The sequence below is a fragment of the Hemibagrus wyckioides genome, linkage group LG13 (assembly GCF_019097595.1).
Source record: "Hemibagrus wyckioides isolate EC202008001 linkage group LG13, SWU_Hwy_1.0, whole genome shotgun sequence".
In the NCBI taxonomy this organism is placed as follows: domain Eukaryota; kingdom Metazoa; phylum Chordata; class Actinopteri; order Siluriformes; family Bagridae; genus Hemibagrus; species Hemibagrus wyckioides.
This window is the reverse complement of record NC_080722.1, coordinates 22,543,008-22,615,096: the sequence shown is the minus strand read 5'-3', so window position 1 is coordinate 22,615,096 and position 72,089 is coordinate 22,543,008. Positions and strand designations below refer to the sequence as shown.

The 72,089-nt window shown below is 37.6% G+C and overlaps 5 protein-coding genes across 11 annotated transcripts in view; 4 read left to right on the top strand and 1 right to left on the bottom strand.

Moving 5' to 3' along the window:
* Positions 1-7,936, top strand: part of vstm4b (V-set and transmembrane domain containing 4b) — a 12,183-nt gene extending 4,247 nt beyond the window's left edge. The window contains exons 3-8 of one of the 2 annotated variants that reach the window (XM_058407025.1): positions 1,230-1,283; positions 1,606-1,641; positions 3,528-3,561; positions 3,670-3,791; positions 3,912-3,976; positions 4,965-7,936. In XM_058407025.1, the coding sequence (XP_058263008.1) occupies positions 1,230-1,283; positions 1,606-1,641; positions 3,528-3,561; positions 3,670-3,791; positions 3,912-3,976; positions 4,965-5,090 (437 nt within the window). In that variant the 3' untranslated portion in view covers positions 5,091-7,936. Of the gene's footprint in view, positions 1-1,229; positions 1,284-1,533; positions 1,642-3,527; positions 3,562-3,669; positions 3,792-3,911; positions 3,977-4,964 lie in introns of both variants that reach the window. The other variant, XM_058407024.1, reaches the window with a different exon arrangement.
* Positions 7,937-10,667: 2,731 nt separating this feature from the next.
* Positions 10,668-14,424, top strand: lrrc18b (leucine rich repeat containing 18b). Its single transcript, XM_058405768.1, has 3 exons — positions 10,668-11,054; positions 12,023-12,093; positions 13,266-14,424. Exon 3 carries the CDS (start codon positions 13,270-13,272, stop codon positions 14,035-14,037), a length of 768 nt encoding a protein of 255 aa, XP_058261751.1. The 5' UTR covers positions 10,668-11,054; positions 12,023-12,093; positions 13,266-13,269; the 3' UTR covers positions 14,038-14,424.
* Positions 14,425-16,610: 2,186 nt separating this feature from the next.
* Positions 16,611-39,650, top strand: si:dkey-191m6.4 (rho GTPase-activating protein 22). The gene is made up of 10 exons (XM_058406110.1): positions 16,611-16,921; positions 21,738-21,937; positions 27,277-27,364; positions 33,993-34,121; positions 35,899-36,106; positions 36,471-36,603; positions 36,739-36,812; positions 36,904-37,025; positions 37,154-38,051; positions 38,201-39,650. Exons 1-10 carry the CDS (start codon positions 16,879-16,881, stop codon positions 38,421-38,423), a joined length of 2,118 nt encoding a protein of 705 aa, XP_058262093.1. The 5' UTR covers positions 16,611-16,878; the 3' UTR covers positions 38,424-39,650.
* Positions 39,651-41,440: 1,790 nt separating this feature from the next.
* On the bottom strand, positions 41,441-59,073 carry mapk8b (mitogen-activated protein kinase 8b). 6 transcript variants are annotated; one of them, XM_058406116.1, is made up of 12 exons: positions 58,894-59,073; positions 54,130-54,313; positions 53,915-54,044; positions 53,453-53,511; positions 52,559-52,697; positions 51,735-51,900; positions 50,941-51,012; positions 48,933-49,115; positions 48,603-48,727; positions 44,256-44,319; positions 44,056-44,133; positions 41,441-43,373 (listed from the first exon to the last, which is right to left on the bottom strand). In XM_058406116.1, exons 2-12 carry the CDS (start codon positions 54,249-54,251, stop codon positions 43,228-43,230), a joined length of 1,284 nt encoding a protein of 427 aa, XP_058262099.1. In that variant the 5' UTR covers positions 54,252-54,313; positions 58,894-59,073; the 3' UTR covers positions 41,441-43,227. The 6 variants fall into 6 exon arrangements, with proteins under 6 accessions (XP_058262099.1, XP_058262098.1, XP_058262095.1 ...); XM_058406115.1 differs by lacking the exon at positions 50,941-51,012 and adding an exon at positions 50,387-50,458 and having other exon boundaries at positions 58,894-59,072; XM_058406112.1 differs by having other exon boundaries at positions 43,213-43,378; positions 48,603-48,754.
* A 1,600-nt stretch (positions 59,074-60,673) lies between these two features.
* Positions 60,674-71,535, top strand: frmpd2 (FERM and PDZ domain containing 2). Its single transcript, XM_058407017.1, has 22 exons — positions 60,674-61,960; positions 62,418-62,583; positions 62,971-63,134; positions 63,906-63,971; positions 64,113-64,292; positions 64,940-65,006; positions 65,111-65,189; positions 65,332-65,458; positions 66,034-66,105; positions 66,255-66,432; positions 66,599-66,728; positions 67,050-67,188; positions 67,931-68,083; positions 68,628-68,813; positions 69,013-69,172; positions 69,360-69,540; positions 69,869-69,951; positions 70,476-70,553; positions 70,655-70,762; positions 70,892-71,008; positions 71,162-71,265; positions 71,400-71,535. Exons 2-22 carry the CDS (start codon positions 62,463-62,465, stop codon positions 71,436-71,438), a joined length of 2,532 nt encoding a protein of 843 aa, XP_058263000.1. The 5' UTR covers positions 60,674-61,960; positions 62,418-62,462; the 3' UTR covers positions 71,439-71,535.
* Positions 71,536-72,089: the final 554 nt, after the last annotated feature.

Genomic DNA, 72,089 nt, shown 5'->3' with positions numbered 1-72,089 from the left:
AAACAACGCCACTTTTTTTCCAGAGCAGTCTGTATTTCTCTTGAAGTTGTTTGTGGGTTTTTCTTTGGGTCCCAAACAATTCTTCTGGCAGTAGTGGGTGAAATCTTTCTTGGTGGCTTTTGACCGTGGCTTAGTATCAACAGAACCTATTATTTCCTACCTCTTTATCAGAGTCTGAACAGTACTGACTGGTATTTTCAATTGTTGAGATATATTTTTTATACCCTTTTCCTTCTTTATAAAGTTCAACTACCTTATTATGCTGGTGCATTGGCAGTTCTTTTGTCTTCCCCACGGGGCAGTATCCAGTATCCAAGTCAGTGCAGTTGTTGATGCTTTATAAGCTCTTACTGGCCAATGGCTCCTGCAGTAGGATGCAACTAAGAAATCAAACAAGACTAGCCAAGATTTATTTGGATTAAATCTTGGAGTCTTTAGAGATAGACTAATTCCTATTTCACATAAGCTTGATTACTGGTTGATTCTAAACACAGCCACCTACCCAATTATAAAATGGTGTGCACATTTATGCAATTATTTAATTTTTAAGATTTCTTTATTTTATATATTTTTTTTCTGAAATGTGTCACTTTGGTTTTCAATGTAATTGTATTTACATTAAAGGTGAAAATGTTCTGATATGATTTATCTTTGTTTCATTGTTTTACACACATTATCTTTGTTTCATTGTTTTACATTGTTTTAGTATAACTGAGTAATGGCAATGAAGTTTAAGTAACACCTACTTTTGTGCATTCTTGTTTCTCTACTGTTTCTCTACTTCTGTAAAACTGCTTTGAGACAATGTCCATTGTTAAAAGCACTATACAAATAAATTTAATTGAGTTAAAGTGGTTGTTATTATTATTATTGTATTAATTTTTTAAGGAATAAAAAAATAAAGAATCAGGTGGTATGATGTGACTTGATTTGTAGCATCAAAAGGAAAGCATCAAAATGCCGGCATTCCTCTTGCGTATGTTTAGGCCCAATAACTATGCTATTAGCTGCTCACAGGGTTTAGTTTATTTCAGAGGCTCCCAGCGTATGTCAACCTTATGGAGCTGCTTAGCCAAGAACAAGCGCATCCATAGCGAGGCATAGCCTTCATGCTGTCATCCCACACAGAGCGGCCTGTAATTAACTTTATTTAACCCTGAGTGCTGTGCAATTACCAGGCCTATGGAGCCGTAGTGATGATTGTGCACTTCTCCCTGTTCTTTCTGCAGTGCACTTCCTTCCATCCTCCAATGCCATGGGCGGGCTTTGGAGCTTGTTTGAAGGTAAGCCACAGATATATTCTTACCCATTTCATCCTGGACAAAAATAGTACAGAGCTCTAAATAATGTACAATCCATGGAAGTAGTAGGAAAGGCTTTTCTTTTGAAACTTGTAAACATCACTCATTCATCCATTCTTCCCTGAGCGAATATTTTGTTTAAATGATATGATTATGAGAAACTCATGTGGTCATTTAATTGAGTCTGAAGCCATGGATCATGTTTCAGTTCATGTTTTTGTGTTTGTTTCAGATTTGTATCTGTGTGCAGTGCTGATTTGTTGTGTGGGGCTCTTGTGCATGTTTATGTTTACCATGGCTGTAGGCTGCCAGTATCTGCTGAAGAAGAGGCATTTAAAAGGTACAAGATAAGTTTTTAACTTCACAAGTCAGTGTGAATGAATATGAGGTGAGATGGTCGGAAGATTTAGGTATTAGGGTAATGTCTTTTCTAGATTTATAATTACTTTATAACTTGAAAGACACCATATGCAAACTGTGCTTTGCATCAGCTAATACTCTTCCTGACTGAAAACCATCCCACAGTGGTCATAATTCTTTATTTGGTTCATTATTTACTACTACAACACTGAATAAATTAAACCACTACTACTACAACTACAACTACTACTACTACTACTACTACTACTACTACTACTACTACTACTACTAATAATAATAATAATAATAATTAGTATAGTATACTGTATACCATAATACTAAAGTACCTGTCTGTCACAAAAAAATAAAACCACATCACATGAGTAGAGGGGGGATTTTCACAATAAACATGAAAATGTGGCCTTCTTTAAAATCAGGGGCCATGAAACCTACTGTGTTTGTTATGGCCTGTATATGAAAGCAGCAGTATTTGGTCATGAAGAGTACACTGTACTCATGTTTTGTCTTTTAATTATGGCATGATTTCTTTAAAGTTAGCTAACTGGTCATTTTTGAAAATTGTTCGACTTGAAACAATTTTTGCATGGAAATTCTGATATGTTTGAAAGTTTTGTCAGTATCTTGAGCTACAGTGATAAACAACTTCATACCTACAGAAGCCTCATGAATCATCAGGCCTAATTTGTTGGCTAATTTGTCTTCACAGATTCCAATCTAAGTCAGTATGAGAAGTGCACCATATGTTTCCTTGTTACTTTGTCAACACTATGATTAAAAACTGTAATTATTTTGGACTGTGCTACCATTATTATGGTCTATGCTACAATACTTACCCTTCTACAGACTATGCTTTCAAACAATTGCTAAGTTCATTCGTAATGATAACAGCTACACTATAATAATGATACAGATAATAACTACAATTAGGCAGCCAGGCTTGTAGAAACAAAACTTTTACATATATTTAATTTCTAAGGTATATAGAAAATTACACAGCTTAACAGTAAACTGGGATGAGGCATTTTTAGGTTACAGACAGAACATTTTTGTTATCTAGCAATTTACCCAACTTTATGTCAGATATGGCCTAGATGCCATCTGAATTATTCTACGATTTTCATAGAAATTTTTTTTAATTAATTTTATTGAGTAGAACAAGCCTTATTGTGAACAATAACTACAAATTTATTTGTGGCGTGGCCAAAACAACTAAACAGTGTGCATGTAAACTGTAATTTATTATGTAACTTTCTTTTACTGTAGAACCAGGATTGTCAATACATTCACAGCAAACAACTGTACTTTACTGCAAATATGATTTACATTTGTTTGCTGTAAATTGTACGTTGCTTCTGTACCTAGTAACCCAAGTTACCTGAAAATTACAGTAATACAGTGGCAAAACAGAATCCTTGTAAATGTCAAAGTACAGTCTAGATTTCAGGTAACATAGCATGTTTAAGGAAATAAACAATAAACTTTTCATTCCTATATAAAAAGATAAGTTGGTGGACTTTATTAAATTATTAAATTATTGTAATATTCATTGCCATACCAATTTCATGAGAAGAAGTAAAGCCATTGCATTTTATTGCAGTTCACTTCACAGAAAGCAGGGGCCACAAATTTACAAGCTGCTTTTGTTTTGCTCATCAACTAATGACACTGTGTCATGTGGTGTTTCAGTATGCAGACATCATAATATAATAGAAAGACACATTTTCAGGCTGTTTTATACTGCTTTCACACTGCTATTTTAACTTTATTAACTTCTGATGGATTGTTGTAATTAATTTAATTTGATTTTTTTTTTGTTGTTGTTTTGCTATGCTTCTGTTTGTTCAGAAAATTACCACTTGGTGAAAAGTCCCCAAAACAGGTAGGTCTGTTTAATAGAAAATAAGCTACACTGTGATAGTGGAAGATAGCTATTTATGATTAATAATTAATAATTAATAATTTAATAATAATTTTTGTCTTTGCTCAGCTCTGGAGAAACAGTCACGAGTGTAGTTAGCCTTTCGCCAGCTCTTCCCAAGAAGCAAAAGAATTACAAGACAAAAAAAAAAGTAGAACAGGTGGAGGAGCCACCAGAAATCCCAGCTAAAGGTAGAAATCTTTCCATCTCTCTCTCTTTCTAAGTTTATTGCTCAAATGCTTAAAAATACTTAATTTAAAATAGACTGTCTTACCATTTTAACTCATAACATCACCACTATTACTTCCCAGCACCCATTTCTGACAGACTGAGAAAGCCTAAACTTTTAAAACCTCAACCAAGAAAGATAATTCTGGTAAGTTATGTGAAGCTAAATCTTGCTAACACTCATTCTCTTTTTACTGGAATGGATGGCCTTTAGAAGACCCCAATTTTAAAGAACCCAGTGAATCTTAATAATCATTTCATATAAAATATTCATATAAAATCACTGCACTACTAAACTGTAAACTAAGTGACATAATAACAAACAGATTGAAACAATGTTAAAGAAAATTGTATAATATATAATAAAATATATTCAAGCTTTCTGTATGGAGACTTCATGGAAGGAGTCTCCAGTGTCAGTTCTGCATAACATTCAATAAGTTTTCCACCACAGCACCATAAGTTTGGAGGAGGAGGATGTTCTAACTATATTAAAAGTATGGTGTGACATTCATTAATAAACTAAAGCTGTAATTGTTGGTAAATCTAATATATGTGGAATGAAACATTTCCAAATGTGCTGTTGCAAAATAAGCTTACTGTACTGTTGCTGTTCCGTAATTTTGGAGTGGTAACAGTACTGCTGCTTCATGTGTTATCTGGCCATTGTTTTTTGTTTGTTTGTTTGTTTTTTGGGGGGTGATATTGTTTTTATTATGTGTTATAGGCAAATCTGTCTTGGTTTCTGTGGCAGCTAGCCATAAAATTAACTAAAAGAGAAAGAAAAAACTGTCTGGTGAGGTGAATAGTGTTTATAACACTATTAACAATAGTAACAGTAACAAGTGACAAGCAACAAGTGATAACAGGAACTAACGTGTGTCACAGACGTTAAACAGCTTTAAACAACTATAACTGGTCAAAAAGGTAAAAATATCATTTTTTAATTAATAAAATAATGCAAACCTTAGCAAACCAGTGTGGTACAACAATAAAACACCACTGTTATAGAAAAATAATCAACTTTAAGAGAATAAATTTAAACTATAGTGCTCATTTCAATACATAGTGAATATACATGAATATACTGTAATTATTGGACTGTTGATTACATCACAATCTCTCTGACCTTACAGCCAAAGATTGCAGAGGAGAGTTTAACTTATGCAGAACTTGAACTGGTTAAACCTGTCCCTGATGCCAAAACTTCGAAGACAGGAACAGTATATGCCCAAATCCTTTTTGAAGACCAAATGGTGTAATAAAATCATTTTACTTTTTGATTGATTATTTATAATGCTTAATGTTATTGACAATGTCTGGCAAATATTTGCTACCAGATATGTAACAGTGTTTACTTAATTCTTTGTACATATTGTGTTGTATTGAAAAAATTCTAAACACTCTGCATATAGACTGCTATACAAGACACCGGGCCAGCTGATGACACACCTAGAGCTAAAGAACATTCCATCTGTGTTTTGACTGACACATCTTATAGCTGTATAAACAGCCATTTTTATTCATCGCCTCCCCTGTAACTACTCCTGTTATCAGAGGATCCCCTTTTCATCTGCCTGCCAAGTTCAACCCCCATGCACTAATTAGTGATCCATGGTAGACCTTGATTGCTACTTGGAGCTGGAGAACCAGACATAAGGAAAATACTTTTACGTTTGCCTTAATCACTGTATGCTACGTTATGTTTATCTCTTTACTGCATGTTAAATTAATAATCAACATACTGACTAAAATGATAATGATCACTTTCAGATCTCCATTCAACATGAATCTACTATATTGTGTAATAAAACCTGTATATAGAATGTGCACAGTGCGCAGAAGTCGCCAAAGTTCTGCAGAGTCAATAGCTACAGACCTCCAAACTTCGTGTGGCCTTCAGATTAGCTCAACAACAGTGCATAGAGAGCTTCATGGAATGAATTTTCATGGCCGATTAGCAGCATCCAAACCTTACATCACCAAGTGCAATGCAAAGCATCGGATGCAGTTGTGTAAAGCACACAGTCACTGGACTCTAGAGTAGTGGAGATGTGTTATCTGGAGTGACCAGGCACACTTCTCTGTCTGGCAAGCCAATGGACGAGTCTGGATTTAACAGTTACCAGGAGAACGTTACTTGCCTGACTACATTGTGCCAAGTGTTATGTTTGGTGGAGGGGGGATTATGGTGTGGGGTTGTTTGTTTGTTGTTTCAGGGGTTGTGCTTGGTCCCTTAGTTCCAGTGAAAAAAAATCTTAATGCTTCAGCATACCAAGACATTTTGGACAATTTCATGCTACCAGCTTTGTGGGAACAGTTTGGGAATGACCCATTCCTGTTCCAACATGAACTGCCCACCAGTGCACAAAGCAAGGTCAATAAAGACATAGATGAACAAGTTTGGGGTGGAGGAACTTGACTGGCCTGCACAGAGTCCTGACCTCAACCCCATACAATACCTTTGTGATGAATTAGAGTGGAGACTGTGAGCCAGGCCTTCTTGTCCATCATCAGTGCCTGACCTCACAAATGCACTTCTAGAGGAATGGTCAAAAATTCCCATAAACACACTCCTAAACCTTGTGGAAAGCCTTCCCAGAAGAGTTGAAGCTGTTATGGCTGCAAAGGGCAGGCCTAGGCTAACCCTAGGCAGGCCAACTCCATATTAAACCCTACAAATTAAGAATGGGATGTCATTAAAATTGAGGTGCATGTAAAGGCAGATGTCCCAATAGAGTGTACATATGTACAGTATATATACATGTGTGTGTGTGTGTGTTCTGTGTAACCTATGACAATTTAAAACAGTACCCTTTCCAAAAAGAAGAAAAACTGCCACCAGGGTACAAAAGGTATAGACTTGATGGTATCACCCCAGCAAAAGGGAACTGTATTATTTAGTAACCTTCCTTCTCGTAAAATATTGTAGCATAGTACTGTAATACAACTTGATGATTTTGATGAGTGTATATAGAAGAGATTTGGCCTATTGCACAGCATTAATAAAAAAAAAAATAAAACTAATCACACACAATATACCAGAACATAAATAAATACCCTTGTCAAAAATCCATCTGGAATTCCAGTTGTTCTGTAGGATCTTATTTGATTTTTAGAATATCATTATAACTCTACTTGTATTTCATTAAAAGCAATGTCCTGTTGTTAGAATGTTATTGGAAATTACAGAGAGTGCTTTGGGATTTTTTTAATACTGAAAGATTTTATTTTAAATTACAGTATCCTTTTACTGTTATATGCTATTCTGTAGAAACCTTAACCTGTATTGGTCATTAATGATTAGTAATTCATTGAACACAAAGTTAATTTCTTTTATTTAAAGCTTAAATATTATGTTTTTTCCAGGTAATGACAACAACTTAATTTACATCAATTCAGAAATAGTCTTAAAAATATCAAATTCCAATATAGACCTGAATGGGAACCCAAATCCTTTAAATATAATAGAAATTAAAATTAGAATCCTGTACTTCTGAAATCCTTTAAGTTTTTTAAAATATTTCTTCATTATAGATAACAAATGTTATTTAAAAACCATTAGGGTTGACAGAGGGAATTGGACAGTATATTTTTTATTCTGTTGGACTTAACTGGAAAAAGCTTCATGTTTCAAACAAGCAGAAAACAACATGGAAACCCTCATGTTGCACAGAATTATGGGATGTCGATGATTAACCCCTTGCATACTTACATTATAAGAAATCCTCATCTGGGAAAGTCATTTAACTGTGAAAACTCAAAAGCTCCTCCAAACCACACTGAGTGTAATGGGAGCACACTGTGTTCTCCGCTAATAAGTTCCAGCTGTGAATTCAGCTCCCTCCTCAAGGCCATCCTCGCCTCACACAAGCAGAACATCCATTTCTTCTTTCCAGCCTTACACTTATTTAAACATACTGCAAAAGCTTTATTAAAGAAGAACAAGAAGAAGAAGAAGAAGAAGAAGAAGAAGAAGAAGAAGAAGAAGGAGAGATTTTGTGTTTAGATTATTGTGTTGACATGGTAAATAGGTTTACTTGATTAATGTCTACCTTATATATGTATTGTTTCTTATTTGTTTTTTTATAAAGTAAAAATGCTGAAAAAGGCAAATGGACATGTTTGATTCATTGCCGAATTACAACAAATGCAGCAAATGATATCGCTATCTTGAATACCTTTACATTTATCTAGCATTTCTCTTTAATATTCTACAGTATTAAATGCAACTAAATTGGTTAAAAAGTATGATATGTTAGTAATTTAAATAAATAAATAAAAATTCTAATTATATGGTATCAGAAGAATAAAAAACTCTAAATAAAATAATAAAATAAAAAACATGCTGTTGTAAGGAAATGAATCCTCTTCAGACTCATATGTTGTCCTCAGATCACTGGATTGTTTTTCTATAATAGCACATCCTGTGACAATCGCTTCCACGATTGGTGTATGAGAGACAACATAACAGCATGTCACTGTAATATTTCTGGAAAGGGAGTAAGATGGTCATAATTCAGCCAAAAGTGTGTTGAAGAAACTAGTCAAGAAAGAGATCCCTATGTAGAGCAAGTGAACATCAAACACAAACGAATTGATTCAGTTAATTTAACATTTTAAAAAATAATTTCTTTTAATTTAAGCTAACTTGCGGTAATTACTGATTTAAGCTAATATACTGAATGTGAAGGATGTCTGGCTATGTCTTGTGCACTACTTAATGAGAGGTTGTTACAAAGACAAAGCATGCTGGATCCACATCCTTCTGCTGACTAAATAAACTGAGCTGAAGCTCTTTATCTACCAGCTTTCCAAAGATGTCTCAAAGACAATTTTAGTTCTTCACACAAACCTACTTCTTTAGTCACACACTTTGTTTTGTGACAGGAGCACTATGAGACTATAAACACACATGCTTGCACGTGTTACAGTGTCACCTGTTAAAAGTTGGGATATATTAGACAGCAGGTGAACAGTCAGTTCTCAAAGTTAATGTGTCGGAAGCAGGCAAGCGTAAGCATCATAGTAATCATATTCCCTAATGGGTATTCCTCTTTCTTTCTTTCCTCTTTCTGCCGGATAGTGCTCCTTAGCACATTGTAAAAACTATTCAGTAATGGCATGGAATGGAAAATTACATAGAGTTTAATGTGTTGACTTGGCCTTAAAATTCCACATATCTTATTCTGATCCAGCATCAGAGGTCTTGGGGAGTCCATGTCTCATTGGGTCAGGGCTGTTTTGATGGTACAATGCAGAACTACACAATATTAAGCAGATCATTTTAATGTTATGGCTGATCAATGTCTATTATCATGTATAATTTCCACCGCTATGAACAAAATGTCACCAAAATGTGGCCCTTCACTCAGTTAAGATAAATAAAATAACATACAATTCTATATTATTAAAGGATAGTATAATGAGCCATAGTGAGGTGTAGGTATCACAGTTATCTTAGACTTACATCTAAGCATCTATTTGTTGTCACAATCACCACAAGAGAGAGCTGGGGGTGAAAACACAAAGGCTTTACTAGAAAAGATGATAAACATAGGATATGCCAACGCAATCGGGAACAAGTGTCAAAAGGGGCAGGTAATGCAGGACAAACGGAATAAGTAAGGCAAGTCACTCGTTCCACTTAAACAGTAACAATACTCGCCTCTGCCACTGGCGAGTGAGGGCATTAAATAGGTGTCGGCTAGATTGGTTGCAGGTGGTATAATCAGAAGTCTGGCGATTGGGAACGTGGAAGCGCAGCGGAAGCCGGCATGCCCATGACATTTGTGAAATGGAAAGAACCTTTTGGTTTTTTATTTGTCTCAAAATAGGTTATGTATTTTACTTTTTAGTCCTACTTTAGTACATATTTATTAATATAAGTGAATCTGCTTGATTCAGTTCCACAGCCCCAAACAATGTCCCATTTACTTATTTATTGTCAAGTTTTCCATCTGAGTTGTTTAGACCAGAGGAGATAAGAGACACAAAATGGCGAAAACAAGGAGACTTTGTAATGGATTCCTCAGTGGCAGAAAGAAGAAACCAGATTGTCCAACTCCAGTGACACACAAACCTGAGAGCAAGACTGAGGGTGAAATGGACTCCCAAGAGATCCAGATCACCTTTCACATGCAAGCAACCACAGTACAACAAAGTATTAGTAAGTGATATATTGGGATCACCAGTACTAGGATTGATGGGACCCTAAAACTTTTCAAATGTTTGATTTTAGTAATTCCTTTAGGTGTATAAGTAATTGGTGACTGTGGATTCGTCCATTTTTTTCACTGGTCCATACTTTGTATTGGTCTTCTAATACAATCCAATAAGAAGAGAAGAAGAAGAAGAAGAAGATGATGATGATGATGATGGTGATGCAGAAGATGCATGGTGGGTTCAGTGGGTAAGATGGTTAGCAGGTTTGCATTGTACCTTCAGGGTTGAGGGCTTTGATTCCCATGTCTACACGAGTTGTTCTCTGGGTTTTCCTCTGTGTACTCTGAATTCCTCCCCCACTCAAAAGACTTGCACTGTAGGTTGAATGGCATCTCTAAATTGTCTATAATATATGAATGTGCCCTGAGATGGTTTGGCACCCCATCAGGGTGTCCCATACTTTGTGTCCTAAGTCTCTTGGGACAGACTCCAGGTTCCCCTCAACCTTGTGTAGGATAAGTGACACAGAAAATAGATGGGTGGATGATAATAATAATAGTAATGAAAGCTTTCACCTTCTATTCTAAATTAGGCATTTTAATTGTCTTTTTTCATATCTGTTATTTCAATTCAAGTTTCAAATTGATATAGTATAAAAAAAAACATTCATAAATAATACAAACAATACATCAATCCCTTAACATATTACAAAAGTAGGAGAATAATAATGTTTCCTGTATGTCATTATTTCTAGAGCAGTATTAGTACTACAATCCAGCATAGTTTCAGAACAACTCCTCCAACAAAGCAAAGAACAATAGAACCAGCTTCTTTCAGTTGCCTGGTTACAATAGAAAACACAGCCAGCTTAAATAATGCCAGAGCACTGTTCAGAACTTCTTGGGAAAGGGAGAAGCAAGCAAATCGTTTTTATTTACAGGCTACTGAGACAGGATTTTGAATAATTCATATGGAAGAAGTGTCAAGAGTAGAGGAAGAGCTTTAAAGACGTTCTCTGAGCTAGAGATGTGAAAGCTATCAAGATAAAGTCTGGCCAGCAGGTAAGAATGCTCAATTTGAATAAACATGTTTTTTTGCTTTAAGTTAAGACTTGAAATTGAAATGCTTTAAGGAGTTAGTTTGGTGGTTTAACAATGTTTTCAAAGTCCTTTTTCCATCTGTACCAAATATTATAGCCTCTAAGTTGATTGTTAACAAGTAACAACACTTCTATGTTGTTAACAACCAAAAAGTTGTTTAATTCTCAAACTGAATTCTCAGGTTGGCCCAAAGCAGCTCTGACAGTAGTTTGGCTGTAAGGCTTGCTCTAATACATTACTGTCTCTATAGTAACAGCTCATTCACAGCAAGCTGCACAGAAACTTAGCTTGGATTATTAACCAACATTTAACATTAAATGAAACTACAAACCCCTGCGATGGACTGGTGACCTGTCCAGGGTGTACCCCTGCCTTTCGCCCTATGTGCGCTGGGATAGGCTCCAGCAGACCCCCGTGACCCTAGGAATCCTAGGAATAAGCGGGTATAGACAATGAATGAATGAATGAATGAAACTACAAACTGCTTAAAAAGTATCTTGCGATATTTTTAGATTAATAAGAAAATGTAATGGATAAAACCTGCTATGGTATATGGAGAATAAACACTTCAAAAAGTGTTAAAGTAAAGTAATATGCTGACAATTTATTACAGTTTACCAAAAGGTCAATTCATTTTTACTCCAAGTGCAGTAAATTTAAGTACAAAGAGACACCTAACAAATGAATGAATAAACAAAGGTATGTCAGTCCCTCCATGATTTTGATTGTAGAAATTAGCTTAATCTTAAGCACCCCAGAATATTCTGAGGAGCTTAACATTTTTAAAAATGACTACAAATTATTCCATAGACTTAGGCCAAGAAGCATTGTGTGATTTCATCATACATTCAGCCAAAGCCCTCTTTGATTCATATGCATCAAATATAAGCTGTCGTAGAAATTAATTACATTTGTGTTTTTGCTGGTAGAAGTTTAAAAAGAGAATCCTGTGCTTCCACTTTCACCAGTTCAAGGAAAAAACAGAGTAAAAAGCCCACAGGTTGGTTTTCAATTTTGTTGTTGTTGTTTTTTGCTGCCATGATCTACATCCATTTGTCGCATTAAAGTGAAAGATCACTGCAAATCAAAACAGACTTAATCAGACTGATCGCCTTTTTTTATATAAAACATCTCAATTCAATTCTATTTGTATAGTGCTTTTACAAAATACATGCAGATTATTATGCAGCAGGAAAAAAAGTAATAAATCAGGAGCTATAAGCGTCATAATCACAAGATATAAACAATAAGTTAGATTTTGCCTTCCACCATCATTAAAGCACAAACTAAGGAAATATCTTTCGAAAGAATGGTGTTCATCTCTTTAGTTCAATTCCAGAGAACAGTCTGTGCCAAGAAGCGTCGAGGCTGCTCTGGCAACTTGGGGTGGCTTAACACCTCACACTTTATGCTTACTTAATTTTCCTTTAATTTGTCACACATCTGTATATATAAACTAAGACAATTTAAAGATCCTTCTTGTGCACTAGCTAGATGAATTAGAGTAATTTACTTAAAAGTAAACCATATATTGATTGAAAATCACCTGGAAATAATTAATAAAAAAGAAAATTAAAAAAAAAAATGTTCTGCACAGCAAAATCAAGGTAAAGATATCAGATTTATAAAATGAAACATTAAATGAATGAATTAATTGAATTAAAATTTCTGCAACATTGTTTTTACATAAGTAAAATCATCACAAGTTTGTATTTTCTACATATTTTAAGAATTAAAGTGAACAAATTTTCAATTTGCATAGATTAATCCTGGGGCATTTACACTGAGATGCTCAAAGACAGTGACTGATGGATGTCAGCTAATTACCTAGATTTTGTACAGCACTAGTCAAAGTGATTTCCAAGGTGACAACAATTATCTCAAACTTTAATTGGCCAAAAAAATATTATAGAAGAAAATTTATTTAACAATTCTGTTTCATTATATAATTTGCAGTCAAAAACAGTCAATAAACTATGTATATGTAAGTATATGTATATAAATATTGGTTAGAAAATAAACATATATGCATTGTTCTGCTGTGACATGATTGGCTAATTAGATAACTGCATGAATGTAAAGTGTAAATGTGTTCCTAATAAAGTGTATGGTGACTGCATATAAAATATACAACATAACCACTCACTTGATTGTCTATTTCTGTTTCCTAAGTGAAATGGCGAAGGGTAAAAAGAAATCAAATGACCCCAAAGGTCGAAAAATCACGCTTACGATGGCCAAGAACGCAGTTAAGCTGACGATAGATGGCAAGCGCCGTTTAGACCTCAGCAACATGGAGATGACCACATTCCCTAAGTGCATTCTGAAACTATGTGATGTTGATGAACTGGACCTGAGCCGCAACATGCTGAAGAAGATTCCAGACTCAATCAATAAGTTTGTCAATGTCCGCTTGCTAGACTTGCATAGCAACCAATTGGAGCAGCTTCCAGAGTCTATCGGTAACCTGCAGAAGCTCCAGAACCTTAACATGTGCAACAACATGCTAACCACCTACGGGATCCCACATACACTCGGCCTTCTTAGGAACCTTAAGAAACTTAACCTTGGCATGAACCACATCGAGACGGTTCCATCTTTTATTGCAGGACTGAAGGAGCTGGGCGAGCTTTGGCTCTTCAACAACCTTTTGACACAAATCCCACTGTGGCTCCAGAATTTGCCCAACCTTCACATGCTCAATGTCAAGTGCAACCCTCTACCTGTAGACAATCCACCAAAACTGGACCCTATTCAAAGGGTAGAGTGCCTCTATTTGGTTAGGAAAGATTGCCTTTGTAATGAATGCCTTACAAAGTGTAAAGAAGAGAGAGACAGGCTGGACAGAAGGCTTAGTGGAAGCTCTGTACAGAGAAAAACCATCATTGCTGGCTTAATTATGACTAATTCCACAGAGCTGGGCAATGAAGCAATGTGCAGATGAAGGCAATGAGTGAACCAGAAAAAATGTGCTCTGATTTACAGTATGTGAAGAACAAAAATGCATACTAAATATTAATGAAATGATAACAAAATCATTATTATACAAGAGCATTGACTGGTCAGAAAATAAAATTATGATAAAAGCAAGAAAAATATCCATATAATGCAGGATTAGCAGTAAAAGGATTATAAAAAGAAAACACCAGTGATAAGTTAAAACCTTCAATAAAGAGATGTTCATTTTACATTTTTTGATGGAGTCTCCAGTCTCTCTGACTTTGTCTTAACAGTCTGAGGTAAACTTGGAAATAATTTTAACAAGTGGAAAGTCTTGAAGAGAAAGGATGTTTTGTTCTGTGGTGTGCTGGAATGTATTATTTCTTTTGCTAACATTAAGAAGAACTAGCTGTTTTTTTAATGACTGTTTAACTTAAAAATTATAACAGGAACTAAGCTGTTTCATGGATGTTCCATAACACAATTAAAAGTAAATTAAATTAAATGTAAACTTTGTAACTAATATAAGGCTCAATAAGGGTGCTTTTTTAAATACATTAAGGTCATTTTAAGCAAAATGCTCTTTGTAACAACATCCTTTTGCTGCTTAGTCAAACACATATGAGGTTTGTATTTAGGAAGGGAGAAGAAAAAAGAATGTAAAACTAACAAAAATATTCTGCACACCATATTTTGGTGTCACTTCCTCACAGCCACATACACACATAATCAGCAGTGATCCCTTCATTATAGGAGCCTAGTCCCCACCTGCTACACTGAGGTGTAACACCATCAGGATGTATATGTGTGTGTGTGTGTGTGTGTGTGTGTGTGTGAGAGAGAGAGAGAGCGAGAGAGTAAAATAAATAAAATAAATAAATAAAAAATAGGCCTGGTATGCTGTGAATGCCAGACTGTAATTCAGCATTCATACTGTTGAACTAATCAGCATTATGACTAAAGCACCATTGATCTGCTACCTCTTCTCCTTTCCCTTACTGATCTCACTGACTACAAGGTGCAAATCAGTGCGAGTACAATTATTTATTCCCGAACGTACATACTCACACCAATCTCCCATCTAATTTGCAAGAATTCTGACAAAGAATCTGGGATCTCATATAAAATTCTGTGATCATTATCCCCACACTTAGCTATTAGTCTTCACCCAATCTTAGCTATTCAGAACAGGTCATGGGCAAATCTCCAGCTGTCCAGATAAGGTGAATCCCAACACATTGTATCCTCTGATTCCTGTTCTTGGCTAAAAGGAGTAGAACCTGATGTGATCGTCTGCTGTTATAGCCAATTCACATCCCTAATATACACAACTTATCCTACTGGGTCATGGGGAGCCTGGATCCTAACCTAGGACACTTGGGGCACAAGGACAGGTACACCCTGGGCAGGATGTCAGCCTTGTAACACATTTAAACCTCTATAGCTACCTCCAAAACACAAACTCTAACAAATACTAGTAACAGAGATATAAAGAGTATATCAAATTATTTATTGTTTCTTTTGATCATTTTTGTAACACAATAGAACAGAAAACGGTGAAGTACACTTTAAAGCGTACCATATAATCTAAGCTTAATGATATAGAAATAGAAAGAATTTTTATAGAAATAGAAAGAATTATTTTTTTTAGCAAAAACATTCAATCATTGACAGTCTTAGAACAGATGACTTACAGTTTCTTAGTAACATGTCACACTTTGTTTTACTTCAAACTGAGAAAAAAAGAGAGGTTGGTGTAAGAACTGGTTGGATGTACACGTGGGTTATACAGCTTTAATTGCATGATGTTGAATAACTTAACATTCAGTAGCGCTTCCAATCTTTCCAGGTTACCATGGCAACTAGGCACTACCTGTGGCTATGTCCAGAACTGCAACGTACCATAATAAATAATGTACCATTGTAGTATGACATCTTAACTCAAAGTGGTTAGACATAATATGGTAAATATATATATTTTTAATGTCTAGAATTTTTTGCTCTAAAATTGTGGATTATTATATGAAGAGAAACACAGCAGCTGACAGAGGTGCAAGTGCTGAAGGAACCATGATTGCTCTCTCATTTCAGTGGCCTCCTCCCCCACATGGCCTATAAGAGGAGCAGCTGTTCTCCATAGGGCTGATTCAATTGCACCAGCAGAGCAAGGGCTATTATGCTACTACCCTATAGGTGGTCTTCTGAAATGTTTAGAAATAATAATAATAATAAAAAAGAAGGTGTAAAAGGTGAGGTTTCCATGAGTCTTTGCCTACATGATGAATCTGTGATTCAGTGAGGGAGGAGAAAAGGGAAGTGGAGATTTGATGTGAAGGGAGAGAAGAGGTAGGAAAAAAGGGACAAAATTGATAGAGAGAGCTGGAGCTGAAGAGAAAAAAAGGGACGAACAAGAGGAGATCCCTAGAGAGCAAAGCAAAGCAAGCTAAGCTCACAAGCCTGTGGCCAATTAAACGTCAAGCCTATTGTCGTAATACCATGCGTTCACACTCACACACACACACACACACACACACACACACACTGAATGGTCAGTGAAGAGAGGGCGGATGAATAATACACTGAAGGGTGGGTGTAGAGTACTTATGAGGGTGTGTGTAAGCGTGCGTGTAAGCGTGTGTGAGGAATCCCTCCCCCGACTCACTATGAGGTCAGCAGGAAAACGACAGTGCTGCGATAGAAGACAGAAAACCGGCTGAAGAAGAAGAGGGAGCTGCGGCAGAGCAGGAAGAGGAGGAGAGGAGAAAAGAGAGAGAGAGAGAGAGAGAGAGAGGGAGAGAGGGAGCTGGAGGAATAATATGCTGAGCAGGGTTTGAGGGCTGCAGTGATGACGGCTATGCTCAGTCCTAAGATCAAGCAGACCAGGAGAGGTACTGTATGCTTCTGTTTCTGATCATACACACACACACACACACAGATCATTCTCTCTCATCTCTCTGCATCTCCAGTTCAGCTTGCATCATTGAATCTCACCGAGCTGCACTGCTTATGATAAAATCCTGATGTGGTTATGTTAATTGACACTGGATTTTTGTGGTGATGATATTATTTATGCTTTTCCTCAATATACAGTATACTAAGTATGCAGTAAATGTATTCTCATATCAGCATACCACTTATTTAGTGCTGATTAACATGTGCTCTGTGCTAAGAGATGTGATAATATGGAAAACCAAAGAAGAATTTAAGGCTGATATGAGATATAATATGTGATGCATTAGTATAGCGTTATATATATATATATATATATATATATATATATATATATATATATACTTTGGTATATGTTAAATACCAAAGTGGAAACAATAATGAAATAAGGAATCATAATTTAGGATCTGTTCACATCAGTTTCATTGTGTGGAGGATGACCATGAATACACAGCCACGGTTACACCTCTTAGCAGCTGGGCACATCCCTCCTACACACACACAAACACACACACACACACACACACACACGCTCACACATATACTCGTCTATCTTTATTAACCATCAGCAGCACAATATCTGTTAAATGTACCATAAAATGTAGTGGAGGTGATCAGTAAAAGGAATATGGATGACATATAGAGGCTTAAACAAAAGCATAAAACACATATTTGCAATAATCTGGTCCATCACCAGATAAATTATTCCAAATATAAAATGTTCTGTGTTACTTCTGCTAATTCAAATGGCACAGTGTTAAATCAAACAGCTGCATGCGTGTTGTTTACATGGAGGAATAGCACTAGTAATTTAAGATTTGACTCCAGATTTAGGCATAATGTATTTATGTGATTAATGTGATTAATATTAAAGCAGTAAAACTTTCCAGAAGAAAACATCTAAACCTTCCAAACCACAGTAATTCCATAGCAACGATACTGTTGATGATTTCTAAGACCTGATACAGACAAAAAATACTGAGATAAGATTAAAGATAATGCCCTAATTATGATTACAGCACTCTTAAAGAGAAAAAAGGAGTATTTTTTAAAAGGATTTTTAATTATGATTGTGCTGCTGCAAGCTAAATGGGATTTACAAACCACATCCTAGAAACACCCATGACAGACAGGGAAGGTATGAATCATCACACCTCCATCACATCGTCTCCAAAGTGAAAATATTACTCCACAAAGAAAAAGGCTAAATTTACCTTCACCACAGTGCAAACAGCCCTGCCACATATTTATAGCCAAGACAGGACAGGAGGATATATAGGCAGTGTCATGCTTTTGGCAATATTTTGCTGGGAATCCTTGGGTTCTGCCATCCATGTGGACACGTACCACCTACCTAAGCATTGTTGCAGCCCATGTACACCCTATCATGGAAACGGTATTCCCTGATGGCTGTGGCCTCTTTCAGCAGGATAATGTGCCGTGTCACAAAGCAAAAATGGTTCAGGAATGGTTTGATGAGCACAACAACGAGTTTGAGGTGTTGACTTGGCCTCTAAGTTCTCCAGATCTCAGTCCAATCGAACATCTTTGGGATGTGCTGGACAAATAAGTCCGATCCATGGAGGCCCAACCTCACATTTTACAGGACTTAAAGGATCTGCTGCTAACATCTCGGTGCCAGATACCACAGCACACCTTCATGGATCTAGCTGAGTCCATGCCTCGACAGGTCAGGACTGTTTTGGCAGCAAAAGGGGGACCAACATAATATTAGGCAGGTGGTCATAATGTTGTGTGCACAAAACAGAAGGTATGTGACTTATAGAAATATCAACACATAATATGTTAACAAGGCTTTTTTCCCCCAGACAATATCTTTTTAAATGCTCTCAATGAATGCTTATGTGCAATCCTGGTGCAATATCCAGGTTTCTATCAAAGCCAAAGCTTTCTGAGTCACATGAATTAGAGGGTCAAATAAAAGGGAGGGAGTAAAAAAAGATTTTCTTTTAGAAAGGGGCACATGCATTGATCGAGTGTCTAAAGCCCGGAGGCAACAGGCACAATATGTGCAGGATTGATTTCCATAAATTATACATGATGAGTCTGTCCTCTGAGCCCCTGCAGTTCAGGCGAGTGCAGCCTTTCAGTGTTCATAACTGTAACAATTCAGTTCTCATTTTCTCCATGTACTCCATCATATCTGGATATGACTCCTTTAATGACTTATTCTGTGATGAGTTCTTATAACAAATAGAGTGGTGATGATATACTTTATCAGCATGACTGTATGTCATACATGCAAATGTGAAATTGTGTTAACTTTAGCATTATGTTATACTGATGTGGACAACTGTACTACCATTTCTGGCTCTTAGATCCACTTCATTTTAAAATTTTCCAGCAGTTTTACAAATAACGGACTCTGTTGTAGAGCATTTAATGCTGAATTGTATGTCTATTCTAAATTTGTCAAATCCTTTTATCCTTTTAGACCACTAACATAAAAAAAAGTAAGCTATTTATGTTGGAATTAAATGAAGGCAAAATCTACAGTACATGGAAATCTAATCTCATCCAATATAATTGGAAGACATACAGCACCATTAGACCTGCACTACAGCTTTAGTGATACCCCTGAGATATCATTAAGGTTGAAAGAGCATCAAACACTGAAAATATACAGATATTTTGGACAGACACTATAAAACATTTACCCAAGGGCTAACACACACACACACACACACACAAACACACACACTAGACCCAATTTTCTCACATCTGTGTGGTCAACATGGTCTCACATTTGGCATGAGGCAATGCATTTGAAGGATGTATTGGTTAAGTTCAGATTGTATGTAAAAAAAAAAAAAAGTACTACATTTATCCTAGCTCTAATGTTGTCATTTTTTGTAATTAACTATTCATTTTATGTGAGAACAGTCTGACTTGGTAACTCATACAGAATAAGTAATGTGTGCTGGACACTCCTGTGTCATGTGGAATCAGTTTTGTTTTTGTTTTTTTAAATGAAGAGCGAGGATCTAAGCAGATTGACTTTAACAGAAACTTGCTGCTCTACAGATTCAGAGGAAAAAAAGTTAAAATTCAGCACAGTCAGTATTTCAGTATGTAGTGACTAATGCTTTGGTGTGTTATGGGCAATTACAGTTTTTTTCCAGTATTTGTGCAGCAATCTTATTCTACTTCACATAAAAAACTATGAAAAAGAAATTTTACTTGGTGACTGGTCAAATATCAATAATAAAAGTTGAGCTTTTGGGTTGCTGTATAACATTAGTAAGGTTAATATACTGTAGACTGCTGCTCAGAAGTTACTGATTACATTAGCTCACTTAGCTAATTAAAGTATGACTAGCCTTACACGACATAATTAAGATAATGACAGATTTATTCACATACACAAGAAAATTCTTCAATGCTAATACGAGCTAACATTAGATTCATATTAAAGAAAATTGTCATTATGATGTAGACGTGCTCGTCTCTAAGTTTTAACAAATATGATGTTGAATTCTTGTAAGACAAAATCTTACGTTACTGAGGCGGGCAGAGCAGGTATCTGAATATGAAAAAGTCTTTCTTCTGTTCTACAACTTAAAACAAATCATGCAGGTAAGGCCACAGGTCATGGGTGTGCAGGTGGTGGGATGGGGTCAGGGTTTTCTTCCATATTTCAGGCTGTGACACTGCAGTTTTAATGCTCTACTGAACCGTTTGCGCTCGCTGTATTTTAATGAAACCAAAAAGATATGTTATGTTGGTTCAAAAATAATGTGCGTACTGTAGCTCAGTTTGCTTGCTGTGCTGTAAATGGACAACTGCTTTTTCCTTTTCTTTTTTTTAAATACAAGTAACGAGAGATGTGGGATAATGTAGTCGACTAGAAATTACTTCAAAATGTAGTGGAGTGAAAGTAAAAAAAGATACTGGAAAAAGATTTAAGTTCAGTAACGAATTACATTTACTTTGTTACTGCTTATCACTGATTCAATTAACCTTCATGTTCTGTTCATAATTTATCACCAGATGTACTGGATTTTGAGAGCAGATGTACTGGAGTTTGAAAGCAGTATAGTTCAAAATACTCAGTATTAAAACCATAGACTATACCTGTCAAGGCATTGGATATATTTGTCAGCAAGTGATTTGTTGGAAGCAGGAAAAATTCGGCAAGTGTAAGGATATGCGTGACTTTAAAAAAAGGGCCAAATAGTCATGTCTAGACAGCCTGGTATGAACATCTCCACAACAGCAGGCCTTGTGTTGTATTCCTCGTATGCTGCATTTAGTACCTATCCAAGGAAGGACAAACGGTGAATGGTGAGCAACAGGGTCATAAGTGCCCAAAGCTCATTGATGTGCATGGGGAGTTAAGGCAAGCCCATCTGGTCTGATCCCACAGAAGAGCTAGTGTAGCACAAACTGCTGAAAAAGTTAATGCTGGCTAAGATAGGAAGGTACAATACCCTTTACATCCTGAGGACATGTGCATAGATGGGAGTATAAATAAAAGAGACATTGATATTAAAAATTGCCTTTAATTCTAATTTGCATGTAGTCATTTTTGAATTTTTATTCATTATGGATAATTTTACTGGTTCTGAACATAATGTCATTCAAAAGTGAGTTTTGTCACAAGTTCATTTTAATGGTAAAATAATCATATTAATAAGCTTGATTTCCTTTTGTATATACTTTTCAATTGCACAAAACATCTTAAGTTGAGGATGCATTATCAGATTAGTGTACGTCTGCTGTCTTTCCCTACAGCCAGGTCAAAGAGCATGGTGATGGGTGAGGTGAGCCATGGCTCAGGTGGTTCAACATCTCTGGGCCTTCATGAGGGAGTGCTGAAGGCAGGCTGGCTCAAGAAGCAGAGAAGCATTATGAAGAACTGGCAGCTGAGATGGTTTGTTCTGCGCTCTGATTATCTCTATTTCTACAAGGATGAAGAGGAAACAAAGCCTCAGGTAAATGACTTATAAATACATTTAGGAAACACAGCTGGTTGCTGAATTGCTGTTCAGGACGTTACATGGTTCATTACACATTTATTACTCAGTAATTTCCTGGGTCCCTACTTCAACTTGAATCTGGCATGTTCTTTAGTTGCCCATAACAAAACTGTAGGCAATTTTTCTGTGATCTACACTTGGAAGTGTAACAGCAGGAACATCTAAAGAAAAGCATGTGAGCAAATTAGGCCAAATAAATTCAATAATTTCTCATGTTGAGATTGGAATTTTGCTGTTAACATTAGACTGCATTTATTCGGCAGTCTCTATGCCAGGGGTTTACAAACCTGTTGGGCAAAAGACCTCAAATGTGACCTCAAGTAATGACACTAACTAATAATACTACAAGCCTACTGTAGCATTTGAAAAATTTATGTCAGTAAGAGACATATGTGTAAGGCAAATGACTAAAGAACAAAAGGAATATTCCTTTCATTATTTACCAGTCTTGGGAAGTAAGAAGTGTTGTTTGTGGTGGCATGATTTGGTCTGACAAAATGAAGTTAAGGCTGGTTTTTTCTTGAGAACTTACTTTATCTGGAGTTTAGTTTCAGGTGATAAGCTGTGGTCAATGATAAAGTTGTCCACCAGACATGCTGAGAAAACTAATGTCTAGCAAATGGAAGACTAACTAGCTACCTAACCTACTGTATGCGGATGGATTCTTTTAGCAAATATATAGTCTGTGCAGAAGAATATCCTTTTTAAATGGAATCTCAGCCACAAAATGGATACAAATCTCCTTGTTGATAAGTGGGACCTGCTGTAGAAGTTTGGACAAATGTCTGCTATGGATGAGAAGGTTGCAAGGTCCAAAATGGCTGACTTTTCTGAAACAGAACATAGAAATTGATACAAAAATTGGTACATAAAACATGTCCAATGGGCCACAGTGACCATTGGAGCTATGGGAAAGTCGTGATGGTCTCTGCCTTCTCAGATTCCAATTGCTTTCTGTCTAAAGTCTGCATTCATTCTGTTGGCTTTCTTTACTTTTGAAATGTGAACCATACCTCATCAAGTCTCAGACCCCTTTGTAAATTGGCATCTTTGTTTTTGAGAAGGGATAAGTGTACTGCTCTGTGTGCTTTCCCCATTACTGTTCAGTGCATCCTCCTACATTTAACCAGCAGTACCAACTACCATTTTAGGTATAGTGAGATATATCAGCACAAAGAGCAGTTAAAAAGTTATGTCAAAGTATGTCTTTGCATCTGTGTAGGATTCAGGGCGACACAGCAAAGGTCCCCTCTAGACTCATAGTTATAGTATTGCTATAAGCAGATGGATGAGATAGTGACCAGGGGGCTTAGTAGTTAGCACATTTGTCCTGTACCTCTGGTGGTTGGGTTTTCGATTCTTTCCTCTGCCTATTGTAAACAGAGGTTTTTTGTTCTCCACATGCTTTGGGGCTTTCCTCTGGGTAATCTATTCTTCCCAGTCCAAAGACAAGCACTGCAGGCATTTCTAAATTTTCTCTAGTGTATGCATGGGTGTATGAGTGTATGTGATTGTACCTGAATTGTACCTGAATTTATTTAACTTGCCAGTAAATAATACCACACTAGAGTGACTAGTAGATCAGTCTGCTGAAGCACATTTATAATGAGAAGTTGAACTGGAATTAGCTGGAGCCTGAATCTCTTTAATGGTGTAATCGAATAGTATTCCATAGCATATCTAATCCTCCTGGTGGTCCAGTGGCAGGATCCCACGCTGTCCTTGCCACGGCTCAGGTTCAATTTCTGGGCAGGGCGCTAACCCAGCCACTGAGGAGTTAATTCTCAGTGCTGGTCCTAAGCCTGGATTAAATGGGAGGGTTGTGTCAGGCAGGGCATCTGACGTAAAACCTGTGCCAAATCAAAGCTTGCGGACTGAATGATCCACTGTGGCAACCCCAAACAGGGAGCAGCTGAAACAACAACATTCAATATCATATCTAATCATGCTTCTTCGCAATCTCAAACTGACACATCGAAAGGAAGGATGATAGCCCCATAGAATGTTTAGTTATCTCATCAAGTTATCTACAAGATGGGTCCTAGCAGAAATGCTTTAGAGAATGTCCTTGTATACATCTATTTAGATTAACAAAAGTTATCAACATTTTGCCTCAGGTTGTAACATTGCCTGAAGTTGGTCCCTTTGACAACCTTGTAGAAGCAATGAGAAAAAGGCAGGGGTGAATTTTGTCTCTCTTTTTTAAAAATCTCCCAGTTACTATTACAGTGGCTTTGGTAGAAGGATATACTTAAATAATCCTTGAAAATCCTTGAAAATACCTTTTTTTGTGTGAAGCAGGAGTACCTATGTAGGGCTATAGTTTTAATTGTTGCTTGTAGCATTGTCCTCTCTGAATTATGGCCAAAAAATTGTCACCCATGCCAATTCTCTGTAATGCACAAGTGCAGCACTGACTTTTGGCATAATCCCATTGTCAGCCACACTATTCAAGGGTGTCTAGCACAGTAATTCAAATTTCTCAGGATTAAGTAATTCAAGATTAATGGGTTCTTGACCTGGCCTGGTATTCCGCAGGGTTCCGCAAGTTAGTAATCTGATCAATGGGATCTAGACAAGGGCAGCATTGCTTAATGGTCTGTAATCAAACTTTGGAGGATACACTAAATTAAGCACAGTTTCAGAAGTTTTTGTGTGTTTTGCATTTGACTTTCTTTTTCTTTCAAATACTCTCCTGAGATTACAGTGTGACTTTAGCAAAATTGTTTAGTCACCATGTGACCAACATTCATTTATTGCTTAATCTAGACTAGGTGCTTTTGTCTTGGTCAGGATCACAGTACATCACAGATCATACACCCTGAGTAGTCCACCACAAATCATGTGACTATCATTTTAACTCAATTTTTATATCCCAAAGTCTGTAATAATTGCTACAGCTTCTGGAATGCTACAGTATCTCTATACGTGTTTCAACACACTCATTATTCTTCCCAAGGTTAGTTGATTGTGCCCACTAAATCTCTTAGTGTTGTTGAGAGAAAGTCATTGGAACCAGTTTAGAAAGTTCACAAATATCTTATATTGATTGAGTTTACATATGGAATTAGATTTTCAAAAGCTATACTTTCAGTGGGATCTGGCATACTGAACTTTGGGAGGATAGGTTTGGAGTCTGTGAATACTCATTTTGACACCTGTAGGTATTCAGAGGTACAGTGTACTACAGATGGGGTACATGGCTGCTGGAAGGTGATAAACTTGGATGAACTGCCACAAAGTACTATCTGAAGTTGGAACCTGGTATGCAGCAGGTTGAATATCTTTGGACAGTGAGAAGTGCCTGAAAGACTTTAATAACTGATGGGGGTTGTTTTTGTTGAATGGGTCAGGATGAGACAGCCTCTTGATATTCTAACTTGATCTTCTAAGACCTCACAAGCTACATCAGGATATTAAACATAGGAATGTCTAGTTTGATCCACTAAACATCTCTTTGTCACACTCATATAGAAGGTGCTTGAAATCACAGAAGAGCTTACAAGCCCTTGGTCTGGCTAGAGTTTTTTCTTGCCATCTAAATGTCTACATTTCTGTATTCTGTGATAGTGCATAGTGTCAAAAGTGCTATACAAACTTGATAAATTAAATGAAATAAAGGTTGCAAGTAAAATTAATTTGGTGCAGGATTATGGAACTTGTGTTTCTTAATGGCATAAACACAAGACATCCAAACATAACTAGATTATTCATCAAGAATGTATGTCTGAACTGTGTACACTCTATAACACTCCAAACTACAGCTAAACTGGTACTTCTTGGTACAGTGTCAAATTTATTTAACAACTAATATGACAACTAATAAAGCAAAATTTAATTGAACCAAAATGAAATAGGTTGTCCTTATACGTTTAATATAAGCATGTTTTTATATTTTTGAGTTTTAGAATTTGTGTAAGGTTAACTTGTGGTGAATGTTAGCTTTTTATTGTCAGTCATATAATAATGTCTGGTCACTAGATAAAGGAAGAACTACTGTTTTAGTGCCAGAGCTTTTCTCCTTTGTTGAAGCTTGAAGTTGAGGCTTTAAACTCTAACCACCACACATTTAAATTGCGTAATTCTGCTCCTGACAGTGAGCTGAACATGCCCATCACCATTTTCACATGATTGACATTTTCCTCAGAATACAAATACAGACATTAACAACTGTCAAGGTTCTGAGGCCCACTCAATAGCATTCAGTTTTCTATCTGCCTGCCTGAAGTGTATGATAGACAGCTCTTCTCATCAGAGATTGTCAATAATCAACCAGCCACAAATGCTTCACTCACCAGGGTGTGTGCACAAATGTCAAGCCAGTCTGCTTTCCTGCCTTTAATCAATAGAATTCCAAGTGGTTAGCTGTGCAGGCAAATTACATACTGGGATAAAAGCAAACAGAGAATCTTTGTAAAGAGCCATCTTTGTACTACATATATTTTATCTAATCTGCAAGGATTTTTTTATTTTATTTAAAAGTCTACTAACTAATCAGCAATATACAGTCCAAACTAAACAGTTGTCCATAGTTGTAGCTTAGCTCCACTGCTAACTGGAAGGTTAGAAAGGACAGCCACAGAACCAGTAGTGGGCCTTTGAGCAAGATCCTTTGCTTGGACCCGAAGTTCTAGTCTGCCATGCATTAAAGTATCTTTAGACAAATGTGTAAATATAAATGATCACAAAAAATAAATAAAATACATCCATTTTAAAGCCTAGAGGCAGCATAGTGGCATGGCAGATGGCAAATCACAGGGTCTCCAGAGATTTCTGATGACCTGTCAAGTTTCTTATGTCTCAAATCAAGTGGGTATTCCTAGTGTTCCTGTGATAGGTTCTGTATCAACAAGAATGAATTACTGGATATACACGAAAGTCTAAAACCTGGATATGTTCATGTGATGTAAATTACCATTTAAATTAAATGTAACTGTGCATCTTGAACTACTGAGGTTTTTTTACTTAGACAAAATGACAATCTACAAAGAACTAATCTGAAATTTGTGTAAACTCAGCATTATCTGACATGGTCTGATGTTAATAGGAATGGATTTAGCACTAAGTCTGGTGGGAAAGTAAATGCTTGGTGAGTTGCTGGTGCTAATTCTTCAATAAATCACGGTGAATAGATTAAACACTTTTTTAACTTGATCATTCAACCCATTAGCCAAGTCAAATTAAACCAGGCTGACAGATTAGCAAGTCTCATCAATAATGCTTACTTTGTGTAAAGGTAATACATGTTAAATTTAAAACGTGTTTTTTAAACAATGATTTTTTTATCCTTGCAGGGTTGCATCTCACTCAAGGGAAGCCAAGTGAATGAGCTTACAGCTAATCCTGAGGAAGCAGGCCGATATCTATTTGAGATTGTCCCAGGTAAAAAAAAAAAGAAATTACCTGTATAAAAAAACCCTTAATATAGTCTGAAATCAGTGGTGTGAAACCATATCCAGAGTGCTTTAAAGTCTCTATCAAAAACCACATCCTCATGCTAGTTCACTAGGCCAGAGACTAAGAGTTTCTCACCTAGAAGTTCCTCACAAATTAGGGGAAGTTAGTACAGTATAAAAAGGTACAAAAACAATGGCTTTTTTAAATAACAAAGTGCTCATTTAAGTATTTGGCGAAAAGGTAGGTCTTTAGCTGTTTTCAACTGCTTGGAAAGCCAAGGGAAGCTTGTCCAGCCAGGGGATGTTTGTCCAGGCAGGGGAAGTTTGTCCATCCAAGGGAAGTTTGTCTAGCAGTGAAGTACCAGGACAGAGAAGAACCTTGATGCATGACACCTCATCAGTTTTTTCTGACAAATCCGCATATTTGTAAATGTCTGAGTTATTGATTTATTTCCTATTTCATTTTTTTTTTCATGTGTTTGTAAAGGCACCTTGGCCAGATGTGATAAGTCGATTAGACTGAGGGGAAAAGATAATGATAAATATAGCTGCAAGCAGCAATGACAGGCCCTCGCACTATGGGCCATCACCACACGGTGCTATCGCCGCCCAGGCACACCAGACACAGTGAGCACAGTGGGTACGTGCATTAAAAGGGGAAATACCAAAAGACAAGAGTGACAATTTGGGTGTACTGAAAGTGATCACAGCAAAGTCCACTGATGGCAAAATGAAAACTGACTTTCCTTCTAAACTATATAAGGACAAAAGGGACAGTTTGGGTGTAATGAAATAGATCATAGCAATGTCCAGCGATGTCCAAAGGGACAATGACTCTCCCTCTAAACTATATTACTATATCAGTTTATATATATATATATAGCGAGAGAGAGAGAGAGAGAGAGTCACCCAGAAAAATGTATACACATGTATACAATGTATACACATTTCAGGATTTAAGAATTTTTTTTATACAAAAATTTGTATAAATATTGTATTACTAAATTTATTGCTATACATTATAGATTGATTTATATGATGATGATATGATAATATTATGATAATATTATAAATATTATACTAATATTATTAACATCATACTATTTTTCTTTTCCTGAAGTGTATATTTTTGGTTGACTCTGTATATATGAATTGTGAAAATGAAGCAATATTGTAAAGAAATTAAAATCAAGGGGAAAGAGCCTCTAGTAGACATAATCTAGTACTGCAGGAGTCAGGCCAAAACCATGTCCAGTCAATGGACTGATAAATGTAAAAATTTGTTGTGAGCCATTAGAGTGTCACAAAATCATGAAACTAAGCAGAATTACTCACAACCAGTTGTTCTTTCTATGTAAATTTTTTTTGAAACATTATGGCTCTCCACATTAATTTTTTTCTATTATGTCCTCACAATAGCAACATCATTCAAAATATCACAAATTCCTTCACAGTTTCACATCTGTCATGTCCTGACATTATTCTGACTGATTTTCAACCAAATCAGCTGAAAGTAAGGGAAAACTTTACAGATTTCTAAAAGTGACACACTTCCTGCTGCCAGTTGGTGGCGCTATGACTGACACTAACAGTAGTCATGTCCATGTGATCAGCTTTCTTCTCTTAACACAAATTTGAGGTTTGATGTACATCACACAATGTACACCGAAGTTATTAGCCACTTCCTGTTTCCTTTTATTCACCATAAGTTTAAGGGTTCCTAACAGCTCAACCGTTTGAGATCTCAAAAATCCCTTATCAGCTTAGATCCGCAATGTCTTTAGATCATATTGGACCCGGTTTGGTCAAAATCATACAAATCCCCTAGGAGGAGTATATCAAATTCCATTGAGTGCGTTTTTCAAACGTTCCAAAATAACTGACTTCCTGTTAAGCAGATCCCATGACAGGTGGATGAACGTCATTAAGCTCAATGAGATCTAAATGTTTACAGGCTCTCATGCATATACGTCCAAGTGAATATGAGCTGTGCGGCTATATTTCTGACAAAGTTCCAGGGGGCGCTGTGACAGCCCTGCGCCACGCCCGGTGACCAGCCACACTGGACTTTCTCATACCCATTTACACTCTCTATGTGAAATATTTTGGAACATTAGGCCTTTCCACTCGTAAGATATGAGAAGATTCATTTTCTTCTATTATGTTCTCATGTAAATCGTCACCATAGTAACATGATTCAAGGTATCAAAAATTCCTTCACAGTTTCACATCAGCCATGTCTTGACATTATCCTGACTTATTTTGAACCAAATCAGGTGAAAGTAAGGGAGAAAATATTAGAGATTTCAAAAAGTGACACACTTCCTGCTGCCAGTTGGTGGCGCTATGACCGAGACTCACATTTGTCATATCAGTGTGATCAGCTTTCAATGCTTAACATAATCCTAAATAAATAAATATAAAATTCCAACAAAAACAATAGGGCTTCCACACCTACGGTGCAAGGCCTCTGGCCTTGCTCCTTCTGTGTTCGGGCCCTAAATATAGCTGCAAGCAGCAATGACGGGCCCTCGCACTATGGGCCATCACTACACGGTGCCATCGCCGCCCAGGCACACCAGACACAGTGAGCACAGTGGGTACATGCATTAAAAGGGGAAATACCAAAAGGACAAGAGTGACAATTTGGGTGTACTGAAAGTGATCACAGCAAAGTCCACTGATGGCAAAATGAAAACTGACTTTCCTTCTAAACTATATAAGGACAAAAGGGACAGTTTGGGTGTAATGAAATAGATCATAGCAATGTCCAGTGATGTCCAAAGGGACAATGACTCTCCCTCTAAACTATATTACTATATCAGTTTATATATATATATATATATATATATATATATATATATATATATATATATATATATATATATATACACACAAAAATTTGTATAAATATTATATTACTAAATTTATTATATTATATTACTAAATTTACTAGATTTATATGATGATATTATGATAATATTATTAATATTATACTAATATTATTTACATCACACTATTTTTCTTTTCCTGAAGTGTATATACATTTTTTGGTTGACTCTGTATATTTGAATTGTGAAAATGAAGCAATATTGTAAAAAATTAAAATAACGGGATAAGAGCCTCTAGTGGACATAGTGTAGTACTGCAGGAGTCAGGTGAAAATGGACTAGTCAATGGACCAATAAATGTAGAAATTTGTTGTGAGCCGTTTGAGCATCACAAAATCATGAAACTAAGCAGAATCACTTACAACCAGTTGTTCGTTCTATTTAAAAAAATTTGAAACATTAGGGCTTTCCACTGTTAAGATATAAGAACATTAATATTTTTCTATTATGTCCTCACAATAGCAACATCATTCAAAATATCACAAATTCCTTCACAGTTTCACATCAGCCATGTCCTGACATTATTCTGACTGATTTTCAACCAAATCAGGTGAAAGTAAGAGAAAACAATAGAGATTTCAAAAAGTAACACACTTCCTGCTGGCAGTTGGTGGCGCTATGACCGAGACTCACAGTTGTCATATCAATGTGATCAGCTTTCAATGCTTAACATAATCCTAAGGTTTCATGTAGATCACTTAATGTACACAGAAGTTATTAGCCACTTCCTGTTTCATTTTATTCGCCATAAGTTTAAGGGCTTCTCACAGCTGAACCGTTTGAGATATCAAAAATCCCTCATCAATATTGCATTATCAATGTCTTGAGATCATATTAGCCTGGGTTTGGTGGCGGTTGTATCAATGTCTTGAGATCATATTAGCCTGGGTTTGGTGGCGGTTGTATCAATGTCTTGAGATCATTTTAGCCTAGGTTTGGTGGCGGTTGTATCAGTTCCCTAGGAGGAGATTCCTACACCCAAATTCCATTGGGTGCGTTTTGCAAACAACTCAAAATAACTCACTTCCTGAAAGGACATGAAAAGACATGTCTTATTGTTGAGTGTGAAATGATATGCTATGAAATTTCACTTTTACAAAGTAATCCAAATGGAATACACAGTGTAAGCCACGAGGAATTATTAAACATGAAGTGATATCTGAAAGGGAATATGTTTAGTGGTACCCACTGCTACAGAGATTGAATTTCATTTTCACACTCTAGGAAACAAAGTCAATTGAAACTAAAGCACAGATGTTGCTAACAGTGCTAACCAACATCTCCTAGCCCTAATGGCTCTGTATCAGTTTCTTTCTCTTCAGTATCCACACACATACAGTTAGATATTCTGTTCAACTTCCATCCCAAAAACCAGCACACGCTTTTAATGTTAATGGTAAGCCTCCAAAACACATATTGTAGACTGATTGGCATCTCTGCATTGTCCATGGTATGTGAATGAGTGTGTGCAAATGTTCCCTGTGATGGGTTGGAACTTTGTCCAGGATGGCCCTGCAACCATGTGTAGCAAGCAATACAGACCATGAATGGCTGGATTGTAGTGCATTTTGCACTATAAATAAGCAGTTAGAAGTATTTATACATCTTAAGCCAGTTTACTAGATATAGATACACTAGGTACTAGGCTTGGGAAGCTACGTGAAACAGTCTACCAAGGGATAATAAATTGCTAGCTACGCACTTGCCTACTATACAAGTTTTCTTTATTACAACAACAATGAGCTATTAAATGTGACTACTTTTAAAAGAAACTGCATACTACCACTGTACATACTATATCTGTCTATGGCATTACACTAATTAAACATTCCCCCAATGGGAAAAAGGGGGTGGCTGGGGACTGTTTCACTGATATGCATAGAATATAAGCAACAATGGCACTGCTCATTACTGTGGTGCCAGTGCCTAGAGGGTGGTGAAACCAATGGGAAAAGCCTGTAGGCTAATGGGAATTTCCCTCAAAATGCAGGCTTTAGAACTTACAGAGTATAACTGTGACACTGTAGCATCTGCTTAACCCTTTCAACACTCACTCACGGGGAGAGGAAACAGTAGCTCTAGGACAGGCTTGGCCAAGGGGTTTTAGCCAGCAGAGAAGGCCTTGCTGGCCCTGACAGCCCACCACTGATATATAATGGAATTGTCCAAAAAATAAAATTCTAATGATACAAAAAAAATATATGCATGTGTATAGGCATGTAGTAGAATTTTACATGGTCTTCCCCTGTCCAGTTGATTTTCTCTGGTTTCTTCCCACTGATCAAAAACATGATATAAGGTGAATTGGTGGCTCTAAATCTAACGTACTTGATTGTGTGTATGCATGGTGCCTGCAATAAACTGGCATCCTATCCAGGACTTACTCCCACCTCAAGTATATCAAATATATTCCAGATCTTGTGTTTCATTTTATGTACATTTCTAACATTTTCAGGAAATAAATTTGATTGCCTAAGTGTGTGTGCAATAAATCCTGAATATCACTACAGTAGCTAGACTGATATGCCTGAATTCTGTCCCTTTCCTTATATACACCGACCAGTTATAACTTTATGACCACTGACAGATAAAGTGAATAACACTGATTATCTCCTCATCCTGGCACCTGTTAGTGGTTGGGATATATTAGGCAGCATGTGAACATTTTGTCCTCAAAGCAGGAAAAGAAGCAGGAAAAATGGGTAAGGATTTGAGTGAGTTTGACGAAGGGCCAAATTGTGATGGCTAGATGACTGGATCACAGCATTTCCAAAACTACAGCTCTTGTGGGGTGTTCCCAGTCTGCAGTGGTCAGTATCTATCAAAAGTGGTCCAAGGAAGGAACAGTGGTGAACCGGCGACAGGGTCATGGGCGGCCAAGGCTCATAGATGCATGTAGGGTGAAGGCTGGTCCGTGTGATCCGATCCAACAGACGAGCTACTGTTGCTCAAATTGCTGAAGAAGTTAATGCTGGTTCTGATAGAAGGGTGTCAGAATACACAGTGCATGATGGGTCAAGGCTGTTTTGGCAGCAAAAAGGGGGACTATAGGCATGCTTTGCTTTACATTCACATGTCTAACTTTGTCCAGTCCATTATTTTAAATGTTCATGATTATATTTGATGTGTTTTGCATGGTATATCAAATTTGGTTAAAACAGCTAGAAGATTTATAGAACTTATAGAAGATCCTTATTCTTTGTAGACAGACAGACAGACAGACAGACAGACAGATAGATAGATAGATAGATAGATAGATAGATAGATAGATAGATAGATAGATAGATAGATAGATTATACTGTATTTACAATATACTGTAAGTTTATTACACTACACTGTCAGAATAGTGCTGCAACCCTGTACTGGTGAACAGAGCCATCTGCTGGTGATACATACAACTTTCTATTTATAAACGCATACAGAGTCAGCTCAACCGTAAGGCTATTTTTCAGTTACTGTTTACATCAGCATGGATGTCAGACACTGTAGATGTTTCTTTGATATGCTGATTATTTTTCTAAAAAAAAAATAGAATTTGTGATTACTGAAATATGTAAGTTAAATAAATTAAAGGTCACAGACCATGTTGATTAAAATGTAAGTAAAATCAAAACAGTGAATTAGTTCAAAATTTTAAAAGAAAAAGATTGTAAATAAAATTCAAACATATGAATATGTTCTGCCATAGAAATATATTCTGTTACATTTAATCTGTTTACCAGGTGCAGCTGGTGAAAAAGACAAGACCCCTGTAAGCCATGAGACCTTCTTGCTCATGGCCAACTCTCAAAATGATATGGACGACTGGGTGAAGGCAATCAGACGAGTCATATGGGCACCATTAGGAGGAGGTAAATATCTGGAGAGGTCAGGGTAACCTGCTGACCTCATCACTATAATCCTGCCTTTAGGTTCAGCTCACCTCAGATTTTTTTTTACAATAACCCCATCTCACAGGGTCAGACAAAAAAAGTTTTTGTTTTATTTGGCAATAAAACAAAACAGAGGCATTGTGGAAACTTACAGCTAGTTTGGATTTAGAACTGCTTGTCATGTTCCTCAAACTATTCCTGAATAATTTTTGTGTGGCATTATCCTACTGAAGGAGGAAACTGCTATTAGGTCTGCAGCAATGTTTTAAGTAGGTGGTATGTGACAAATTAAAATCCACATAAATGCCAGGACCAAAGGTTTTCCAGCAGAACATTGCCAAAGCTTTACACTGCGTCCACTGACTTTCACATAGTGCATCTGTTGGGAAACTTGTAGCCCTGGCATTTACGTGGATGTAACTTACTTTCTAGCTAAACATTGCTGCCTACCAAGTATGTTCCTTCATGGTAATGATATTCCATCTCTTCCCAGGTAAGTAACACACACATACACACACTTTTCAATCATCGCCAGCATTATGTTACTCATCAAAATGAGCTACACAAGTTCTTCTGTAGGACCAGACGGGCTAACTCCGCTCTGTTAATTACTGAAACTTGGGCACCCATTACCCTGTTGCTGGTTCAACGGTTGTCCTTCCTTGGACTACTTTCAGTAGGTATTAACTATTGTATACTGGGAACACACAAGGCCTGCTGTTTTGGAGATGCTGTCATAATTTGGCCTTTATCAGAGTTGCTTACATCTGTCCAGTTTAAACCATGCCTATTTCTGGTTTAAGCCTGAACACAGATACAAATACTGGAAGACCGAAACTGATATAATTAAATGACTGTATATGGATGGACATCATAAAAGGCGTTTAAAAGTGAAGCCAAAATGTCATATATACAATACAGTCATTGTGTTGCAACCTCTGTGTGTGCATATCACATAATCCTGCTGCTTGCAGTAAAAAATTAAATGAATTGCTTCAATTATATCTATGCTCATAACTTTAGTGGCCCTGGACTGGTAGGTCCACTACAACAATAATAATACATGGAGATTTCATGTAGACTAAATATAGCATCCATGCCAAGAAGAACTAGAGAGATATTCTCTTACCATCAAGTGTCAGGAATGTTTCGGACTTCCCCACTTACGGAAATAGCACTGACGCCATGGTGTTCGTTAGCCAGTCACCGATATACCTCAAAGAAATAAACTGGTGCATTGCAAAAGGACAATACGGACTAAATCTCTAATCCTTCTTTGGTTATTTGTCATTCCAAATTTTCCATCTGTTTTAAAGCTTTGATAGAACAGACGTCAACGTGCAAGTATTGCTATTTCTGTCTCACTTGTCGAGACTAGATGAGCACCATGCGACACACAGAAATTGGATACCAACAAGCAGATGTTCAAGAAAATCAAGAAGATGCCATTTTTTTCCGATGAAAAACAGGTGTTCTTTTGTAATTCATGTTCCTCTTGGAATTACTATGACTTTTGCCCAGTATATGACAACTGTAATTGTGCTGCACACCGGCTGCATCACCAGAAGTGTGGTTTGGACTTCACATGTGGAAGATCAGGTTTTTGGCAGGATTTTTCAAATGCTATTTAGACAAGGCCTTATATTATAGTTGTGATACAGAATCATAATATCCTAAAGACTTTACGTTCATGTATTAGCCAAATATTCCAGTTGTGCATGAGTACTGAAGTGTCTGCTTTTTTTTTTTTTTTCAGGAATTTTTGGACAAGGCTTGGAGGACACAGTCCAGTACGAAAAGAAATTTGGAGAGCGACTTGCCCCACTTTTAGTTGAGCAGTGTGTGAATTTCATTAGGGAGCGAGGACTTGATGAGGAGGGTCTCTTCAGGATGCCAGGCCAGGCCAACCTGGTCAAAGAGCTACAAGATGCTTTTGACTGTGGAGAGAAACCTCAGTTTGACTGGTACAGGTTTTTGGATCAATATCTCTCATTGTTATACAGTTGGGCTGCCATAAAATAAAAAGATATGGCCAATGTTATATTCAGGCATTGAAGCCAATAACTGCCATTTTATTAACTGACATATTGGTGATATTGACTATATGATATAATAGCGATAGGGACCCTTTGCAGGAAAAGCAGTTGGATGGCTGGATGGAAGTTGCCCGTAGGTATGATTTATTGTCCTTCAATGGACTGGCATCCCAACCTGGTATATTCCACCTCATACCCAACTGTTACTGAGACCATGATAAATTGGTTAGCTAAGATGGATGAATGATTTAACTATGGTGACTAATGTTCCTATCATGTCTAATATTGGTAGTAACACTGATGTCCACACTGTGGCTTCCCTGCTGAAGCTTTACCTCAGAGAGCTGCCTGAGCCAGTCATCCCCTTCTGCAAGTATGATGATTTTCTTACTTGTGCTCAGCTTCTAGCCAAAGATGAAGAGGAGGTAAGTAATTATCAGTACTGATATGCTAGCACCCTTCAGCCAAATAACTGAACAGCATGGACACTTGTATTATGTATGCACTGTTGGCTTAAGTGCTATGATGAAATTAATCTTTTGTCCCCTTACTATTCACAGGGACTACAAGAATTAGGGCAGCAAGTGAAGACTCTTCCCTCTGCTAACTTCAACCTCCTAAAATATATTTGCAAGTATGGCCATAATATAAGCTTTAGCACCTCTCTTAAAAACTGAACCAATTTCCCCCAGCCTATTAAGTATTTCATGTGTTTGAACATTTAGTTTCCTTGATGAAGTACAGTCACACTCCAGTGAAAACAAAATGAGTGTACAGAACTTAGCCACTGTGTTTGGACCAAACATTCTTCGTCCTAATATGGAGGACCCAGTAGCTATAATGGAAGGTATGGTTTGGTCTTCAATTTAAACTAAATTCAGTATCTTTATTTCAGGCCTCAATTTGTGGTATTTTCTTTTATTTTAACAGTGTGGAATTAAATACATTTAGTTATTATTTCATTACATTTGGCAGGAACCTCCCTGGTCCAGCATCTCATGACAGTCCTCATCAGCAAGCATGGTCAGCTGTATCCTGTTCAGGAAGCTCCTGAAGCTCCTGAAGTATCCATGGAGATGACCTCTCAGTGCCAGCAACACCAGCAGTCTAACCTTGTTGGCTGGATCTCTGAGGAAGATCTTCAAAGCCTGACACCTCCTGGGAAGAACCCCAACACTAGTGACAACCCCAGTAGCAGCAGTACCTCTTCCCTGGATGGTATCCCTGCAGGCCCATCTCCTAAATCAGTCTCTCAAGGAAAAGCTGAGACAGCCGTTAGTCCAAGCAAGCAAGCTAAAACTTTACCTTCTTGGAAATATACTTTCAAAGGTTCTTCGCCACGACCGCAACCTGCCAAAACTGCCTGTCAATCGTCAGATGTGACCAACATCTCCAGTGGAAACTGGCTCATGAATGGACTCTCGTCACTGAGAGGGCACCGTCGTACTTCTACAGGTGAACGTGCAAAGGATTCTAGGTCATCCCAAAGACTGTCAACCTATGACAATGTCACATACTCATCAAGCACTGGGAGTGTTTCTAATGTAGACAGCACCCAGTGGTCTAACTTATCTTGTGAGATCTTAGTGTCAGGGAGTGACAACATAGAGGCGGACACCAGGACAGAGTCTGATGAAAATTCTGTAGATCCAGAAATGACTGTGGATGAAGTAAACTACACAGAGCAAGAGGAGGCTAGTGGCAATATGGCGTCAACCTGCAGCAGTGATGCCAACATACACAACATGGTGCCTGTCATCACTGTCTTGGCCGAGGACACTGATGAAAGTGCCTCATCGCTGGTCAGTGTGGTAACAGCACTGAAAGAGGAATTAAAGAGTCAGAAACTGGTTTACGAAACCAGAATCAACAAGTAAGTCACACTTTTAAAGATGCATCCATAACTGTATCACTATTTAAGAGTAAAAAACCTATTTTTCTCTTTTTCTCTATTTTTTTTATTCTCTAAAAGGGACCTATTGTTTCAAAGTTTCCTTGATTCTTTTTTCCCCCCATTTACAGGCTGGAAGAGTCAAGTGCACTGCTCCGTTCCCAGATAGAAAGATTAGAGCATGACATGGAACAGGAAAGAAAGAAGCAAAGAATGCTGGAAATAAAACTGAGGAACTCTGAAAGGGCTCGGGAGGATGCCGAAAACCGCAATCGGCTCCTGGAAAAAGAAATGGAGGACTTCTTTTCTACCCTCGGGGACCTGGCTCTTGGAACTAGAACAAGTGACATTTAAGTGGCTGTGTGTTTAGGACATGACGGAAATCATCCACAACGACAATCTGTGGTAACTTGGGCAGTACTGTCTCGGCATTTCCTCAGGTGTCTTTAGAAGTGTGTGGGCTAAAATTCCATATTTATTCCAAGACTATTTCTCTAACCTCATGTTACTTGATTGTCTTCAGCAGGACCTAAAGGATGAATACATAGCCTTACTCACCAATGTCTACAACATACCACTGTGGATGTTAGGGTAGCCAGTTCCTACCAGTAATGTTAAGCCAGTTGTTTACACTTACAGCTGTTTCATCTGGTTCTTAGTCCAGGTAAACAGACAGTTTGCCAACTAATGCAACATTTATATACCATTCATAACCAAAGCCTATATAAATTGCTGGCGTTATTTGGTTTGGGAACATTATGTGACCTCCGCCCTAGAAAAAAGTACAAGAATTGTAATGACAGTGCCTTTGTAAAGGTTTTGTGTTGAAAAAACGATCACCTGGCTTGCTTGATTAGAGTAGCTCAGTTTTGGAATGGATATAGGAAACATTTCATGGTGAATTGTAATTAAAATGAAAGGACTTGTGAGATTCTGAGACAACATTATGAAAAGACACATTACCAAACACATCATACATGGTCATAAATGGTTCTTCTCACATTTTATGAGATATTTAAGAAAGTGATTAGAGGTTAATATAATGTTATAAGAATATGTTCACTGTGTGGGTTGGTTAAATTTGAATTTAATTTATAGTGTGCAAAAATAGTGCATTGCAGGGATGGGCTGTGTATACGTCGTGTTCAATGTGTCTTAAACAAGCATAATATTTTAATAACACCACCTAAAAAAACATTTTCTTATACTTCTGATACCAGAGCAGTCAATGTTTATAAATCTGTATTACAAAAAGAAATGATGAATGACACAACCATGTTACCAATTGATGATTTGTTGATTTGCACCCAGTATTTTTAATACTTCTAATATATGTTGGTTTAATTGACCAAATCGCTAGAATGTTCTGCTGGCTTCAGTAGGTTCTTACAAGTAGAAGTCTATTTCTGAATATAACTGAAAAGTTTTTTAGCACAGTCGAGCATATTAGGGTGTCAAACGATCCATCTCATTGTGCTTAAGTGTTATTCATATTTTTTTGAATCACTGACCAGTTAATGTGGTGCTATGTATCTGTACAAAAATATGTGCAATTAAATGGAAAACTGTAACAGAGAATAATTTAGAGATGTGGTGTTTTTTCTATACAGCAAGTAGATCTCACCCAGAAACCAAAAGCCTGTAGTGAAGAAATTAAAGGGATGAAATCTTTCATCCAAAAAAAGGTTTTCCTAAGCCTCTGGGTTTCAGTGGCTCCAGAATAAGACAACCAGAAGCATATTTTCAACAGAAATATTTATTTGCAGTACATGTTTTTACATTGGCTTGGCGAGATCCCAGTGCATTTATTCTAGTAGTGCACTTCTGATAGTATGTATGCAGGAAGGCGCACACAGAGTAAGGTTTTTGCATTGCCAGTATTGCTAGCAAAGATTACAGACCAGCTTACATGGGTAGGCTTTTAGGCATATACTTTTGTGGTCTTTCAGCCTTACTAGAATGATCCATTGGCCATTTAAATCATACACCTCTGTCTAGTTCCAGATCATCAGTGATCGTGACACGAATTAACTTGAATCACAGAGAACATAATTAAAAATGAATTTCATTTTAGCTGAAACTGAATATTGACAGTACCTAACAATTCTCTACCTTTGGGAACATACAGCTAATTGAAGCTAGATACACTTACAAGTTAAGCACATGGAGCAGAGGGTATTGCACATGAACTGTCTTTTAAAAATAAAATAAAATAAAAAAAAAAAAAAGGAAAAAAAACGAAAATTTACATTACAGTCCTTTTACTTCTACGTGAAATATACATACTGTACAAAACTAGACGTTTTCTACTATTGACAAACTTTCAAAATAAATAAATAATGGAATTTGTATTAACACATCCTGGACACCTCATGGGCAGCTAAATATCCAAGAAGTTGTAGAAATTTGGAGTGAGGTAGTTGATCAATGTGTACTTTTAATTAGAATTCTAATATCATTGAAATGTGATGGAATTGTAATTGCGCCATCACATTCGAAGAAGTAAAAGAAAAGCTAGTTCATCAAAAGACGATCATTTCATCCGAAAAAATTCTTTAGATGTAGCCTTCGGAAAGAAAGGCCAAAGAAATATAAGAGCACTTCGAACAAAAGTACAACAAAAGAACGAAAAAGCTAACTGCAGACGTGTAGAATCCTGTACTGTAACATGATTGGAGTCGTCGAATTTGTCTGCATGATCTCCAGTTCAGCTTTCTGCCAGTGGCCAACATACGGGAAGCCCTCGATAACGTGACCTTTTACGTTCTAGAACACCGTGTCAAAGACCATCACCACCACCACTACGACCATTACATCAACATTAGCTTCCCCTCCAACTCTGAACTCCCATTCACAAACATCTATAGTTTACTTAATTACTTTAACAAAAAAAATCCTACCCAACTCCAAGTCTGTCCCCTTAATCATAGTGCACACGACACTATTACTCCAACAATCCATCACACGAAACAAAAAAAAAAAACCTCTGTATAACATACCAACTTATTTGCAAATGAATGACATAGGCACTTTCACATGACCTAGAACTGGAACTACTGTATTATTGTTACTGTACGATCATCTACAGATTTAGGATTTTAGCATTGACTTGCTTTGTCTGGTTGCATCGCATCAACAGGCAAGCATGCGAGTCTATCTGATATGTAATAAGTGAAAGGGCAACTAAAAAAAGGCTGGTTAGTCAAGGTTACAGAGATGTGCTGAACTTGAGGAAAACATAAAAACCAAAATAAAATTAAAAAACAATGATCCTATTATGGTATCACATTTCATTAAGATTCATTCATTAACCAGTGCCTCCAGGATTTCTGAAGTTTTTTTCAAGATTTCTGAGTGATTTCTGGTGTTTGTTTTTTTTGCTGCTTGATTTTGCTATGGCTTTATTCAAAATTTGTTTGTGCTTTTTTAAGGAAAACTATTCGAATTGTCAAAATGTCCAGTACAGGATTCTTCTTTTAGAGTAAAACCAGTGAAGACACGTATGTAAGTAAATTTATGACAGCTGTACTCATCTATGAAGAGGGCTTTGGCTGAATATGTGTTGTGATGATGTCACACAACGCATCTTAGCCCAAATCTGTAGAAATTCCACAGCAATTTTGAAAAATTGAAAGCTCTTCTGAACATTGTGGAGTTTGTTTGATTTTGCATTAATTTCTGCGATCACAAAATCCTGGAGAGACTGTGTAAGTAAAACGATTTAGAGCTTTATTCAAAATTAGCAAACCATAATTGTCAGCATACTGTTCCGTTATTACATGTTTAGAACTTAGTAAATGCTGGTGTTCAGCTTTCCCAGTGATCAATCAGGGTGATGTTTATGTTGCCCACATTACTGTAGGCATTATTTTACTCAGTAATGGTGTTTTATATTGCATTTATTACTAAAAAAAAATGCATCAGTTAAACACAAGTGTCATTACTGTGCTTGATAATTCAATAATAATTACTTATGGATTATTAATGCTGAACTTCACACATTATTCATAGTAACATATTGAACAATGCCACAATATGAATGCTTAAAGCTGAGTGAAAGCACTTTTTTTTATCCAGTCTTACAGAATGCACCACTATTTTCATAAATCATTTCAAAATATACCTTCTTATCTATACTGATATTCAAAGAACACCTTCCACTGAAATCAAGCTGTATTTCCTGCGTTAACCAAAAACTGACTGGAAAGTTCCCAGTGCACTCAAAAAAAAAAGTGCCAAAAGATAGTGTCCAAATGACACAAAATACCCAGAATGCACTGGGTCACTGAGAGACATTGGAAATAGGGATTCACAAATGTTTTATATGTCAAATATCCACAACAAAATCTTACACAGTCACCTCACAAGGGCCTTGCAACGCTCCACGGCTGAGCTGTACAAAGCACTAAAGACCAATAATAATAACAATAGTAGTAGTAATAATAATAATAATAATAATAATCTTTAATTTACTTTTTGATTTTAACATTAAAAACCTGTACAGTGTGTATCACATACCGAGACATATGTGAAAGAAAATGGTGTATTGAGTCTATAAATTCCTGTAGCAAAATCAACCAAAGGAAAAAGAGAGCAAAAGGACAAAATAAGTATGATAAAACGCCTATTATAAATCTTTTTTTTTTGTAAAATGGTGAAAAAACTGACTAAACGCTCTTTATGACCTGATCTCAGCATTAAGCCATGCGAGAAAGCCTCCGAAGTAATGTCTGCATGTCAAACAAATATTTTGGAAATTCATTCAGGATGCGTCATATTTCACTGTAAAACAGGGGCAGAGCGAAAGAGCCACGTCTTTAACACATCTGATGAACTTCCAGAACCTTGACTCACACCAATCTTGAAATTCAAAGGATCTTCAATTATAAATTTAGAACTGTCTCAGATGAATGACATGGCATTGAGGAGATGTAGCGGTAGCTTCAGTCTGACACTAAATCGATCCCCCCCCCCACACACAAAAAAAAAAGAAAAGAAAAAGCAACCGAAGTAACGCTGGTTTGGTGTCAAAGCTTCTTAAGGTGCCTTTTAAAAACTCCCACCTTTACTCAGACTTTTTCCCCTGACCGAAAAGAAACTAGTCAGTCTGAAAAACGGATGGAGGAACGTCACAGAGGCGAGAAGGATAGGGTGATGGTCAACTGCAGCAGCCGACTGGCCCGGTGGAGGAAGAGAACACAGTCTCCAAGCTGCTTTCTGTCTCGGAGGACAGCGCGAGGACGGTGGACACAGAGGACATGGAGGACGTGGAGTTGTGCTGGGAGCCGCTGGTCATTGCTGCACCTGCGCTATGAAGAGCAAAGAAAATACAGACTATCAGACTGGAAACTGTATCAAAGAGCAGTGATCCTAGAAGCCTAACCCCAACCAATGAGATGCTCTATTACTTGGAACAACTTATCCTATTTTTGCAGAATACACGTTATCACTTTTTTGTTATCACAACTGACCAAAGACACCGTCCTTCTACCTTCTTATTTTCTACTGGATCATAAACCTGATGCTAATTAATCCACAGGGCAAACCTTAACTAAATTATATCTGCATGCAGAAACAGTAACTGCTCACAGAAGTAAAATCACATCTTTCAATTTCTGCCCCCTTTACTTTCCAGTGAATTGCCAGTCATAATTGGTTTGACAGTTGCTTTGTGATATTTCTGGATGCCCTGTTTAATGTTTAATTTCAGTTTAATTTTGAATGCCCTTGTACAATATTTATGAAAAGTGTCAACAGGAAAATGTATAGCCATTTCAGTTAATCTGAAATTTGTATATGTACAATAAAAAGAGAGAGGAACTCTTGGTTTCATAAGATCTTCACAAAGACTAGTTATAACTAGTCAAAACTTATGTCACCCACTGTCAAGACATGAACAATTAGTAATGAGCATTAGAGCTGCATTTTAATTATAAAAACAAACAGGCTTATTTTGACACGAACAGAATTTAAGGGGTTAACTAACCTACTGAAGCCGGTTGTCCACGGATTACACCATTTTTCGAGCGCTCCTCCCAATCCAGCACCTCTTTATATATCAGCTCTGATGTCAGATAAAAAAAACAAAAACAAAAACAAACAGTTCAACAACAAAAAAAAAAGAATAAAAAAAGAACACATGCAACATTTCTCATCAACACTAAAGCTGCTAATAAGAATCAACACCTTTCCACTCATCCACAGTGTGTTCCCTCTCATCCAGCTGCTTGTCTGTGATCAACGGTGGAGGCTGGAACAAAGAATAACTATTTAATAATCACAAAAAAATATTAGAACTGTTGCATTATTAAGACTCTGGGGTGCATGTGAAGTTTATCAGCCGATTTGTCAAAAATTTATATTTAAATTAAAAAGCGCTGCTGCAGCATTACAGATCCAGTGTCAGTGGTTCAATATGGGTTTGGCTTCACATGCTGGTCTGCCATAATGTGTGAATAAGCTTCGATGAAAAGTAATAGTAACAATGTACATGCAGGTATAGTACATCACAAATCCAATTAGGATAACATTCAATAAATATGATTTCTATTATACCCTGTCATTGCACAGCCAGCTGCACTGTCAGAGCCACTCGACAGAGCCACGTTCTCTTCACATGTTGCTATGATTTTTCCTGTTCATTAAAAGCTGCTATGTGTGTGCTTCATTTAGCAGAATGATCATAGAATGCTGTGAGCCGAGTGCATACAGGAGTGTACTGACAAAATTAGTGTAGAACACCTTTTCTCTGGTAGTTATCACTGGCCAGAATGTCTTTGGAAATACTAGAACTAACAAACAAAAAGGTTTTGCCTGATGTACTAATCAATATAAATATGCATTCAGACAAAGGCACTAAGCAAGCCTGGTTTTGCCTGACTGCTATCGGGCTGCATAGCGTAGCATAGTCACACAAGTGTTAAGATAATTCTACTACAGTTTTATGTAAATGAATATTGATACTACATGATTTGACCAGACTCAGTTTAAATAATAAACATGCGTCATTTGAAACACTTCTTGATTAAATAGTGTGTATACACACACACACACATATATACATATACATACATATATACATATATATATATAACATTATGACCACCTGCCTAATATTGTGTTGGTACCCCTTTTGCTGACAAAACAGCCCTGATCCGAGAGCATGGACTCCACTAAATCCTTGAAGGTGTGCTGTGGTATCTGGCACCAAGATGTTAGCAGCAGATCCTTTAAGTCCTGTAAGTTGCAAGTTTGGGCCTCCATGGATCAGACATGTTTGTCCAGTACATCCCACAGATGCTCAATTGGATTTAGATCTGGAGAATTTGGACTCCAAGTCAACATCTCAAACTCATTGTTGTGTTCATCAAACCATTCCTGAACCATTTTGCTTTGTGGCACGGCACATTATCCTGCTGAAAGAGACCACAGCCATCAGGGAATACCGTTTCCATGAAAGGGTGTACATGGTCTGCAACAATGCTTAGGTAGGTGGTACGTGTCAAACTAACATCAACATGGATGGCAGGACCCAAGGTTTTCCAACAGAACAGTTCCCAAAGCTTGACACTGCCTCCTCCGGCTTGTCTTCTTCCCATATTGCATCCTGGTGCCATGTGTTCCCCAGGTAAACGATGCACACGCACCTGGCCATCCATGTGATGTAAAAGAAAACATCATTCATCAGACCAGGACACCTTCTTCCATTGATCCAAGGTCCAGTTATGATGCTCATGTGCCCATTGTTGGCACTTTCAACAGTGCACAGGGGTCAGCATGGGCACCCTGACTGATCTGCGGCTATCTAGCCCCATACGTAACAAACTATGAGGCTCTATATATTTTGACACCCCTTCTATCAGAACCAGCATTAACTTCTTCAGCAATTTGAACAACAGAAGCTCATCTGTTGGATCAGACTATGATGAGAATCAGTGTTATTCACCTGTCAGTGGTCATAATGTTATGCCTGATCAGTGTAATAATATGTGTATATATATGGTGTAATACACATATACATACATACACACACATACACTACCAGTCAAAAGTTTGGACACACCTTCTAATTCCATGGTCTTTCCTGATGTTTATTTCTTTCTACATTGTAAAACAATGCTGAAGGCGGCTGAAATCCACAATAATGTCCTCTGAACAGTTGATATTGAGATATGTCTGCTACTGATGCTCTGTAAAGCCTTCATAACGCCTCTAATCTGAGGTGCTGTTCATTGGTGATTTCTGAGGCTGGTCACTCTAAATGAACTTCTCCTCTGCAGCAGAGGTAAATTTTGGTCTTGCTTTACTGGGATGGTCTTCATGTGAGCCAGTTTCATCATGGTGCTTGATGGGTTTTGCAAATGCACTTGACAATACTGTTCTTGCAAGAACTATTCCAGAACACCTGACCTTCGTGTCTTAAAATAACAACTGACTGTTTTTTGTTGTCATTACATATGGAATACTTAAGTCCATGTCTGTTATTTCATAGTTTTGAAATCTAGTATTGTTGTAGAATGTAGAAAATAAATCCCTAAACAAAAAACATTGAATTAAAAGGTGTGTCCAAACTTTTGAGTGGTAGTGTATATATACACATATATACATATACACTATATTGCCAAAAGTATTCGCTCACCTGCCTTGACTTGCATATGAACTTAAGTGACATCCCATTCCTAATCCATAGGGTTCAATATGACGTCGGTCCACCCTTTGCAGCTATAACAGCTTCAACTCTTCTGGGAAGGCTGTCCACAAGGTTTAGGAGTGTGTTTATGGGAATTTTTGACCATTCTTCCAGAAGCACATTTGTGAGGTCACACACTGATGTTGGACGAGAAGGCCTGGCTCTCAGTCTCCGCTCTAATTCATCCCAAAGGTGTTCTATCGGGTTGAGGTCAGGACTCTATGCAGGCCAGTCAAGTTCATCCACACCAGACTCTGTCATCCATGTCTTTATGGACCTTGCTTTGTGCACTGGTGCACAGTCATGTTGGAAGAGGAAGGGGCCAGCTCCAAACTGTTCCCACAAAGTTGGGAGCATGGAATTGTCCAAAATGTCTTGGTATGCTGAAGCATTCAGAGTTCCTTTCACTGGAACTAAGGGGCCAAGCCCAGCTCCTGAAAAACAACCCCACACCATAATCCACCAAACTTTACACTTGCCACAATGCAGTCAGACAAGTACCGTTCTCCTGGCAACCGCCAAACCCAGACTCGTCCATCAGATTGCCAGATGGAGAAGCGCGATTCGTCACTCCAGAGAACGCGTCTCCACTGCTCTAGAGTCCAGTGGCGGCGTGCTTTACACCACTGCATCCGACGCTTTGCATTGCACTTGGTGATGTATGGCTTGGATGCAGCTGCTCGGCCATGGAAACCCATTCCATGAAGCTCTCTGCGCACTGTTCTTGAGCTAATCTGAAGGCCACATGAAGTTTGGAGGTCTGTAGCGATTGACTCTGCAGAAAGTTGGCGACCTCTTCGCACTATGCGCCTCAGCATCCGCTGACCCCACTCCGTCAGTTTACGTGGCCTACCACTTCGTGGCTGAGTTGCTGTCGTTCCCAAACACTTCCACGTTCTTATAATACAGCTGACAGTTGACTGTGGAATATTTAGGAGCGAGGAAATTTCACGACTGGATTTGTTGCACAGGTGGCATCCTATCACAGTTCCACGCTGGAATTCACTGAGCTCCTGAGAGCGACCCATTCTTTCACAAATGTTTGTAAAAACAGTCTGCATGCCTAGGTGCTTGATTTTATACACCTGTGGCCATGGAAGTGATTAGAACACCTGATTCTGATTATTTGGATGGGTGAGCGAATACTTTTGGCAATATAGTGTATATATACATACACACACATACACACACACAGCTCTGGGAAAAAAAATTTGTTATGTTTTATTTCTTACAGGTGCATGTATTGGTGAGATGAACATTTGTTTTGTTTCATTTTTTGTGAACTGCTGAAAATATGTCTCCTAAATTCCAAATATAACTATTGTTATTTAGAGTGTATATTTAAAGGAAATGACAACACATCAAAATAACCTAAGATCATGCAGTATTTGCAGAGCTTTAATAACTCAAATAAAACAAAATGTAAATAATTTGTAAACAAATTGTGTTAATGCTTTGGCTAAATAACATTAAGAAATCAGTATTTGGTGGAATAACCCCGATTTGCATACGTTTTGGCTCCATGATCTCCACCAGTTTTTCACATTGCTGTTGGGGAACTTTATAACACTCATTTTGCAAAAAAGCAAACAGCTCAGCTTTGCTTGATGGTTTATGACCAGCCATCTTCCTCTTTATGACATTCCAGAGGTTTTAAATAGGGTTCAAATCTGGAGATTGGGCAGTGGTCTCTTATGTTTTCCAGAGCTGTATATATACACTGTATTATGTAAAATAAGTCATTTAAATGTGTTACACTCCTCTGCATCTTTCAATATCAGAACTGTTGCTGCAGGTCGTCCGACAAAAATCAACCATCACCAGAATAAAACGTAAATGCTTACCGCTTCGACTTCGCTTGGATCATACCACACATTGATGTAGGGATGCTGTAATGCCTCGTCCACAGAGATCCGCTTGGATGCGTCTATAACCAGCATTTTTGACAAAAGGTCTCGGGCCTGACTCGCTGCAGAAAAAAAATCATTTGGAGAGTCTATCTACAAATTAGTTCCTTGACTTGAACTTCAACCTCAGTTTATGCAGTTTGTCATACAACACATCAACAAAAGAAACAGTTAGAAAAGATCATGCCACTGAGTTAGACCACTGAACTCGCAGGTCTTAATCCAGATCAATGTGAAGACAAGCATGCTGGGAAAATAAACTCTCACCTTTGAGCTTGTTGTGGTCTGAGTCAGCAGGGAAGAGAACATCTGGGAAAAGCTTCTCGAAACTGTACCCTGCATATCGGGGTCTGTTCTCCACATAGGTCCTAACAGACTGGTTCAGCTTCATCATGAACTCCTGAGACGGTGTGCCCAGCTGCTCGATCACCTTATTCCACTGGTCAATATCTGGAGTTCAATTGGTTAAAGAGGAATAGTGGACAAAAGCACTGTTTGGGTGGGATTAGTCCTGAAATGGGAAGTTGCCTTGCTATATGGCTGCTAATCAATCCATTGAAGAGTTTCTAACCCAAACTATCTGTTTTTACTACCTCAAGATGGCTGATATTTTCAGTCCTCTACAGTTGTCTTTGTTTTCCTGTCTAGAGATATTTTTAGAATCTTTACATTTTAATCTCTGACAATAACAAAATGATAGATGCCTTGGAGGAAATATTTGAAAAGTTGCTGTGAATCAAAAGGTTTCACAGAAGAGAAGGGAGAAAAGGAAAACAAATGAATTAAAAACTTACTTTACATTAACTTTACATACACCATAGTATTATGCGATAATGATCAAGTAACGCTCCCACTAATGTAAATCTTCATTAATGGTAATAATACAGGACTTACAATGATATGCACATGATATAGTGATACACAGAATTTATTCTACTTGGTATAAAAGCAGGTTCTCTTTTCATCATAAATGGTCCTACTTAGAATACAATAACTACAATAACTGGCCCTACTTACAATGATACAGTTAACCCACTAATATTTTTTACACTTTGGAAAGATGTAAAACAACATCTCCTGAAACATTTAAACTGTTTTATGTATTTTAAAAAAGTGCTATAATGCCTCGTGAGTTTTAGGCTGATTGTATCCTAACTCTGTAACCTAGTGAACTAGTGTGTAACCTACTGAACCAAAAAGAGAACTAGGGAACCTGTGTTAATGTATTGATTGATACAGACTTCAAAGCACTTTTGTACATCTCTGGATAAGTGTCTGCAAAATGCCGTAAATGTAAATGGAAAGGTGAGATGGAAAGCGCAGCACATGAGTCAATATCCTCTCCCAGAAGAGGATTCCTGGCTCCTCTGAAAGGTTCTTCTTTGTCTCTGAGTTTTTTCATGCCATTTGTGCCTCTGGCTGGTTCATTAGGATGTCTTGCACATCTTGAGTTCTGTGAAGCTGCTTTGTGAGAATGTCAATTGTTAAAAGTAAAATATGAATAAAACAAAAACTAATATTTGAATATTTATAGATGGGTGGAACGGCTAAGGCTTAGGCTATATCCAAAACTGCTTAGGCTCAAACGCTGGAATAAAAATTCATCCATCATTCATTTTGATCCGTACTTGCAATCGAAGAACATAGACTGGGATTGAACCAAAAAGACACACAAATACCAACACACAAATGGTACAACAATGACGTTCAGGTAAGGATACGATCAGTGCCTGGAAACAGCACACTGCCTCTGACCATTTCGGCCATGATGCAGCCAACAGACCAGACATCAACTGAAAAAATGAAATGACAACCAAATTAAGAACACACACCCAAAAAAACCCAAATGCATACTGAAAATAAAATCCCACACTTAATGCAGACAAATAAACAGGGTGCAGACAAAGTGATGTGGACAAGATGTGAGACAGAATTAAAGACAAGACACCATGCAAATCTGTAATAATCAAATCGCCCTCAAAGAAAAAACATCCAAATGAGAGCTTTAGACCAGAGTAAGGCCTGCCAGCACTGAGTACGCCGTTACTGCAGATGTGATAACGGATTATTATGCAACATTCTAACAAAGTAATCAGACACCAATCAGAAACAAGAATTCAATAAGCTTGCGTCATAATATATATCATCTCCATGAATGATCGTTTCTTTAATAGTAAAGTGGTTATTATAAGCTGCTCACAATCATCAAGTACAGAAGAACTGCACTGGATGGTGTGCAAAACAAAACCCAGTGCTTGAGCCATCTCAAGGATACAATCCCTTCCTGGGAAAAGGATTTTGTGGCGAACCATTTCTGCCATTATGCAGCCCACAGCCCATATATCCACTTAACCATATGTAGCATAGGAGGAAGAACAGAACATAGTACATAAGCAAAAGCATTCACATTCTAAAAGTATATTGAGTGTAGTCCATATTTTGATTTTTTGTAATATTTCAATGCCAAATGCGCCAAATCAGACTCTCCTATATCCAGATTTCCTATATTTATTTAGGTTGGGTGATTAGGAAGACAGAGCAGAAGTATTACATCCCGCTGCCTTATTACGTCCCTCACTTAAAAGCTATTTATAGATGGAAAATTTGACATTCCCGAGGCAGGCGGATCTAATAAGCAGGAGCCATGCAAGATGATTCGACTGACTCTGAAACACTGAAACACACTTAGCTTAAACTGTAGAAACTGTTGACTTAAAATTGCATAAGCAGCTTATGCTCAAATGTTGCTGGCTGTCAGGACAAATTAGGATTTTTTTTTTTTAATAAAAAGTAAAGCCTAATCATTACATCCTTCTTCATTAGCAAAAGCCTATTTGCATACACAGTTTTGAAATGTTAAGTGTTACAGACAAGCGAATCCAATCAGCAGAAGGCATGCATAAATCATGTGACTGTCTCTGCCACAGGGGTGCAACTAAAAGTGCCACTTTCCTATAATGCATTATCTACCCTTTCAGTAATCTCTTTAGGTTAGTGCTCATGGCGGTAAAGAGGAATTTGACTAGACATGCCGCAAGGCTAGACTGAGCCACCGAGAGTGGCACTCACCATTGGCCTGGTAGCCCATGCCTAGTATGACCTCTGGTGCACGGTAGTAACGTGTCACAACATAGGGGGTCATGAGGAGACCGGTGGCAGCTGTGCGAGCCAAGCCAAAATCCAGGATCTTCAACGTACAATCTGACTTCACCACAATGTTGCTTGGCTTCAGGTCCTGCAGGAGGGATGAGGGAGCATGGCTTTAGGAGAGCATATACTCTTCTGTATACAAAGTAGAATTATTAAGTGTTTCAGTTACACAGGATGTGTTTAAATGTCTACAGAGGGCTCGGCCCAATACCAGTCACATAGACTAACTACCAGGACCATGTACAGGTATTGTCTTCATTACAATATAAAGGAATTGACTGAAAGATTTCATTCCGCAGTAAAGGTCACTCACTCTCTTCACTCGGCCTATCTCTGTTCATGCAAAACATCAGTTGGGAAAATATTACTTTAATTAATATTAAATATTAATTCAGTTCTGCTGGCTAAATGATTATTATTCATGCTATTATTGGCTCTCTAGATAGATAGATAGCTTGATGGCTAGATAGCTTGATAGATACTTTATTCATCCCAAAGGGAAATTTACAGCTTCCAGCAGTATCCACAAACACAGGTAATAGATAAACTTATACTTAAACTTAACTTATAAACTTAAGTTTAAAACAATATAGCCGTGATGTATCATCATTATGAAATGTACATCTTTTTGTAAGCTGCTGTGTAATCAGTTCTTAGTAGTTGACTCAAGCTTTTGAATCCCTACTGGAGGTAACTGCACTGAAATACTAATGAGACAAACACTCAGTGTGAAATGAGCTCACCCTGTGTATAATGCCAGCTGCATGCAGATGTTTGATGCCACAGAGCATCTGGTAAAGCAGATAGGAGAGTCGCTCGTGGTCCAGCTCCATCTGAATCACCTGGCACAGGTTAGCATCCATCATCTCCATGACCAGGTAACTGTAGATACACACACATGCCCACTTATTCTTTACATACTGTTGCTAACACAAATGTGTGCCTTACAAAGGGAAATATTACAAAAAGCATACAGTTCGTGTCAGAATTATTAGCACTCTTCAAGACAATAAGGAAAAATGTGCAAAAATAAAATAAAAAGATAAACAATTCACTAACCATTATTCTAAAAACTAACTGATTAGTAGTGGTGATAAGAAAGCCATCAAAAGACACAACATATTGCAACACCTGAACTACAAATGAAATCAAGGTCAGATAAGATGAAAAGGGTTTGAAAAAAATATCCTCATCACACTCCACATTGTTTTGGGGCTGTCCAGAAGTAACCCCAACCTTGACAAACAGTACAGAAGGTCTACAGAAAACAAGCAGCTCATATGATTAAGCTTAAAATATTACATAGTGCACATATGCATTTAAAATACCAATGATCTTGTAGTATGTAGCACACTGGAGCGCAACATTTTAAACGAAAACAATTTCCCCCCTATTATATAGCTCTTCATGCTTATGTAGAAACACAAATGAGATCAGGTTATATGTTCAAAAACTTACTGCACATTAACATTAAACAGGCCGAACATTTATACTATACAATTATATCGTTCACTTAAGTTCCTTCCGAGACAAGCTGCTAGAGGCAAAATCTATATGCAGATGTATTCATTTGTGCAAACAGGAACAAACTGGCTCACGATATAAACTTTCTCAGTCAGAAATAACACAAAACTCACACGTCTTGAAACTCTTCAAGTGTTTTCTGTGGCGTGAAAACGTTTAGGAGGCCAATTATCTGCAAAACACAAGGAGATAAAAGAGTAAAGAAAGTGTGACATTCTTAAAAATGGTACATTTCATGCCTTTCTTAAAGCCTAATGGATTGCTCTCTCATTTAATCCATAGCAGCAATAACAACTCGATGAAGTGCACTTTTACATCTGGATCAATAAAGCTAGTAAACAAAGGCAGTTCATATTGTTTATTTAATGATATTACATTATATAAATATTTCTGCCTCACACATGCAGCATTAACAAAGCATAAAAAACGCATACATGTACAAATGCTTTTAGATCTTTCAAGACTGAATTAATAATTCAGCTATAGATCTATAAGCGTCTGTATACTGTATCCATGTTACACACAGATGCATGTTAACACAGACAAACAAAGAACACTAAAAAGACGGTGCTTACATTCTTGTGGTTGACGCACTTCATGAGCACCAGCTCTCGGTACGCCCGTTTGGCATGGGTCTGGTTTTGAAAGGGTCGACTGAGCTTCTTAATAGCAACATTTCTCTCCAAGATGTGGTCATATGCAGAGCTATTATTGGGGGAAAAAAACAGTGTGATTGCTCTCAACAGGACTTTTTTCCATCGTACTGATTGTGTGCATGGAAATGCCTTACCAGACAATGCCTTGTGCGCCAGAGCCAATGGGTCTTAAATTCTGGTAGCGCTTCAGGACGGTGAAGGTGGAATCTCCGACATCTATACTGTAATACTCTTTCTCACGCTTATTCCTGTTCATGGTGATACACTCACGGTGTTAACTGTGTGCTGGGCATTCAAATAGTTCCCACGACTCCAGATCTGGAATAGAAAAAAAATGCAGCTTCTTAAAAAAAGATCAATACACTATACAAAAGCAAAATAAAAAAAACTTAAAGGCTTATAAAGATGGGTTCTCATGCGTTCTTTCAACGGTTTCACATTTGTAGTTTTATGAATGGGGATTTACTTGGGGCCTTTGATGAACAACTAATCCCTCTGTTGTAGGGTTCTACATGTGAATTTCCACAGAGGGATGAATCTCAGTGCTAGAGAATGTTTCAGAATGGCTGACCCTTGACTCTGATCGTTTGTGATCAGTTCTCTGGAGAACATAAGGGAGTTCATGCTACACGATCCTTCACAAGCAAAACTTACACAGAGCACAGTGTTTAATAAACATGGTAGAAATGCTGACTGTGATTACTTTTAGCAGTTAGGAATTTCTGTTCTGCACAGAGATACAGTATAGCACAAAAAAGCTGTTTTTAAAAATGTGTGAAAGCGAAACACATGGCATCCCAACCTGTTTCATCAATCAGACATTACTCTGTTTGTTGGTCCAGCTTGTGTTCTCTTTGACAGACAAACACTGGTGGATTTTTTCACCATTTCTTCATATATGCATGAGAACAAAAAGTCAACGCTCGCTTTGCAGGATGGCATGCCCCCCTTTTGGACGTCAAGCATAAAAGTATAACAAAATATAAAAAAGTATAGCGTATAAAACAAAGTATACATGCTATAATGTCACAATTAAACCTGCATAATTATGCATCATGTCAACTCTATTCAAACCGGATATCTATAATGATTTAGATGGTTTGTTTTTTTGGCCAAAAATTGCTTTTCTTTAATCCTTTCAACTTATGTCAATATGTGAAAATTGTGTGTGTCTGTGTGTGTGTGTATGAAGCCTCAATTTAATCTAACAAAAATATTGATAAAAAATATTGCAAAATCAGGTATGTATACAAAAAAGTAGTTTATGAGTTGTCATGTCACAAAGTACTAAAATGGCTGCCATAACATAACAATTCAGAGTTTTGGAGGTTTTGTTCTAATACTTGTACATACTTTGTAGGGGGGAAAAAAAAATCAGTAAAATCTGTGACTGTGAGGTTCCATAGCTTGGTTAGTTTGACATGGAATCACCTATATGACCTTTCTGCCATTTTCTTGAACTGTTAAGAACTCTGGTGGCTGCATTTTGCGCTAACTGCAGCTTGTTTATTGAAGAAGCAGGACAACGATCCAGTCTGGATGTCATGAATGCATGAATTAGCTTTTCTACATAAGATACAGGTAAGATGTTTCTTAGCTTAGCCAAATTTCTAAGGTGGAAGAAGGCTGTTTTTGTAATATGGGTGATAAAGAAGTAACAAGTTAATATGCATGATATAGAAGTAACAGAAGTAACAAAATATCCTTCTAAATGCAAGCTGAAAGCTTCTTTTTACTGGTTTTAACAAAATCCCAATATATATTAATGCATTATAACACCAACACATAATAAACAGGCAATATTGTGTAGTACAAAACCTGAATTTTTACATTCTTTCACCCTACCTTAGTGTAATTACTGTTGTTAATGTCATAATTGTTAACGTAATGCTTTCCTCCCCACCCACCCGCCCGCCACTTTCACCCTGGAACTAATAATCTAGGGCAGCAAAGGCTAACATACACCTCTGACAAGATACTAATGCAGCATCTACGTTTAGAGGAGATGTGAACTTAACTAGGGTAAATAAGGCAACAGAAAACTAGTGTGTGCAGTCAGTCTGATAAAGCCTGGTCTGCTTGTTCAGAATCGCAAGCATCCTTTTGACAGTAACACACTTGTGTGCCTTGGTAGTGAAATAGCCCTGTTTCTCTTTAGAATATTTATGTAACAGAAGAAAACACACAAAGATTCACCCTCCGTTGTTGCCCTGCTGAGCTTTTGACAGCTGATGTTGTGGCATATTGAAATACTTTAAAACTATGAACATGTCTGCACAAGTCAGTGATCTCTTTCAACACTGTCCCTAAATCCAGACTTGCCGGAGTTTAGTAAAGGGAACATCACAGCACATACATCTATGCAGAAATGAGTGCATATACATTCCTATGCTGTCAATGTATAAAATGTATAATGTAAAATGTATAAAAACGTACCAGAAAACAATACATTGGCCTGCCTTTTTCTGGCTACTCGAATTGGTGAAATTGCAAGCACAGGATTCTTGTTTTAAACGCCTTCCTGTGAAGACATATGCAATCTACAATAGCTGTACTTATGTCTGCAGGTGCTCGGGAGTTTGGCTGAATGTGTGTAGCTGTGTGATGACTTCACACGACACATCTTGGTCCAAAGCACGCAAAATCGTGAAATCCTGGAGGGATTAATTTGTAATCAAAAGCATGGAGTTCATGGAGTTCATGGAGCAAGAAAAAGTTTCTCGACAGAAACGATAGAGAGGTTTCATCCGGTCCAGGGACGTCAAAGATGGTACGTGTGCACAAGGCGAGAGTTTCAGAATTTGTCACAGCAAAGGCAAAAGACTAGTGTTTCAGAACACTAAAACATCAGTAAAGATGCACTCTTAACTCTCTTCTTCTGAATGCAAGTTTGTGTGTGTGTGTGTGTGTGTGTATATGTATAAGCGTACTTGCGATTCTGTTACCTTTTAAGGTAAATCAGTGTTACTAACAGTTACAGCCTATTATTGTCTTTATTGTGGTTACTTGTGGCACTCCTTCTCTCTCTCTCTCTCTCTCTCTCTCTCGGACATTGTGCAAAAATGTTCCCCTAACAGCTCTGATTTGATTCAACCTTATCTTTAAGTCACTTCAAATAAAAAGCATCTAATAATTACAGAAAAAAATACATTCATGAAATCTCCACTCCATTCCACTGACAGCAGGCCAACTTTATCACTCGAATCATCACAATAAGATCACATGACCTTCAGGGAGAAAACTCTATTGCAAATGCAATGTAAAGTACTGTATTGCACTGTGCTACTCCTGCATTACAGTCACAGTCACACAGTGTGCTGCAACCTGGGATTCCAAAAGGTGCAAAGAGATCCTTTAACCATGTTTTGAAATCACTTTAGCCTGGTTGTAAAAAAAAAACTATGCTATGCCTAAATTGATGTGATATAATCTAGTAAGACAATTGAGACTATGATAGGTAGCACTGCTCTCTCACAGATTTGCATGCTCTGTGTGGGGGTTCACTCATTGATCTCTGGTTTCCTCCCAAAAACACACACTTAGATGTAAGAGTAATGCTGGGGCTTTCACGCTGTCAGTTTGGTCTGAAACACAGTGCAGTTTGCATTAAAGAAAGAAAAAAAACAGTAAAGTGAAAGCTGTCAAGTGCATGGCAGTACCAAACCCAAGACCACATGTAGAAGGAGGTGCCAGCTCGGTTGTACTGGAACCGTGCCGCGACTTCTGTGAATGTGAACGTACTCGGGTCTGCACTTGTTCAGGAATGAAACTAACCTGTACAAGTGTTTTAGCCGATGATGGCATCATTAGTTTCCACAACACACGTGTAGCATGAGTGGGAGGGGAATGTTGTAGGACACAGAAGAGTTATGTTTTACTGTCCATAATTACACCAAAATATATATTTTTAAAAAAAAATCACATTTGTAATGATGTAAGATGAATGCAAAGGGGTTTGATAGAATCTAGTGGAAACCAGACAAATGCTGCAGGGGGACAGGAACAATCACACATGGATTTAGACCACAGTAAACGTGCCCAGTGTGCTTGGTTCCCTACGATGGCCTGGTGTCCCACTGGGAATCTGCAGGCCTGCATGAATGAACGGAAATTTTCTGCCAGTCTACAATGATGACACTACTGTCTTGTGTCACTGTCTTCCTAACTGCAGATACACTTGATTAACATAAAAAACAGAGGTATAATGTTGTCAACAACAAAGTTTAGACGCAAATGCAGTTGGTGCTCGGGGGAAAAAAATGAAGCAAAACCTCAACATTTCAAGTTGTGTGTGCATTTCACATCCCTAGCTGGCCAGAGAGCTCTCAGGTGGCCTGTTTTGCTCTTGATTTCTTGTTTTTTTTTTCTTGTCTTTTAGCTACTTTAGCATTTTGGGGCAGTGTACAGATTTACCCCAATTTTCACTCTGCCCAACTATAACACAAAACGTAACGTTACATTCCGTTACTAAATAACTCACACTTAGCAGATTAGTAGCCATGTTGGGGATGAACTCTCTGAGTTCTGACTCGCAACGCCTTGAGTAAATGAACAAAATAAAGAAGAAAATACTGGATATGGACGTGTAAAGTTCCTCATTCTATGCTACTTTACGTTAATGTTAGCGGGAGACAGACGCTGTGCAACATATTTTGACACTTTCGAGCCTGTTTGGCTAAACCGCCAGGTTACAAGGTTTTATTGTGGCCCAATTCCAAATAGCTTCCTAATGGACTTACAGCTCGTGCACTGTGAGAGCAGAAGCCATTATATGAAACCTGGTATAGTGCACTTATATAGGAAATAAGGAGCCATTTGGGATTCAGCCTATGTCTACTGCAACAACGGAGCCTAATACCCTTCCCCAAAGTCCTAAAAAACATACCATGCCTACTTACACTCTCAAAGATATTCAAGAAGGTCCGCGTTCAGACAAATATGCTCTACTGCTTCTCTGGATAGACACAAGGAAATAATGTAGTATTCCAGCTATTTTCCGCTTTGAGCCGCAAACCCTGAAGCCCGCTGCGTTTCCTTCCTTCCCCAGGCCAGGATCTGTAACTTGCGTAATACGTCATCCAATCGTGCGTGGTGGTGACGTAGGCAGTTTCTGTGCTTTTGCGCCCATGGTTGGCATTGTTGCGACTGCAAATGTAACAGGTGGGTTAATTTTAGAAAACAATAGATAAAAGGATAGATGTAATCAGCTGATGTTTTTTTTTTTTTTTGTATTGGAACTTTAGGAAACGTACATTTATTTATGCAATTGTCTGTTTGATTATACATATATTTGCATATAAATTTAAGACAACACTTTTGAATAATATCTGTCTATTATTTTATTTAATCTTGTTTTCATGCCATTCTTTAGTATAAAAGTCTAATGCAAATTCAGCAATAATAAACATTTTGGTAAATTCCTTGGTAATATCCTTCTTGTTAAAATAATAGTTACTATGTAAAGCTTCATGAATACAGTGAGTTTTCATTCTAAGATTATCCTAGCATGGAAAATTGAAAATGTACAGACCCTACAGTAATTGTTGGTTGAATGATGTACCCTTTGTGAAGTATTGTGTCTAAAACATTAAAGAAGAAGACAAAAGAATATCAGTTGATATTGGTGACACTGATTTGGGACAAACTATAATGTATGTGTAGGGGGATTTTCATTGAGCAACTCGGTAGATGCATATTTTTCGGTTATACTGTCAATGTTCACATGTGTACTTTTTTTTTTTTTTTAAAAAAAAGCTTTACAGAAACGTATACACTCACCAGGCATAACATTATGACTACCTGCCAAATATTGTGTTGGTCCCCCTTTTACTGCCAAAACAGACCTGAGCCATCATGCACTGTGTATTCTGACACCTTTCTATCAAAACCAGCATTAACTTCTTCAGTAGTTTGAGCAACAGTAGCTCATCTGTTGGTTCAAACCACACAAGCCAGCCTTCGCTCCCCACACGCATCTTATGAGCCTTGGCCACCCATGACCCTGTCACTGGTTTACCACTGTTCCTTCTTTGGACCACTTTTGATAGATACTGACCACAGCAGTCCGGGAACACCCCAGGAGTTTTGGAGATGCTCTGATCAAGCCATCACAATTTGGCCCTTCAAACTCGCTCAAATCCTTACTCTTGCTAATTTTTCCTGCTTCTAACACATCAACTTTGAGAATAAAATGTTCACTTGCTGCCTAATATATCCCACCCACTAACAGGTGCCATGATAAGGAGGTAATTAGTGTTATTCATTTCGCCTATCACTGCTCATAATGTTATGCCTGATCTGTTTCTAAGTGGTACCATCCACAGTAATCTAATGTATCTTTAAGGTATCTCTATAAAGATACTTGTAAAATAAATGCATGTAAAGTAACACTTATTACAATTATTATACATATTATATGTATAACATATTCATCCAGCTTCTAAAGTGCGCAGTTTAGGTTAGACTCTGCAGTAAAGTGTCCAGGAGTTGGTCATTGGGACTTAAATCCCATAATACACAGATACTAAATATTACAGTAAAAGGGCAGAGTGGCAGTTGCAAGATAATACGGTCAACCCTGCTTAAACAAAATCCAGTTTGGTCTGACCAGCTGCCAAAACACAAGGCGAGCCAGTAAAACTGGTAGATCATCTTTTGCTATTATCCAGCCTCCTTATTCCTTCACTGAACTGATAAATACATTGTCTGAACTAGTGTGTGCTTTTCTTTAAATGACAGGTAGCATTAGTAATGGTACTTCAGAGACAGAAGGGATTTTCAGGCTGCACTTAACACTAAGTTATTATCGTTATAGCACCCTGCTCTGAAACTTTTACAGTGTTGTTAATCCTACATTGCTAAACGTGTACAACAGAATGTTATGGCTAGATGCTTAGTAACAGACACCCAATCAGAAATTAAACAGAGTATGCCTTTATGCAGTTACAGAAATCCAGTGTGCTGTGTAAACAGGGCTGAGGGGAAAAATTGGTGCCCATTGAAGACAAACTTTTTTTTCATATATGTTTATGGTCAGAAAAGAATTTTATCTTTGTTTTCTTGCCTTTCATGCATCTCAGGGAGCTAAAAAAAAAAAAGCCAAAGAGTATTTATGTGGCAACATTTTTTTTCTCATTGATGGAAATTACAAACCATTATTTAAAGAGGTTACACGCTGTATTTATCCAATCAGGGTTGTTGACAGCACAAATATGCAAATAAGAACCAAGGGGGTTAAGAATGTACAGTGTGAAACGTCAGGATTAATTGTTCAACCTAGGTACAGTATGAAACCTGAAACAAGATCCCATACACAAGATGCACTATTTCAGGTGTGAAAAGCCCTTGACTTTCATTTCTACCAGCAGTTACCAGCTGTTTTGGATGGTATATGGTCAGACCAGGTTGGATTTTCCAGCAGGGGACTACAAATTAAGTATCATTTTCTTTGCCACACTAGATTTGTTTCTCCCATTCTTTGACACCCCCCACTTCTCCGAACTGAACTTTCTACAATACATCAATTTCTTTTTTAAGACTGCAGGTTGTTAGGAAAACTTTTTGTAAAGCTTGTGGAAATGCCACACTGCTGGAATTCACATTAAGGTGTTTGGTCAGATTACCAAACACACCCACGCTAGAGCCTTGCCTCTTTGATTGGTTATCCTCGCTGGTAATACAATTAAGTTCTTATGTCTGTGCATCTAAGAACAGAACGAACGAATGAAGAACTTTCCAGCATATTAATAAGAAACAGGCAACGAATAAATCATACACACCCACACATGCTTTAAGTCTAAAGCCTGATTAATTCATAAGATTTTCATCAGATTATTTTATCCATAAGAAGAGAATTCTGGTGAAATCTTTATAAATACCAGAAAGTATGTGAGATTTACCTCATTACATGCTTGAGAGGATTACTTCCCAGACAACCTGAAGGACCTACAACAGAAAACATCATTTGTGAGTAGTAATAGAACATAATCGTATTTTATATATATATAGCATTGCTTTTTTTTTTAACAATTTGAATAACTTTAATAAATAGATCTTACTCAAACAGCCATGCTGAGAATGCAATAGCCCAGTTCTTTTCTGTTTGTTCTTAAAAGTAATAAGTCATTAATTAGTCAGTAATTTCCGGACACTTTTCTTATTATACATTGACCTAAATGTGTTTCAAATGTGTTTTAAATGGGAACATCAAGCTTTGGGGTGCCCTCTTAACATATGAAATGTGTTTTATATCATTTATTTAAAATCTTTTTCTGGAAGAAGTATACATAGACATTACTATACAGAAATAAGTCTACAACTACATACAACTATAACAATAACTACAGAAAATAAACCTTTTTAATTGAATGTGATAGATAAGGATGTTTTCTAGCTCAGACTAAACAACATTTATGCTTTTTAGTCTAGATAAATCTGTTCCAACAATCAATCGACGTTTGCAGAAAGGATGAGTACTTTTGTGAGCCTGTTAGAGGTGCTGGAAGTCCGAGGGTCCGCTCTGGACGAGGATGAGGTGTGGGCAATCCTCATCACTGCAGCAGAAACCTTAACAAACATCTCAGATAAAGGTACTAGGATGCACATGAAGATTTAAAAATTAGAATGCATATTTGTCTATATAGCAACTTGCATAAAATAACTAAACAGTACATATAATAGGATAAAAAAATTACTTACCTTTGATTTAACCCAATTGAAAACCAAGCTGCCATTTTACCAAAGCATTACTCAAACATTCTGTATTTCTTTCACTTTATCTTATAAACTCATTGGGTTAGCGCAACTTAGCAACCCTAAATTAGGCTTTATTATTGGATCATCTCATTGCAGGAAAACAATACAATTATCAATATGCAGCCCTACCGTCTTGACCCCATACATTATTTCATTTTTAGCATACCAAGATTAGCCACCAAATATTCCCCTGCTGTTGTTTACTGTCTTAAACTCTCCAGGTCCTGGTAACCTGTGCAGTGTTATTAGCCCAGGCTCCATTCTGATCTCACCTAGTGGCAGCGTTGCCTTCAAAACCTGTGGCCGCACTGACAACGTGACCTCCTTCACCTCTCCTGAGATGACAGTGGCTCAGTCTTCTTCCAGCAAAGAGGCTGTAGAGAAGGTGAGCTATCCAGGATGTGATAGTCTCCCAGAGGATAAGCCAAAGTTCCAGGCTGGGAAACATTTTTCGGAAAGTTAGATCTAAAACATTATAACATATCTAGCTATAAAAAGACGGACTTGGCAGAGTTATGGACATATGTGCAGTGCCTAGTCATGATATTAGAGGTTTAATAAGAATATTGGCCAATATGTCTATTCTGCTTAAACCAAAACATACTAAACTTAGAGGTATATTATTGGTCATTTTTTTGTCATTTATGCAATTCCTACCTCCACCCAGTGTGTGGAGAGTTTGCATGATTTCTTTGTACTTCATGATTTACTCCAAAGGGGGCACTTTGATTTCCTTCTATAGTCTAAAGACATTGTTTCTAGTGTATGAGCATGAGTTTGTGCCCTGCCCTGGGTTAGCCCCCCTCCTTGTGCCCTGAGGTTCCGCAAAAAAGTCCAAAATATTCTACCTCAAATCTTTTTTTTTTTTTGGAGCAAATAATCTGATGTAGATGCCTTATATTAAGAAATCCCAAACCAAGCATGCAGAGCAAACAGATAATCCATTTGTCCACTGCTAGAATTGTTTACAAACAAAGGAAGTAATATTTAGCAGGTGGAAGTGGTTAATAACCTTGGAAATCAACATGGGGGACCTCTAGAGGATAGAGGGTCAACCATGATCAACCATGTCTCTTACTGTGCCATAAGAGGGCTAATTAATGGTATTAGCAATAGTTGCAATTGCAATCCAAATATATTACTTTTTTGTTTCTAGATGCTAATTTACTCTCTGGGAATGACTCTGTATTGGACTGTAGATTATCAGCTTCCTCCAAATCAGGTGAGTTGCCAATGTTTCATCAATCTTTGCAGCTTTAACCATTATTTCAATTTCTGGTGAAAAAATGCTATGGTTTCCAAATTCTAAACCTATTTGAATGACATATGTTATTCCTACTAATAATGCTCTTCTGTCCTGAAGCCTGTCCAGCTTACTGACCACTTGAACAGCCTTCTACTAAGCATGTGTGAAGAAGAGTCTCATCGACGTCCGAATCTACAAGGGGTGCTGCAGCAATGTGAGCAGCACCAAAACAATGCTCTCCTTCCTCCTCCAGAGAGAACCATGAAACAGCTGGTCCAGGATGTTCTACAGCACCCAGTAAGTCTGCTTTCACCAAATGAAAGCTTCATTTTGTTTGTCTGGTATCAGCTGGTCTCCTGTCTGGATCAGATTTTTGTTGGCTGTCTGCCGATACATAAACAGATTACAGAAATGTATGTAATTGAAATGTGTGATATGCATTTTGTAAGGAGTCAGAAGTAAAGATGTAAAGTTAAACACGGAAAAGTCTCCAATACAAAATGTATGACATGATGGTCTTTAGTGGTCTTTAATGGATTTGCAATTCACAAATTGCTGTGATAAAAGATGAAGATGAAAAGAAAAACTGTTATACGAAAATAATAATAAACAGTAGCTCTAGTTTGTTTCAGGCCACATTTCTTTTAATAGCATTCCCTGTCATGTTTTATTCCTTCTATTCTTCAGTTTTTCTGTATGTCTCAAATCAAACTTCATCTGACATTAAGTAACATATGCCTCCTCAAGCAGCTACAGACACAGCAGTTGTGTAGTTGCTGTAATAATCTTCCAATTATTTACATTAAACTACAGTAATTTCCTGATGCAGATACTCTCAGATTTTACAGGAAATTTACAGGCTATTAATAATAGTAATGAAGCAAGATACATCTATATTGTATTTTTTTTAATCCTAATAAAATGATAATTATTGTGTTTTCCAGGCAGAGAATGTGTTGGCTAACAGATCAATAACAGATAGGAGTCAGTTGATTAGGCACAAACTTCGAGGTAGGACTCTTATTTTAATAGCCACCTGATAGTTTGGCTTATCTTAAATCAAAACCAAAAATTTATTAAATAAATTATATATAATAAGATTTACTTTGCAATAGGAGGCTACACTGAGAATTCTGCTTGCATCCCAAAAGCAGTCAGTTCACCATCCCACACATTCCAGGCTGAAAATAACAGGTAAATAGTCCACTGTATACGTCCACCAGATCAGTCTTGATGTAATTTTAACCTACCTGATTAATAGCTCTCTTACAAACCATATTACACTGGGCATTATGTGAAGTCAGTGAAGTAACTGTAAGTCTGTTTTATGTTCTAGAATCTCCCATCCATCCCATCACAGAGGAAGCACCAGCAGTGCATACCTTGACATCCAAAGGCAGCTTAATGATAGATCAGACCAGTCATTTGACTCGTCACTCAGTCTCAGTGAAAGAAAGGTCAAGGTGAACTGCTTTCCAGTTAAGAATAAAAAAAAGTCTCCCGAAGTCTCTGTTGCCTTATTTTTAAACCCCTTTTCTCCCTGTTTTGTCATCTCAATCTTACTCAGATTTTGATTTTTATTGTAAATTAGATTCCTATTATATTCCGATTCTTATATAGTTCTCGTATAGTTGCCTGTTTTTGCATTTTTCCAGCCATGACTATTGGAATTATAGGAATTTTGATGCATTTCATACTTTCCCATTTCACTGTATCCAGTTTACTGTAATTACCAAAATCTCCCAACACGTTGTCACACAGAAAATAATACTTTACTTCTTTGGGTCTGGTTTCTCTCAAGGTTTCTTCTTCCTTTCTTCTCAGAGAGTTTTTACTTGCCATTGTCACATTAATGATCAAGATCTAGACCTTTATTTCTGTAAAGCAGCTTAGTGATCTGGAAAAGACTAGATGAAAAGAGTTGCCATACGGAACGTTCTTTTACGGAATTATTATTATTATTATTATTATTATTATTATTATTATTATTATTAAAGTACAAAAATGACATCATTAAGATGCTGTGTCTCTTTCGTAGAACTTCAGCCCAGAGTTTGTTCGAATTTTGGATGAGCCATTTATTACTTTGGAGCTGCCAAGTTCCATTGTGGTGAGTTTGATTCTCATTAAGAGCCATTAACAACAAAACACCGTCGAATAGATGTTATTCAACAGTAGATCGTTTGGTGCAGTCTATTATGTCAGTCAACCACCTCCTTTATTGTTTCTTTTCCTGTCTGCTGTCTTTTCTTTCTGTAGTCAAAGAAAGGGAAATCATGTTCAACACAAAGGGACGTGAGAGTGATTATGCCAAATGGACAGACCATCCTAGTCAAGTGTGATGTCAAGACTAGAGGAGGGAATGTGTTTGATATGATTATTGCCCATTCAAAAATGGTGGAGCACTTCTACTTTGGCCTTGCCTACACTGACAACAGTGTGTGCTAATGTCATTTCTACAAAATCTGTTCCCACGGATATATATTTACTATTTTTCCCCCAAAGCATCTCTGTTTTATGTCACAGTAATCATGGTTATAGTATCAATGTCAGATTACAGATTATTTTCTACTAATTTATGGTTCTTATATCTACAGCTAAAGAATTCTTCTTTCTGGATAATGACACCAAAATTTCTAAAATTGCCCCAGAGAGCTGGAAAAAAGTACCCACGTCTACGTTTGTCCTGCATGTCAGAATAAAATTTTTCATCAGTGACGTCAGTCTACTTTTGTATGTTACCTTTCTCACTTAAAGGTGTAGTTTGTTATATCCATATTGCCCTATAATGAACATTCAATGAACTAGTTGTAAATATTGCTATATATTGAATCTGTGTCTTCCCACTAAAAGGCAGATCACATGGCATGTGTAATTTGAACATACTTACTTTTAAGTGGTGGGGTTGTTTTAGGGGCAAGTGAAAGACTGGCTGTGTTTTCACTGCAGCTATAATTTGTCTTAAAGGCACAAAAATGAACACCTACTCCTTGTTTTCAGTCTCAAAAAAATTCCATCAACCTGGGTATCATTATGATTTTATTATTTTGGCAGACACAAGATGACACGACACCAGTACTACCTACAGCTCAGGAGGGATATTCTTGAAGACAGACTGCCCTATACTGAAGAGACTGGCCTGTTCCTCAGTGCTTTGGCTTTGCAAGCTGAATTTGGTGACATTTTGCCTGAGGTATTGCCAAACTGTAAATTAAGGATGTTATATCCTTTGTGTAGATTTTTACAACCATCTCTAAGGGCCTGACAATCTGACTTGTTATTGAAAGATCTTAAAACAGCTTATTCATGATTGAACTGACAGTAACTTGAGAAGACTGCATTGAAAAGGCCAATGGAAGGTCAAATACCAGTGGGGAAAGTTAGAGGCAGGGCTTGGTGCTGTTATGGCCACCATAGAGGCAACAGAAAGAGTCTCCAAGTGGCGTTAAATAAAGAGGGCTGATGCAGATGGGGTACAAACTGGGGTCCCAACGGGAACACCTAAGAAAGAGATATGATGTAGAAAGACCCCAAACACCTGATGACTTCAGGTGATGTCGCTGATGATATGTCCCACCACAGCCTAGGAACTGCTTGAGTGTGGAAGCAATAGGGGTTTATATTGGCTTAGTGGTTAACACAATTGCATCTTAACTCTGGGGTTGGGGGTTTCCATCTCTGCCCTAGGTGCATGGAGTATGTGTGGTAGGCTAAATTGCTAACAAAATGTCCTATATGAGAGAGTGCAACTTTGCTCTTTGAAGGGTTGGCAACCCATTCAGGGTATCCCCTCCACCTTGTGCCCTGAGTCCAGGCTCTCCATCCCAATGTAAAGAAGCATTGGATGTGTGCCACATTCAAAATGGAAATGGATGGTCAAAGTTTTAGAATTTGTATATCCAAATATCCAACAACATTTGTCTATCTGTTTTTAGCTGTATGGGAGGGAGTACTATCAGCCTGAGCACTACATCCCTAAAAGCATGATGGAGAAAATGTCCCTGCCTTGCCTGAAACAAGAGTTACTACAATTACATGCTAATAATGCGAATATGACTGCTGAGGAGTCTGAGCTAGAATTCCTGAAGGTAAATCACACTTTTCTTTTATTCTATATCTATAATTATGCTGTCTTTTCTGCACAGAGTTCTGGTGTAATAAGCACATATTCCTCTTAGCTGTGCTTTAAAAATGTGTAAATTAAATCTCTGAACAATGATTTCAGTTTACTGGACAGCATCTGATGTCCACAATTGGACCACCTAGTAGCTTTCCATGATATCTGCTCATGATAAAAATTGATCCTTAGAACAAAGGGACAGTTTCCACCTCCATCCTATGTGTGCATGTCCTCCGTGTGCTTTGAGAGTTTCCTCTGGGTACTTCAGTTTCCTCCCTGTAGTGTGTGAATGGGTGTGTGAATGTGTATGATTGTGACCTGTGATGGGTTGGCACAATGTCCAGGGTGTCCCTTGCTTGGTGCCCTGAGTCCCCTGGGATAGGCTCCATGTTCCCTGAGACCGTGTTGATGGATAGATGGAGAGTGCCTGATTTGTATTAGAAGATTAAGCTAATTTGATGATGGGTGCATGAATTTGAAAGTGTTTTTGTTCTTGTTTTTTACACCTCTAGGCCATCCAACAGCTTCCGGAGTATGGTATACTTTTTCATCATGTGGCCCAGGAAAAGATGCATTGTGCAGGAGAGCTGCTCTTGGGGGTGTGTGCCAAAGGCATTGCTGTGTATGAAGTAAAAAACCACATCCACACCATGAGATTTAGGTTCCACTGGGAAGAAACTATCAATATCTTTGCAGTTGTAAGTCCACCCTATCAGAAATATGGACATGATTTCCAGTAAGACGAGATATTGAATATAATAACATTTGATGTCATAACATATCACATTTAGTCCTTATCTGTCTATAACATCACATTCTATGTTTTTTGTTTGCTTGTTTGTTTGGGTTTTTTTGTTTTTTTTTTTATAAATATTTGGTTCTTTTCCTATGTGACAGAAGCGTAAATTCATAATTGTCAGCAGCGTCAGTAAGAAGAAACACACTTTTCTTATGGAGAAATCCAGAATTGCAAGGTACCTCTGCAGCCTGTGCACAGCACAGCACAAGTTTCACAAGGAGATGAGCTCTCGCCAGTTAAACCACATTCTTGTCTCAGGCAAGTCCTACAGTAATACAAGTTCTGTAATATTTAACAAATAACAGTGCTAGAGGTATCTAAACTAAAGCTAATGAAAACTAGCGTCAATGCTAACTAGATTTTGTTACAAGCCATATTAATAGTGCATAAATCCAACCCAATTTAGCTGTTTGATATAGCCTTCATCTTTTTTCTGTTACCCCAGAGGACAGTACTATACAATGTGAAGTGTCCAGTGCCCAGAATGACACAAGCAGGAAGATTTCCTTTTTTGAGGGGACATCCAATGATTACAGACCTGATGTAGCTCGCAGTGAATCCATGAGCAAGCTGTGTGATGACATTGGCAAGCGTATCGAAACCAGAATCAAAGAGCAGCGCTACAAGTTAGAGCACTAAATTCTGTATATCTTGTTTTACACGCTTAAAAAAACAGTACACCATGCCAACTGCAACACTGCAATGAGTTTGTCTTAGTCTGGGAAAATGTGTGTGCTTTACTGTTTGTGTCTGATCAGTAATCAGATAAACACACAATAGTGACTGTGGGTGATGGGAAATCATGGAGTCCAGATTTGTACAAAAATGAAGTACAATTAGCAAGTACAAAGAATATACTAAATGTCTAAGAAAATATGCCCAAGATGATGTTACATTACATCTGTTGTATGATAATAATGATATTAATGGGTAATGGATATTATGTCCTTGTAGTGCCTTAAGTCAAGATCTTCAGAGATTCACTGTATCTTCAAAGCGAAGCTCTGGGGTTCCATCCATTCCTTCCTTTTTAAGAGGTATAGTATAGATATTCACCTTCACTAATCTCTATCCATTCACTTTTCCGTTCATTTTCAAGTCCTAGCACTTTGTAGGGAGAGTAGCTGACCAGCAGTAGCTAAGAAGATATTATGTGGTTCCAGATCTATTCAGAGGCAAATCACTCTCTTCTAGTCACTGCAATTTGCAAACTTCCTAACTTTCAGGTTCCAGATTTTAGCATTTCAAAATGTTCTTGTATGTTATGGGCTCTGAACTGCAGGATAGCATTTACATGCATAGTCTGATGCTTTCCCTCCTTCTAACACATTTTGTTCACCACATGAAGAGGCTTAATATGTACCAAGTCCATTTAATCAGGGGCATTTAGAGTATATGAAACTTTAAACATTACAGAGCAATGATACCACATTAATGAATTTCTTCATATTTGTGATTTCCATGTGTCACTATTAAAAAGTAGAGAGTTTATCTTCTTGGAACTTTTGTTATTTTTCACCATAAAAGGGGATCTTTTTATAAAAGCTTTTTTTACTTGCAGACACTCCAACAAGCCCTCAAGCTCCTACACGAGAAATTCTCTGTGTAACTTTGAAGAAAGATGCGAAAATAGGCCTTGGTAAGGTTGCCGAATTTTAATTTCATATTTTAGGTGTGGTTAAACTTATGAATTTTTAAGGAAACAATGTTTTTCTTGTCCTAATTGTCCTTTATCTTAAGGTATTATAATTGTTGGCGAAGACAGTGCTAGTGGTCTGGATCTAGGTATCTTTATTGCATCTGTTGTGCCAGGAGGACCAGCTAATAGAGATGGGCGAATCAAACCAGGTCTCTGAACAACCAAGCTATCTTTATGAAATATTTTGCAAAAGGATCCAGGGTCATATTACAGAAATCAAATGTGCAGTTTAAATAGCTGTGGAAATAGCTACCTCAAGTTGTCCTATCCTCCCTCAGGTAGCCGGTTGATCTCACTGAATCAGATCAGTCTGGAGGGAGTTCCCTTCTACGAAGCAGCAGAAATCATACAAAGTAGCCCTAACCAGGTGGAGCTCATCATCTCCCAATCTAAAGGTAATAGTAAGTCTGGAAGAAATCAATAGTAGTCATCTACAATTGTTAGCAAGCAAAGATCTTTAAGAGGTATAAAACCCTTCTGCCAAAATTCTTAAAAGATATTATGAGCTCCCAAACAGCATGATTTATATGTGTATCTCTATCTTGTAGATAGTCAAGCAGGAGATGGTCTTGACGAGTTGGTGACGGTAATGATGACGCCAAAAACTGGGCGTAGGCTCCATGTGCCTAAAGTTCATGTCCTCAGTGTACAGGTATGTCCCAGTCAACAACAAGCAAATTCAAGAAACAATTGAATGCCACATAGTCATAGTTTAAAGCCAGAAGAGTTCACAGTGCAGCTGAAAAAAGTCTCTGACATTGAAGTGCACCATCATATATTTTACAGGCTGATCAGATTCAGAGAGATAATTTGGCCACGGTCTGAGAAGTACGACTCAGACATCTCTATCCATGGCCACAGATATCAGCTCCTCCTGTTCCATCCAGTGGAACGTGCCTGAAAAACATCTACCAGAATCCAGGCCAGTGGGTATTCTTCTAACGTCAACTGCCTCATCTCTAGTTGGAGGAGCGGTGGTTCCACCCCTAGGCTCTTCTAGATTGCCAAACTCCTTACCCTGTCACAGAGAGTATGTCAGGGCCAGGATCTGTCTGAAACTTCAAGTCTTACTTTCCCTCAAAAAAAGAGTACAGAACTGTACTATATCAATGCTACAAATTCTCAATGATCTCTTAGTCATCCACCAGTCTTTTAGTCCTCATGCTGTTAGAATGTCAAAGTACGATTTTATCAATCTGATTGCATGTAAGAGCAGCACTCGCAAAAAAGATGGCATGATTCTATTTGTAGAATATTTGGAGATAGCTATGACTTGACTAAAGGCCTCTGTGAGATGTTGGGAATACTGTGGGGCTGTGTGAGGGACTTGCAAAGGTTGTAATTAGCTGATTAGCTGGATCATGTAATTAGTAGGAAGCACAGAGAGAGCATGGTGATTTGTTGAAGTGCTGGTACACAGAAGTGCTAATCACATGATGTGTAATAAAAGACACTACTTTCTGTAACTAACCAGTA

Coding starts and splice junctions, on each gene's coding strand:
- lrrc18b (XM_058405768.1), top strand. CDS start 13,270: ATGGCGAAGGGTAAAAAGAAATCAAATGACCCCAAAGGTCGAAAAATC.
- mapk8b (XM_058406116.1), bottom strand. CDS start 54,251: ATGAACAGGAATAAGCGTGAGAAAGAGTATTACAGTATAGATGTCGGA. Junction 53,512..53,914: donor AGTGCGTCAACCACAAGAAT/GTAAGCACCGTC, acceptor TGTGTTTTGCAG/ATAATTGGCCTCCTAAACGT. Junction 51,013..51,734: donor CATGGGCTACCAGGCCAATG/GTGAGTGCCACT, acceptor CATATGGTTAAG/TGGATATATGGGCTGTGGGC.
- si:dkey-191m6.4 (XM_058406110.1), top strand. CDS start 16,879: ATGACGGCTATGCTCAGTCCTAAGATCAAGCAGACCAGGAGAG. Junction 21,938..27,276: donor AAGAGGAAACAAAGCCTCAG/GTAAATGACTTA, acceptor TTATCCTTGCAG/GGTTGCATCTCACTCAAGGG. Junction 38,052..38,200: donor TACGAAACCAGAATCAACAA/GTAAGTCACACT, acceptor CCCCATTTACAG/GCTGGAAGAGTCAAGTGCAC.
- frmpd2 (XM_058407017.1), top strand. CDS start 62,463: ATGAGTACTTTTGTGAGCCTGTTAGAGGTGCTGGAAGTCCGAGGGTCC. Junction 66,433..66,598: donor CCTTGCCTACACTGACAACA/GTGTGTGCTAAT, acceptor CTACAGCTAAAG/AATTCTTCTTTCTGGATAAT. Junction 68,814..69,012: donor CTATCAATATCTTTGCAGTT/GTAAGTCCACCC, acceptor CCTATGTGACAG/AAGCGTAAATTCATAATTGT.